The sequence below is a fragment of the Cavia porcellus genome, unplaced genomic scaffold (assembly GCF_034190915.1).
Source record: "Cavia porcellus strain 051 isolate PalLab524CR breed Dunkin Hartley unplaced genomic scaffold, mCavPor4.1 scaffold_10, whole genome shotgun sequence".
Lineage (NCBI taxonomy): Eukaryota > Metazoa > Chordata > Mammalia > Rodentia > Caviidae > Cavia > Cavia porcellus.
In genome coordinates, this window is record NW_026947493.1 from 31,275,393 (window position 1) to 31,347,481 (window position 72,089).

A 72,089-nucleotide genomic window follows, 5' to 3' on the forward strand; every position below is an offset into this window, starting at 1 on the left:
AAGAAGGGAAAAGCTGAATTGAATGGAACTTCCAATTCTAATTTTTTGAGAAATCTCCATATTGACTTCCACAGTGGCTGCACCAGTCTACACTCCTACCAAGAGTGGAGCAGTGTTCCTTTCTCCCTGCAGCCTCACCGACATTTGTTATCAGTTGATTTCTGGATGGTAGCTATTCTTTGCAGAGTGAGATGAAATCTCAATGCTGTTTTAATTTGCACTTCTCAAATGACCAGTGATGGTGAACATTTCTTCACGTGTTTATTTGCCATCCATATATCTGCATCTGAGAACTGTGTGTTCATCTCAGATGCCCATTTTTGGAGAGGGTCTTTGAATTTGGGGGGCTTGATGTTTTTCAATTCTTTATATGTTCTGGATATAAGTCCTTTGTCTGAGGGTTGCTGGCTATAATTATTTCCCATTCTATAGGTTTTCTTTTCACTCTATTGGTGATTTCTTTTGAAGTGCAAAAATGCTGTAATAATAGGAGATCTTAGTTGTTGATTCTCTGAAGTACTTCCCATGCAGTTTGCATTTTGCTCATGAATTCTCTGCCTACCCCATGTCTCCAAGATTTCTACCTAGCTTGTCTTCCAGTAGATTTAGTGTTTCTGTTTTAGTATTTATATTTTGATCCATTTTGATTTTAGTTTTGTGCATGGAGATAGGCATAGGTCTAGTTTCAGTCTTTGGCATGTGGAAAGCTAATTTTTCCAACACCATTTATTAAAGAGGATATCCTTCTTCCAGTGAACATGTTTAGCCCCTTTATCAAAGATAACATGGATGAGTGTCTTTGTAGTTGTGTTTACATCTTCTAATCTGTTCCATTGATCTTCCTATCTATTTCTTTGCCAGTACCATGCTGATTTTATCACTGTAGCTTTGTAGGATAGTTTCAAGGCAGAAATTGAGATTGCCTTTGTTGCCCAGAATCGTCTTTGCCATTCTAGGTTTCTTCTGTTTCCAAATGAATTTTAGGCATGTTTTCTCTAGAATTGTGAGGTATGCTAATGGTACTTTGATTGGGATTGCATTAAATCTGTATAACAGTTTTGGAAAAAATGGCAATTTTCACAATGTTGGTTCTTCCTAACCAAGAGCAAGGCATTTTCTAATATCCTCTTCAATTTCCCTTTTTTAGAGTAGTATAATTTTCAGTATATAGGTCTTTTACATTCTTGGATAGGTTGATTCCTAGGCATTTCATTTTTTAGATGCTATTGTGAAAGAGGATATTTCCATAATTTCTCTCTTGGTGAGTTTTTTTTTTTTATTTGTGTACGGAAATGCTATTGATTTTTGAGTGTTGATTTTGTATCCAGCTACACTGCTGAATTTGTTTATTACCTCTAGTAGTCTTTTAACAGATTTTTTTGGATCTTCCAAACAAAGTATCAGGTCATCTGCAAATAGTGATAATTTAACTTCTTCCTTTCCTATCTTTATTCCTTTTATTTCTCTCTCTCTCTCTCTCTCTCTCTCTCTCTCTCTCTCTCTCTCTCTCTCGATCTCTCTCTCTCTCGTCTGATTGCACTAGCTAATATTTCCAGAACTATATTGAATAGAAGTGGTCATAATGGACATCCTTGTCTTGGTCCTGATTTTAGAAGGAAAGCCTTCAGTATTTGTCCATTTAGTTAATGTTGGCTGCTGGTTTGTCATAGATGGCCTTTATGAGATTGAGGTAGATACCATCTATTCTGAGTTTCTGAAGGGTTTTTATCATGAACATGTATTAGACTTCATCAGGCTTTTTCTGCATCTATTGAGATGATCATGTGGTTTTTGTTTTTGGCTCTGTTGATGTGGTGTTTTATATTTATTGGTTTGTGTATGTTAAAACATGCCTGTATTTCTGGAATAAATCCAAGTTGATTTTGATATATAATCTTCTTGATGATTTGCTGAATTCTACTTGCCAATATTTTATTGAGAATCTTTGTGTCAATGTTCATTATTGAAATTGGCCTGTAGTTCTCCTTTTTGGTTGGGTCTGCCTCTGGTTTTGGTATCAGAGTAGTATTTGCCTCCAGCAATGAATTAGGGAAGATTGCTTCCCTTTCAATTTCACTGAAGACTTTAAGGATTATTGGCATCAAAGTTTCTCTAAATTTCTTGTAGAATTCAGCTGTGAATTCATCAGAATCTGGGCTTTTTTGTTGGTAAATTTTAATAATGTTTTTAATGGCTGATATTAGGTATTTGAAATTGTTATATCTTCACAGTTGAGCTTTGGTAGTTCATATGTTTCTAGAAATCTGTCAATTCTCTGTTTTCCACCCTATGTAAGTAGAGATTTTAAAAGTAGGTATTCATGATCTTTTGAATTTCCATAGGATCTGTAGTAATTTCACTCTTTTCAGTACTTACTGTGCAAATTTGAGTTTTTCTTTTTCTTAATAAGGTTGCCTAGAGGTTTATCAATTCTGTTTATTCTCTCAAAAAGCCAGCTTTTTGATTCATTAGTTCTTTGTATTTTTTGTAGTTTCAATTTAATTAATTTCTGCTCTGATCTTTACAATTTCCTCTCTTCTATGAGCTTTGGGTTTGACTTGCTCTTCCTTTTCCAGAAGCTTGAGATGAAGCATTAGGTTGTTTATTTGTGCTCATTCTGTCTTCTTGATGTGACTATTTATTGCTATATATTTCCCTCTTAGGACCACTTTCATTGCATCCCACAGGTTACAGTATGTTGTTTCTGCATTTTCATTGTATTATAGGTATTGCTTTATTTTTTCTTTAATTTCATCTGTAACCCATTGGTTGTTCAGAAGGTTATTATTTAATTTCCATGTATTTATGTTGGTTTTGCAATATCTTTTGTCATTAATTTCCAATTCCAGTGCACTATGGTCAGATATTATCCATGGGATAATTTCAATCCCTTTTTATTCACTAAAGAATGTTTTATGGAATAATATATGGTTTGGAGAATGTCCCGTGTGCAGCTGAGAAGAATGTATATTCTGTTGTGGTTGGGTGGAACACTCTGTAAACAGCTTCTCAGTTCATTTGTTCACAGTCCATTTGAATCAGTTCTATTGTTTCTTGCTGACATTGCATCTAAGTTGATCTCTCTGTTTGTGACAATGGGGTGTTAAGGTCTCATATTACAATTGTGTTCTTGTGTATTTGGTTTTTCATGTCCATTAGTATTTGTTTTATATAGTTGGATGCTCCTATATTTGGTGCAAATATACTTATAATTGTTAGTTTTTCCTCTTGATTTTTTCACTAACAAGTATATAGTGGCCTTCTTTATCTCGTTTAATCATTTTATGTTTGAAGTTTATGTTATCTGAAACAGAATAGCTGCCCCTGGTTTTTACAGGTTCCTATTGCATGGAATACTGTTTTCTGTGCTTTGACTTTTAATCTATGAGTTGCCTTTTGGGTCAAATGTGTTTCTTGTATATAGCATATTGTGGAATCCTGTTTCTTGATGCATTCTGTCAACCTGTTTCTTTTGATAGGTGAATTGAGGCTATTTACATTGATGGATATAATAAGATGTACTGGCTCAACTTTGCCATGGTATGTTCCAGTTGTTTGCTCTCTGCTTTTCCCCCTTGTTTAATTGCTTGTCCTGCCTGCTGGTTTCTTTCTGCTGCTGTTCTGGAGATTGTAGTTATTTGTATCTCTATCTAGTATGTCTTTCAGTACTTTTTCTAGGATTGGTTTGGTAGACATGAGTTTCTTCAGTTGTTCTTTGTCATAGAAGTATCTTGTTCCTCGATTAAATTTAAAAGACAGTTTTACAGGGTACATCAATCTGGGTTGAAAGTTATTTTCTTTCAGGGCTTGAAATACCTCACTCCAAGCTCATCTTGACTTGAGGGTTTGTGCTGAAAAGTCTGCCATGCTTCTAATGGGCTTTCCTTGATAGGTGAGTTGCATATTTTCTCTATTAGCTCTTAGTATTCTGTTTTTATTCTGTGTGTCTGAGATCTTAATAATAATAGTATTATTATAATAGTATAAATCTGGGTGTAGATTTGTGTTGGTTGTTGCTATTTGGAATTCTATATACTTCATCTATTTGTATGTCAGATTTTTTATCCCAGTTTTGGGAAATTTTCTGCTATTACTTTTGTGAATAGTTTACCTATGTCATTTGCATTGATTCCTGCATCTGCACTGATGTGTAGTAGTTTTATATTGTTTCTCTTGGCATCATCTTGAAACTGCTGGGTTGTCATTTCATGCTGCTTTGTTATTTTTAAAAGGTCTAATCTTTCATGATTGCTAATTGCAATCCTGTCCTCAAGGTCCAAAAATCTATCCTCAGTTTCATTTAAATAGGACTCTACCTTTCAATAGAATTTTTTGTTTCTTGAATACCTCTTTGAATTTGTTTCATGGATTCTGCTTGTTTTCTATATCTTTCATTCAAGATTTCAATCAGTTTCTCATGGGGCTGTACTTTTTTATCTATTTCTTCTCTGCCATGCTGAGCCATTCCTTTTCTAAGGTTGTTATTTTTGTCTTTATGTGAGAAACTATTTCCAATTTGATTTCCTTTATAGCCTATGGATTTATTTCTTTATTTCACTTGCTGTCTTTTCAGAGATTTCTGGGGTATGACTTTTAAAATCCTCTATTTCAATGTCTCCTGTACTTGCTCCTGATGAACTAAATGTTTAAGATTGCATTTTGCTTTTTGTTTTGGCATTTTCACCTTTTGGGCTTGTATTTGGTCTTTTAATCTCACTAGTCTCAACTGTCAGTAGTGTACATCTTAGGGTCCTATTGTATAATTGATGTTTGCCCAATTGCTGGGTACCACAGCAAAGAGGAGAGCCAGTCACCAGAATTCCTTCTGCAGGGCCTGTTGGCTGAGTCCTATATTCTCCCTGGACTGACTAGGAGTAGTGAAATAAGTCAACCCTTAATTATTGCTGTCACTAGGTCTTCAGGTGGTTCCAGGTCACCAGGTCTCCCTGTCTATAGTGTTTGTCTCAACTGGGACTCTACTGTGTCACTGGGTGTCTCATAAGCCCTTCTAATTTTCTCCAAGTTGGAGAAAGCCTTATAGGCACACTCCCTTACCTGTCTGATGTTCTCTGTGTGGAGGAGGGAATCATCCACACTGTTGCAAAGCTTGCCATGGTTCTACAGCTAGAAAGAGCTTTGCTACTGCTCCCATTTATCCAATGAAGACCTCTATTTTAGGGGCAAACTCCCCACTCTGATGGAAACCTGCTAAGGTCATCTGTTTGGATGAGGGGTTACTCAACCCCACAGAGTTATTCCAATGCAATCCAAGGTTCTGGGAGGAGGGAGTGGGAGTTGAAGATCAACAGCAATCCTAGGTCCAGGAGGTGGGGAGGGGGGTTTTCGAGGGTGGTAGGCTAGCCATTGGGTGTGGAAGTGTCCACCCTTGCAGTGGAAGTGGTCTGGAAGGTTCAAACTTTGCCAATCTTGTGTGCCCATGTTTACATTTTCAAAGTGCATCTATGTGTGGGCATGCACTTGTGTGTATTAGGCTGATATTATACATAATTGTCAGCTCTTAGTACATAAAAGCATATCCAGATTAAATGTTTATTATGACAATTTTATTGCTCATAAGTTTATAGGTTAACTGGGTGGTATCCCAGGGAGCAGAGGCATTAACTGGAGCTGGAGGTCCCAGGCACTCACCCTCCCATGAATGAGTCTGAGGTGCTGGGTGATTTAGTGAGCTTTTGAGAGGACTCTCTGCTGCCTGTGGTCTCTTGCCTTCAGGAATGTCGGCCCAGGCTTCTCTGGATGGAGGTCTCAGAGCTTCCAAGCAGCATCGCTTCTGCCCCTATTCTAGCAGTCAAGTGCCACAAGCCATTTAGATTTAAGTAAATGAGGAAATGGCCTCACTCATGACAAGAGGAGCAGCAAATTCACATGACAAGGTATGACATATGTATACAACAATGCAAGGTATCCATGGCCATTTCTTTTTCCTGTTAGTAATCTATAACACTGTGCTTTTTTATTACTAAAAATGTTAAAAATTGTTACATTTGGGCAATATAAAAATAATGTTGGTAATAAAATGTTCTGAGAGAGGGGTCCATAACCTTCTAACATAAATTGTTGCTATGTTTGAAAATAGATGATTTCTTGTTACAATATTGGTACAAAGCTTATTTCCCCAAAGGAGAAATCTTGACACTCCCATAAGCATTTGCTCTTTGAATAAGCATAACAATCAATTTAATTTCCATGTTTCAGACCCAAATTGATGGTCAGGTAGCTGGCTTGTGGCTCCCACACTACCCACCCTTACAGTTTTCCCATCCTCTGAACTGGGGACTTCTCATGACAGAGCCACGTGGACCATATCATGACTTTTGTTGACATATTCCAGCTGAGGGTTTATATAAAAGATTGCAAATACCCTAACCTACAATACAAAGATCATAAGATTTGTTCCTGAGAAAAGTGAATACCTCTGTCCCACTTTAGGCAAAAACATCCCATGTGCTGAGCTTATATATCCTGAATATTATAATTCTCAGAGATAAATAAAGGTTCAGTGAAAAAGTCAAACAAGGAGGTGACTCAGTTCAGTGGGCTAGTTTGGGAAATACCTGGAGAATGATGGTAAGAATTATATTGCTATCTTGAGCAATATCTTGGATTTCTATTCTCCATGAACAGAGCCATTAATCAAGGAGATTATTTGCAGAATATACTAGAAATGAAAAGTTCTCCCTCTGAGTTTCAATTATCTTAAATTAATGATACATGACAGGCTTACCACGAAATCCACTAAGGAAAAAAATATCTACTGTGTTCTTGGTTTGTTGAAACAGAGATATGTCAATGTGGCTATGGTTCATATTCTATCAAAATTTCTTCAAACAAACTCCTTTGATCAAGTGATTTATTTTGACAATTTGCAGTGTGTCTACTTGGAAGTGAAGTGTCTGACATCTCTGGTATCAAATGTTAATTAAGTTAGGATAATTGCTATAGAAAAGCAAAAGTTCACAAATATTCTTGAGGATGTAGAGAAAAGGGAAGTCTTGCACACTAATGGTTGGAATGTAAATTGATGCAGTCACTGTGGAAAATAACAAGAAAGTTCTTCAAAAATCTAAAATGATCAAGCTCATAGAAACAAAGAATAGAATGTGGGTTTCCACTGGGGAATAGGAAGGAGAAAGAGTTATTAGTCAAGTGCTGTGATGTTTCCACCACATGGGTTGTATCAGTCCTAGAGATCTATTGCATAGTATAGTGCCTGCAGTAGACTTAAAATCTTCACACAGGGTAGATCTTCTTTTACTTATTCTTGTCACACAAAAACATAGTAAATGGAAACTTACAGGTATATTTACTGTGGAGATTGTAGTATGGCTTCATCAACACATATTTATCTCCAAACTCAAACATATATGAGCCATATAAATATACGCTTTTTCTATGTCAACCATATTTTTGCCAACTATATTTTTGTAAAATTGTTGTAAAAATAGATCAGCACAGAAATAAGTCATTGAAAAAAGTTATTATAAGTATGGGCCTTGCCTGGGGCTGGCAGTCTGAGCATCTATTGGGAGGATAACAGTAGGCAATATAGCAAATATGGAGGATTTGTTTCTGTCTTGTCTTTGGAATCCAATATTGTTCTCATTGGTTTTCTTTGTTCCGATTAACTGTTTTAGTTTATCTAATATTCGGTTTTAGTTGGTTTCATTCTGTTTTGCTTTGGTTTGGTTTTGCTATATCTGATGGAATGGACAATTATTGTAAAGATGGCAAAATACACTGCGGTAGCCATTGTGATTTTCCTGTGATCCTGATTCTAAGTTCTGTACCACTTCCACTGCTTTGTTTTGACTGGATTTATTATGTTTTTTGGTTGGATTTTATTCTTTCAAATAAATTTTAAAATATTTTTAAAAATAAGTATGGGTCTTGGCAGGGACTGAACTGATTTCAAATTCCTGCTCTGTCACCAACCATTAGCTGTGTGAGTTTGAGAATCTTAATTCACCTGTTGAGCACTGATTCCCCATTTGTGACAAAGTGACAAGTAGAGTACTGACTGAGGTCATGAAATGTTTAACACAATGTCCTCAGGAATGGAAGCAATGGCTGTTGTTAGCACAGTAAGCAGAGCTTAATGCCAAGGACATCTTTGTCAAAAGGATGTCAGTGGGACCGGAAGACAATCACAAGAGTGTTTTCAACTCTGAGAAGTGCACTGCACCTCATTAAATACAGATAGGACAAAACACAATGCACAGTGGAGCAAAATGCAGGGAATATGTAGGCACATCATAATGAGTTTAGTTAAATTTGTGAAATGGCACATCTACAACTATAGAAATTTTATCATTCTCACCGGATGCATGTAATAAAACTTGAAAACGGAAAAACTGAACAAACCCCACTGCTACTTATTAAAATTCAGAAAAACAAATGAAATCTTGGCATTATAACTCTGATGAATCTAGTTAACATCAGAAGTTACTTTGCCTCATTTCTAAAATATTCACTTTCCCTCACAACATGGAAGGGCATGTTTATTAACTACTAACCAAATAGAAGCTTTAAGTACAAACTTCAACATGTCAAGGTCTCTGTCCCTCCAAAAGCAACCACAAAGAAAAGAATTTTGACTAATCAACAGAAAATTATTAACTCATGTTTACCTACACAATGTGTTGAAAATAAACATGATTGTATGCAATTTTGTGAAAGGGAAGTGTTATTTTAGTGAATTCTAACACGTTTTTCCTTAGTTCGTTAATAATATCTTATAAATAATTACAGATCTAATCTGGTAAACTCATTTGATTGCAAGTATATATCTCACATATTATTTTCCTGTTTAGTTTCTTAATTTTAAAATATCTTTTAGGCCCTTATTCTTGCTGGGAATGCTACTTGCCTACTCTTATCACAGCTATGATGTTTGAGGAAATTGGAACTCATATATGACATCATGGTTAAAAAATAATATAAGTAAGAGGGAATAGAAACCATGAGTAGAGAAAATTAAAGAAGAAAGAAAGGGGAAAATCGTGAGCATAGCATAAGAAAATTTGTAACTAGGAAGAGAAGGTTATAATATGTGGGAGAGAGAGCCACACTATACTGGTTTAGGGAAAGCCCATGTGCAAGATCACATTCAATAAAATCTAGGCACTAAAGGTCAACTAACTACTCTCTTGTGCGTGCATCAGTGAATGATGGTTTTGGTGAGAATCCACAATGGGACTGCAGTGGAGACTGCCTGTGGTATCTCCTGACCAAACATTTAGCAGGTTTCTTTCCAGAGTACGCATCTCTAAATTTTAGAAAGTATATCAGCACAGAAGTGAAATTTACTTTACACAATATACTCTTACTTTTAGCTCACTAGAACACACCTATTCCCTAAGTGTCCAGAATGGCTGTCCTGCACCTGGTCTGAACTTCAAGAGAAATACAAGTCAAGCTCCATGAGCTACAGTATGACTAGAGATTTAATACACCTAGAAAATAATCTGAAGCCTTAATGATGGCAGGTACCTCAGCTTATTTCTCATCCATGCTGAAGCTGAGAATGCTGTCAGCTTGTAGGGCAACCCACAGCTGGGGTGCACAAACCTCCAGCAAACACTTCATCTGCAATGTCCAGCCTACTCAGCAAGTGATTTCTCTGCTCCCTGGTCTGTATCCTATGTGCCATGTAGACCCAGCAATGCAAACATTTTCAGCAACATGATTGCAGGTGTTTCTATCTCATAGACCCATTGCAAACAACCCCACATTTGAATTTATTCTTGACAGACAGGAGTGTGCTTCAAAGCGTCTGAGGATTTCTCTTACATCCACCACTCAGAGGGTGTCACTTCTGGAAGAAGCATGAGATTTCCTCCACAGCAAGCACAGCAGCATGGGAGCCTCCTGAGAACCCAATGCCCCATGTAAAACATTCATGGGCCAGATTCCCATAGGCTGATAAAGGAGTATATAAACTAATGATATTTCCCCCAGCACACTATCCAAATGGTACAAGATGATGCTTCACTCTTGAAATTTTATTTATCTTCAATGTTTCACTGTTACTCAGATATAACTTTTAATAAAAAACATATGAAACCATGAAAAAATTACTCCATTTCTTTTTATGGACTGATCTGATCGGGTTACTCATAAATTATGGATGGTTACATCCTGTGGCATTTTAGCTCTGCTCACTTTATAATTTAGTCTGACATTTGGATAGCCCTGGCCCTTCTGCTCTAAAGTACTTTTGAATCACTTAATTATAGCCATTATATCTTGGGAGAAAATGTGTACCTGTAATGACTTGCCACTATTAAGTAGCCAATTGAAGACAGTGAAAGTAAGTTTTTGATACCAAGAAAGAAGAGTCACTTATCTAAAAAGAACTGTCAAGAGTGAAAGAACTTTGGGCAGCAAATTACAAAAACCTATTCAGATTTGTTGCAGCAAAATAATGAAAACTTAGAAGTGTCAACAGTATCTCCCGGACCCAGAACCAGGCCATTCCAGGCTTGCATGAGGAATGGGAATCAGAGTCTGCAAGCCAGTAGGAATTAAAGTAGCCAGTGTCATCATCTCTTGCTCTCTCGTTCCTTCCTTTAGACTATGTTATTTCCCATTTCCACAGTCTATCATCCAGTCACATCATCCATCTTTTCCTGCACCTTTTGGTGTTTTCAGTTTGCCCACAAGAGTGTGGAAATGACTACCACAGCCCACAACCCCAGAAAGATTACCAGTCACAAACCCCAAAAAAGAAGTTGGAGCATTGGTGACTCAGTGGTAGAATTGTTTTCCTGCCTAATCCCAAAAGAACACCTGCTTGAACCAGGCTCGCCCCATCCCCAGCTATGGCTGCTTCTTAAGTGAAACATGCAAATTGTAAGGCCAGTTTATCACTAACCCTTTGCCACATCTGATGACTGAACTGGTAGTCTCTTGAGGTGGGAAAGGATTAGCTGTCCCCAGTGGATTTCCACCTGTGCAGAAATCTCCTAATGGCTCAGTTTCCCAAAGGAAACATACTCAGCTTGAAGACTGTCATACTGATGAGCAGACTTTGTCTTCACAGAGTGGAACAGGTTGTACTGAACAGAAGCTGCCTCTCTCTGGCCATCCACAACTTAAGTCTGCTCCCTGGAGTCTGCAGAACAGTTTAACCCTAACTTCCATATTAAATAAAATTGTACCCCAAAATTTCCCCTTCTCCAATCTCAGCATCTTTGTGTTCCTCTGAGTATCTCTTTAGAGGTATTCTTCTCCACTTGCTCTCTGGTGTGTCAAGACCTCTCAATGTATAGAGATAAACATTGAAGTTTGTATGCCATTAAGTGGACATTCATACCAATTCTTACCTAAATGCCGTATGTTTTGTTGATGTGACTACTGTTTCAGCTTCTTGAAATTTGCATTACAGTGTAGCATCAATAAGTCCAATAAGCTCATCTATTAGCTATCAGACTTTGCACAAAAAAAAAATGAAAAAGTCTTTGTGATTCAATTTTCCTATAAGTAAAGGGACACTATGCATGGTAACAGCTCCAAAGAGCCTCTGTGACATTGAGAGGTGGCATAACAAAAGCACCTAATGTAGCACCTAGTACAAGGTTAGTGTTCAAGCAATGTTACATCTTAGTTTGGAATAAGTTGAGTATCACTGTCTTTCACGACATTTTTAAAGGGTTAAGTTTTCATCTCCAATGTCTTGATATCTTAGTTCTCCCTAAAGATGCACTTTTGGATCCTGATTATCGCACTCAACAAAACAGTTTTCCTTCTCAAGCTTGTGTTGCCTCCAAATGTGTGCTGATTATGACTTACATGTCAAGATAAGGAAAAGACTAAGATAGAGCCGAGAAGAGAATTTGCAGCATGCAGAAGGAGTCCATTCACAGAGATTCTTTAAATGACAAAATGCTTTCCCATCTCGTTCAAGATAGCTATCATGAGCCCTCATTTTAAAATAAGGATGTTAAGACTCAAAACTGGGAATCTGCCTGTCTAAGGACACAAAACTAGCAAATGATGAAGCCAAAACTGAAACATAAGCCTCCTTTTTACTTTACTGCTGTTTGCTATTACAACTAAAATTTTGTATTAACTCTTATCACCCATATTTTTAAGAATCTACCCTACAGGGAGTAAAGGGCACAAAGTGACAATGTTCATCTGGAAATAATACTGATCTGTCTGAATTTCTGCCCCAGCACTGAGTTATTATGTGACTTTTAATATGTCCCTTAATTTTTCTAAACTTCAGTTTTCTTATCTATAAAATGTATATAATACTACATTCTCCTAGGTTTGCTGGGAAGGTGAAATTGAATAATGGGTATAGACTACTCAGCACAGTACTTCTACACTCTACTGCATGGCAACTGTGATCACTCTCACTTTTAGTAAGAGTACCCATGAGAGACCGTATGTTGAGAGAAGTTGTTTGTTTGTTTATTGAGACAGAGTCTTGCTATGTAATCCAGACTGGCGTTGAACTCAATATGTAGACTGAACTGGCCTTGAACTTGTGGTGAATCCTCTTGCCCCAGCCTCCTGAGTGGTGGGATTATAGGTATGCACTACTATGCCTGATAAAGAGACTATAAAATAACCCCAAATGGCAAGAAGCATTACTTCTCTTCGAATTATTCTAAGTAACAGAAAACAACCATTGGAAATCAACTCTTTGGGAGGCCCATTTCATTGGACTATACTGTCTAAAGCTATACCACTGAATTCTCCCAAAGCTAAAAGGTTTTAGAGAAAGAAGGTCTATCACTGTTGGAGACATACACTTGCTTATAATTCATAAATTACACTTTATTTCCAACATCAGTTCTGTAGTCAAGATTTCAAACATAATAATGGCTAGTCATCACAATTATTATTATTGCTGAAGTAGCCTAAAATGTAACATTGAAGTACAGGATCCAAGAACAGTGTGATGATCAAGTCAGAAAAGAATCTCAGACCCAAAGAAGGACTCTTAGCATTATCTCTCTTCTACACAGGGTCACAGGCCATCAGTAAGAGCAGTAAGTTGACAAACATGTGATGCTAACAGTTACCATTTCTATGACTTTAAATACTGTACCAACACCATATCCTACCAGTTGTGGATCTTCAAACCAACGCAGATGGCAAAGGACTCACTGCTCCTGAGCCTTGAGTAATGGAAAAAAAAATTTGTGTTAACAGAAACTTTTCACTTAGATGCACTATGAGAGCCCAGGAGCTTTTATATGTCTTCTCCATCCTCATTCTACAGCTAACACAGGGCAAAAGGAATAGGCCCAGGGTGGCATCTTAAGGAGACAACCAAAAGAAGCTGAAATAATTATACGAGTTTTATTTGCCTGTGTGCTCTTACACCTGACTGATGTCTAAAAACTGAATATCACTTGACAGAAACAAAATTATAATAGCATGAATATAAATTCGATGTGAAATTCAAATGCAATTTTAATATTTATTTTGTAGAAATAAACAGTAACAACACATATCTGAATAGAAAATGTATTGTAACTCAAGCCGGGGACTCACAAATTAATCCCATTTTAAATGTATTTATTCAGTGTGGTAGAGAGAACAAGGCGATGTGAACAATTTGGCACTGAGGGCTTTTCTTGCAGCAGTACACAGTTCTTGGGCACATTATTATTCTGCTCCCCAGAACACCTGTGCCAAGGGGGAATCCCCAGGAAAAAGAGGCTGCGTGTGAGCACTTCTGTTTGGATAAGGTCCTGGGAGAGAAAACCAGCAGGACGGGACACTGTATGAACTAAGTCTTCTTCAAGCGGCTGCTTTCTGCAAAACAAAGGGGCAAAAACCAGCCACTCACCAAGAGATAGAAATGAAGGAAGCTTAGTTACAAACTCCAATATTTAAGAAAGATATTGGGTGGGCACAGAAAAGCATAGGCTCCAGGGAAAGCAAATTATACCAATGTCCACATGTGGCAAAGAAGATCACAACTTAATTATCGCGGATGAAAAGGCACGATGAAGGCAGAGAGGCTTGGCCTCCGGCTGTGTAAGAATGGCTTCCAGGGGACCCATTGGGCCCCTACTAAAGGGTTCCCCAAGCAGACCTTCTCAAGATATGCTATTGCCATGGTCTATCTTAGCTTCAAGTCTGCTTCCTTCCCAGGCAATGACTTGCATATTTATATGCCTGTGATTCATTCCTATTCTTTAATTTTCCTTACTATGTTCTGAAACATGCCTCTTTACTATGATATGTAGACTTAGAGAGTGCTAGGCACCTAGCAAGTGTTTACTAAACATCGAATGAGTGAATTTTCTACCTATGGTCCCTCTAACAAAACCACCTCAAGGTATACGTGACAAATCCACTTCATCCTTCTTAATGTTTGATTTTATTATTATATGTTTGCAGTTTACAATCACCTTAGGGAATGGATGTATATACATACCACCACTTGTTCCTTTTTTTTTTTAGTCCCCTTCTCCTTTTCCCCTCATTCTTCCTCCAATTCTCCTATCCCATTTTTCATTCTCATTTATATTATCTATAGATCATGTTATGGCATATAAAATCTACATTAATTGACATTTATTATGTTCCTGTATATAACAAATCTTTATTTTCTACTTGTTTCCCCTTCCCTTCCTCCTCATCCCACATGCTTTTTTCCTTGGACTATTTCCCTATTGTGAGACATCCTTCTCCTTGTTTCCTTTATTATGAGACAAGAACCATCCATTATTATCCTCTTTGTTTGTACATTCCCTCACTCAAATAAGAGATACCACGTGATAGTTAAACTTGTGTATCTGGTTTATTTCACTCAACAATATATTTCCCAGGTGCATCCATTTTGCTACAAAAGTCTCAAAATTGCCATTCTTTATAGCTGAGTAGTATTCCATTATATAGGGAGAGTATTTTTTTTATCCAGTCGTCTATTGATGAGTACAAAGGCTGTTTCCAGGAGTTACTGTGACACTGTGCTGTTCTAAATATTGGAATGTGTGTATCACTATAATATGATATCTTAGGTTCTTGGGGGAAGATACCTACAACAGTATGTGGTGGGTCATATGGAATTTTTAACTTCAGTTCCTTGAGAAGTCTCCATATTGGTTTCCATAATGGTTGCGCTGGTTTGCATTCCCTCCAACAGTGAAGGAGGATTCTTTATTAACTACAGCCATGCCAGAATTTGTTATTGTTTGAATTCTTAATGGTTGTCATTTATTCAGAGGAAGACAGAATCTTGGCACTGTTTTAATTTACATATCTGTAATGGCGAAGTATATTGCAACTTTTTCATATATTTTTTGACCATTTGAACTTCTTCCTCCATGAAGTGTTCATTTCTCTTGCCTATTTGTTGGCTAGATCTTTAATGTTAGGTGGTTTAATTCAGGTTGGGGGATTCTTTGTATATTCTAGATATTATTCCTCTAAGGAGTAGCTGGCAACAGGCAGCATTCTTGGGCTGTTTTTTCTCTCTACTAACTGATTCCTTTGCTATATAGAAGATTTTTAGTCTGAAATAATCCCATTTGTTGATTCTTGCTGTTATTTGTTGTACAATCAAGGTTTCACTTTAAAAATCATTTTCTACACATATGTGCTCAAGTGTTTTGGCTACTTTACTTTCAGAAGATTAAATATTTGTGTCTTTGGTCCATTCTCATTTTAACTTAATATATGGTGAGAGTTATGGGTCCAGTTTTAGTTTTCTGCAAATAAAAAAAAAAAACAGTTTTCCCAGCATCCTCTTTTTAAATAGGCTATCTTTCCTCCAACATATGCTTTTGGTCCCTTTGTCAAAGGTTAAACAGCTGAATGTGTCTAGTTTCTGAAACCTCAGTTCTGTTCCATTGATTCCCTGTACCTGTTTTTGTTCTGATACTATGCCATTTTTATCACTATTACTTTGTAACAGAGCTTCAAATTAAGAACTGCTACGCCTCCTGCTTTGCTCTTGTTGCCCAAAATCACTTTTGTTATTCTGGGACTTTTCTGGCCCCATTCTAATGTTAAGACTGTTTTCTCCAGATTTGTAAAGTATGCTACTGGTATTTTGATTGGTACTGCATTAATCCATATAACAGTTTGGGAGTATGACCATTTTCATAGTATTGATCCTAGTATTCAAAGTAGGGAATATCTTTCCAATTTCCTTTTTTTAATTTTTAAATTTTATTTAAAGAAAGACTAAACAAAACAGAAAATAGGTAGAAATAATACATATGTTCAGAGAAAAAAATAAATAGTAAGAAATCACCAGTTGATGTTTACATACTGTCCTTTTACAAATAGTTGTTCAAGATACAAAAATGGAACATGTAAAGTGGAAATTTAAACAGTGAGACTGCAAACAGTTCTGTTCAACTGTCCAACAAAAACTTAGTAACATGGTTGTCAATCCTATACACTTAAACATACATGCAGCTATCCATATCTTCATTTATGTTTAAATTAAACAAACTACAGCAGGTTAAAATCATTCTGAGCAAAGAATAATAGTATTGCAAGATTTCAGACCATGACACTCTGTGGTCAACACTGGGTACTGTAGTGTCTTTTTTTCAATTTAATTTAAAGAAAGACTAAACAACACAGAAAATGGGTAGAAATAATACATAATTTCAAAGAAAAAAATAAACAGTAAGAAATCACTAGTTGATGATTACAGATTGTCTCCTTACAAACAGTTATTCAAGATATTAAAGTGGAGCATATAAAGTGGGGATTCAAACAGTGAGATGGCAACCAGTTCTGTTCAACTATCCAACAAAAACTTGGTGACATTGTTGTCAATCCTATACACTTAAATATACATGAAGTTATCCATCTCTTCAATTATGTTGAGATTTGAATAAACCCAAGCAGGCTAATATCACTCTGAACAAAGAATAATGCTATTGCTCCAGGATCAGCACTGGGTATTTTAGTGTGTCTTTTTCTTCAGAGTATCTGTTCATTTCATCATGTGTCATAAGATCAGTTCTCATAAACTGTTTATAGATTCTACACATGCATGAGTCTTTTTTTTTTTTTTTGTCTTTTTTGTTTTTATCGGTACCAGGGATCGAACTCACGATTGCCTGCTTTCAAGGCAGGCGCTTATGCCGCTGAGCTAAATCCCCAGCCCCACATGCATGAGTCTTAACATGTATTTCTATCCTTTCTATATTAGAGGGAGAAACAAAACAAAGCAAGATAAAATGAAAAATATTCCTATAAACACATGAAATGAAAAAACAAATAAGACCATTGTACAAAGAGTCTACCATGGTTCCTGTGTTGTCTCTTGTTATCTCCAATAGAAATGGCTATATCATCAGACATAGTATAATTGAATATATCAGTACTAATAAAACAGTACTAATAAAACAGTATTAATAAAAACACATCTTTGTATATAGTATAGAACTTCAAAAACTGGCAGTTATCGAACCAGAATGTGTATCATTGAGTCTTGCCATCTTCAGTGTAGTTGCCTGTACTCTCAGACTTGGTACTATCAATCATATCAGTTTTGAATAAAATCTTCTCTGCCTCATTTCTGTTATGCTCTTTTTTTCCATCAGTTGTCTGCTTATCTTCTTCATTCTGTTTTCTGCTCCATTCATTGAGGCCTCTCTGCCACTGTTCCTGGAATCCTAGTACTTTTCTCTCTCTCTAGAATGCCTTGCAGTATTCTCTGTAGAGTTGGATTGGTGGTTATGAATTTCCCAAGTTCCTCTTTGTCTTGGAAGCATTTTGTTTCTCCATTAATCTCTAGAGACAGTTTAGCAGGGTATATCAATCTGGGATGGAGGTTATTTTCTTTCAGGGCTTGGAATATTTTGCTCCAGGCTCTTCTTGACTTGATGGTTTGTGTTAAGAAGTCTATTATTCTGATGGGCCTTTATAGGTTATCTGTTTCTTGTCTCTAACAGCTTTTAATATTCTGTTCTTATGTTGAATTTCTGGGACCTTGATTATTATATCCCTGGGTGTAGCTCTATTTGATTGTAGGTGGCTGGAGTTCTGTATGCTTCATATATCAGAACATCTTTTCTTTTTCCTATGTTTGGGAAAGTTTTCCTTAATTATTTCTGTGAATAACCTTTGTAGTTCCTTTGTTTGTACCCCAGCTTCTTCATTCACATTCTTTATTATCAAGTTATAGATCCTCTTGTCTTCTAGCCTTTGTATTGTTACTGTTTGTTTCCTTGTTATTTTTAAAAAGTTTTCCTTTTCAAACTTCCACATTGCAAAACTGTCCTCCAGTTTGGATAATCTATCGTTAGTTTCTTTCAAGCTGATTTGCCATCTTTCCATAGAGTTTTTAATTTCCAGATAATCTCTTTGAATCTGCTTCATGTATTCCATATTTTTTTATATTCTTCATCAAGTGGTTCTATCCTTTGTTTGAGTTCCTCCCTTCTTCCGTCTGTGTTTGCTTGAGGGGTGCTTAGTATCTCTTTTATTAATATTCTTATATCTTGCTTTACTTGGCTAAATATTTCAATTTGAACACATCTATGAGGCCCCTAATATATCTCTTTTTGTCCACTGGTGCCATGTCTGTTATTGCATGTTTGCTGTTCTCATTCTCCTTTGTATTTACCTGTCCTGGGTCAATGTTCACAGGGTTGGGACCGGAGGACTTTTTCTTGTTGCTTCCTCTTCCCATCTTTTTTGCTTCTGCCAGGATGCCCCAGTTTCTTTCTTTGTTAGTTACAATTCTTCTGAAGCATGCTGGCTAGATGACCCTTCCCACAACTGTGTGCTAGTGAGTTGCAGACAGGGACAGTGTATGCTGGCCCCTCCCCTCCGGGTCAGTCAAGCTGCTGTGGCCTGTACTGTATTACTTTGTGCCACCTCCCCTCTGGGTCAGTCAAGCTGCTGTGGCCTGCACTGTATTACTTTGCATAACCTCCCCTCCAGGTCAGTCAAACTTCTGAAGCTTCACTGGATTAGTGCAGTTAGTGTGCACCACCGCTGTAGAGACTTGATTTTGGATAACCTATTGGGTCTTAGCCAGGTCACGTGACCCAGGCCTAGCTCACTCCACCAATCCCGTTTGGGAAGGGAACAACTGAATAAAGTCACTGCTGCCCCTTGTACTTGCCAGTCCTGCCTGGTCCCAGAATGTTGTCCACCGGAGCCCCCCTTTCTATGGAATGGCTCCACTCCCATCACTCACCACAGGTTGATGTAGGCACCTTGCCAACTCAGCTCTCCATTCGGCTTGCCGACACCCAAACTCAATGTAACTGGGCCTCCAGTGAGTCAAAGCACTGGGACCTCAAACGGCTCGGCAAGTCACAGCGGGACCTAGGATGGTTGGCAAGTTGCCTTAATTTCTTCTTGGGATGAGAGAATTCATCTCCCTCTGTTTGGGGTTTCCCACTCTGTATTATGTTGAATTCTAAGTTGACTATCTCAGGGATCATCTGTAGCCAGTTGTTATCTATCCGCCATCTTTGCTCCCCCTCCTATCTTTCCAATTTCTCATGTCCTCTTCAGTTTCCTTTTCCAGAGCACTGTAGTTCTATTGTAGAGCTCTTTCACCTCCTTGGTTAGGTTAATTCCCAAGTGTTTCATTTTTCTTAATGCTACTGTGAATGGTATATGTTTCATAATTTCTTTCTCACTCAGTTAATTATTAACATTTGTATATACAAATGCTAATGATTTTGTGTGTTGGTCTTGTATGTAGTTACATTGCTGAAGTTTGTTATTAATTTTAAGGTTTTTTGGTGGTGTTCTTTGGGTCTTCTATGTAGAGTATCATGTCATATTCAAATAATGATAATTTGAGTTCTTCCTTTCCTATCTGTATCCCTTTTATTTTTTCTCTTTCCTGATACCTCTGGCTAATATTTCAAGTACTATGCTGAATAATAGAAGTGATAGTGGACATCCCTGTCTTGTTCCTGCTTTTAGATGAAATGCTTTTAGTTTTTCCACATTTAGTATAATTCTTACTATTGGTTTGTCCTGAATAGCTTTGAGCATATTCAGATATGATTCCTCTATACCTTGTTTAATTCAAGGCTGTTATCATGAAAGGGTGCTGGATTATTCAAAAGCCTTTTCTTCATTTATTGATGTAATCACATGGTTTTGTCCTTGCATCTGTTTGTGTGATGTATTACATTTATTGAATGGTAGTTGAACCACCATTGTGTCACTGGGATGAAACCTATTTGATTATGATGTATCTTTTGATAATATACTTCATCCTATTTGCTAATATCTTGTTAAGAAGTTTTGGATCTATATTTATTATGGAGATTGGTGTGTAGTTTTCTTTTATAGTTGGATCTTTATCTGGCTTTGGGATCAAGGTGATACTGTAGGCTTCCATAAACGAACCTGGGAACACTCCATCCCTTTCAATTTCTTGGAAAAGCCTGAAGAATATTGGTGGTATAAAAGTTTTGTAAAATTCAGAGATGAATCCATCAGGCTCTGGGCTTTTTTTAGTTGTAGATTCTTTATTGCTGTGTCTATTTCATTGTTTGTTATATTGGGTTGCTAAGTATATTTATGCCTTTGGGGGTTAGTTTTGATAGGTTGTATGTGTCTAGGAATTTTTACATTTCTTTAAAATGTGATCATTTGTTGGATTATAACTTTTTTGAAGCAGTCACTATCTACCTCCTGGATTTTGACAGGGTCCATTGTGATTTCACCTTTTGCATCTTTAATTGTATTGATGAGTCTTTTCTTTCTCTGAGTGAGTCTAGTTAAGGTCTTACTGTTTATGTTTTTCTTTCAAAGAACCAGCTCTTCAGTTTGTTGATTTTTTTACTGTTATTTCAGTCTCTAATACATACATTTTGGCTCTCAGCTTTATAAGTTACCTGTGTGTTTTTGCTTGGGCCTGGTTTGTTGCTGTTTCTCAACAATGTCTTGTAAGATTATTTATTTGAGTTTGCTTTTTTTTCTGATATGAGAAATGACTGCAGTGAATTTTCCTCCTAGAACTGTTTTCATAGTGCCCCATAAGTTTTGTTGAGTTGTATAATCATGGTCATTAACTTATAGAATGTTTTAAAAATTATTATTTGACTTCTCCTGTGACCCATTCACTGTTCAGGAACATGTTAATTTTCCAGAAGTTTTTGCCTTTTCCAATATTTCTTCTGTCATTGATTTCTATTCTCATTATACAGTGGTCAGATAGTATGCATGAAGTAATTTCAAATCTTTGATATTTACTTAAGCTGGTTTTGTGGAATAGTATGTAATCTATTTTGGAAGAAGTACCATTTGCTGCTGAAAAGAAAGTACACGCTGTTGTAGAAGACTCGAATACTCTGTATATCTATTCAGCCCATATGTTCAAGGGTATGATTCAGCTCTGATATTTACTGATTTCGTGTATAGTTGATCTACCTTTTTGCAAGTGTGGGGTATGAAAACTCCCTACTATGATTGTGCTAGTAGTTATTCAGTCTTTTAATATTAGCAGTTTTGTTTTATGAAGATAGGTGATCCTGTATTGAGTGCATATGTTTATTGATGTTATCAGATCATCCCCTTAACTAATATGCAGTGACCTTCGTCCCTTCTAAATAGTTTTACCTTGAAGTTCACCATGTCTGAGATTAGAACTGCTACCTCTACCTGTTTTTGGTCCTGGTGCATGAAACATTTTCCATCCTTTAATTGTTAGTCCATAAATATCTTTTTGGGTTAGATGAGTTTCTTGACTACAGCAGGTTGGTTCTGTATTTTGATCCAGTCTACCAAACTGTGTCTTTTATTAGAGAATTGAAGCCATCAATGTTGAGAGATATTACTGAGATTGTTGCTTATTTACTATCAATACTTTCCTTAGCAGTTGGTAAATTTTTTTTCCTAAGATTCTTTTGTTGATGTTTATCCATTGATCTCACTAGTTTTCTCTACAGTTTTAAGTAGGTTTGTGATGTTATTTCAGTCAAGAATATTCTCAAGTATTTTTCTCAAGAACAAGTTTAGTACTCACATATTTTTGGAGCTGGTCTTTTTCATAGAAATATCTTATTTCTCCATGTAATTTGAAGGATAACTATGTTGGATAAGTTAGTCTAGTTCGGAAGTTATTGTTCTGAGGATTGAAATGCTTCATTCCAAACTTTTTGAGAACTTTAATGTGTGTGGAAAAGTCTGCTGTAATTCTCATTGCTTTGCCTTTTTATATATATCATGGACTAATCAGCCCACAAGCTCCCAAACAACTGGACTGTGAAGGTTTAAATAAAAGAGACAAGTGGTATGATTTTAGGACTTCAGGGAAATTAAAACCTTCTAGCAGAATTCAAGATTCTTTGGGGAGCTGAAGCAAAGAACTTCCCTGGGCAACCCATATTCATTTGATTTTCAAATTAAGGAAGAGGTTGGAATGGAAAACTCAGGAAACTGAGCAACACCTTGGAGTAGGTTAAAGGACTTCTACAAATAATAAATTATGTTAATTTAGAATAACTGTCTGATCTCCAGATTGACCTTCACCACAGGAGTAAGATGCCTGCAGCTACTGTCTTTATCTAGTTTTTGGGGGGATCCAGGCATCCTCAGCTGTGGCCCTGTCGTGTCCTTTGAAGCATCAGGGCATCACAGGCCACTACAGCCCATACCAGTGATTCACAGAGATTTACTTATTGTGAATCCACTGCTCATCTCCAGACCAGGGGGGTAGCCTTGAACAGACTCACAAGTAAATATAGAGAACCAATCGGTTAAGATTAAAACCTACTCAGAGCTTCTTTGTAGTGGTCTCCATAGGATTTTTCCTGCTCTCTGGCTGTTTTTAAATCATGTTTCTGTTTCATCTTCTTGGTTTGTTTGTTTGTTTTTACTGAACATCTAGCAATTGAATAAGGATGTGCCTTGATAATTTCCTTTTTTTTTTGTCATATTTGTTTGGTGTTCTGTAAGTATCTTAAACTCTTTTTTTATACACTAGTACCTCAATTCACAAACTTAATTTGTTTTATGATTTGGGGAAAGGTGGTGATATAGGGAAATGAAATTCCCAACCTATTCTATGTCTGATACAAGCTTGTGTTCTCTAAAATCAAACAATAAATTTTAGGAATAATGGAGGTTAAGAGCAGAAGTATTTATTGAGAAAAAGAAAGCTTCTATCTGAAAGAAAGACAGAAGTGGTCCCAAGTGGTTTGCCAGAATCTGCATCTTTTCTAAAAATTTTTAGAGAGTGAAACCATGAGGTGAGATGGGTTTAAAGTAGGGAAAAATGGGAACTCGTAAGGCAGATGGGCATGAGATGGGACAGAGCTATGATCAACCAATAAGTTTAATTGTTCAGGTAAAATTGATCAAATCAGGGACATATGGAGAAACGAGCCACGGAGAAAGAGGACATTCTTAGGGATTAGTGACTCTTCCTGTAAGGTGTTAGGATGGTGACTCCTGGCTTCTCAAGGTGATCCGTACTTAATCCCTAATGTTTATACTTAGAGTGTGGTTGCATTCATTTTGCCTCCTGTCTTGACATCTATCCCACAGCAAGAGGTGTGTATCTCATCCAAAGTCACAAGACATCTGATCCTCTGTGCTGGCTTCCAAAAGGGCATATGCCTGCTTGACTGTCTATAATTTTCCTAACTATCTCAGCTGCCTGTAACACTGGTTGCATTAACATTTATGTAGGGAAAATGACTGCAGTTGTGTCTGTCACCCAATGTGGAGTTTGTGAATGGAAGCAAAGTTTTGTCCTACTCTTTTATTAGAGAACCTACTTGTTTGCGAACCCAAGCATTGGTGAACCAAAATATTTCTGTATTTGAGAAATCTTCTTCTATGGTTTCTGTAAACATGTTAGTAACTCTATCAGTGCTATCTTCTAGTTTTACTTTAACTTGAACTAGCCTTTAATTGGTCTTCTTATTGCCATCTAGTAGCTACTAAATAACTTTTCTTTGCGGTTTTCTTTTGGCTTCTTTGAGTTCTTCACCATAACTCACTACAGTGGTTTCTCAGCCCATAAATGCTTCTGTTCATCACCAGTTCATAAATGCTTCTGTTCATCACCAGTTCATAAATGCTTCTGTTCATCACCAGTTGCAAACAGAAGCATCCAGCACAATTTCAATCCCATTTGCAAACTCCACATCAGGTAATGAATACAATCACAGCTACCCTCCTCTCATGAACACAAATGCAGCCATCTGCCCCAGAATCGTGGAATGAATTAAATTCATGAACCAAGACACCACTGTATTTTGTCCTCAATATGATACATTTTGTCTTCACATTGGTCATTTCTACAATTTTATGTATTTTATACAGTTTTTTTATTTCAGATAGTTCTCTTTGATATCTTTTTGAGGATTCTGTATCTTTATTGAACTTGTCAAACTTTGAACTGTTTGATTCACCTAGTCAGTCTCTTTATTTCCCTGAAATTCACTGTGGGTATTTTCAGTGCAATTACTATGAACTTTTGGTTTACTGATGACCTGGGGTTGGTATCCATGGCTGGGGTTTGGGGAGCCCTGCATTGGACCAAACCCAGCCAAGACTCCATTCAAGAAGGGAAAAGGGAGGAAGGAAAGGAGAGGAAGTTGTTTTGCTTAAGGCAGACTCTTCTTGGAGGCCTGGGCCAGCCTCCCAGTCCTCCAAAGGGACTTTGTGTCTCCACCAGCACAGAGCCTCCCTGAGTCCCCAGGGACAGCCACAAGTCCTGACTTCTCCACAGTGACTGGCACTTTGTAAGTTCAACCCCATGGCTTTCTAATGCCTCACAGGAAGTAAGAAAAGAGCATTTATTTGAGACTCTTGACTTGTATAAATCCAGATGTAAACTTGAAAAAGAATTAATCTCAAGTGCACAGTGAAAATTTTTGCACAAAGCCATAACATTCCCAAGAAAAATAAACAATGAGAGCCTAATTTCCCTCTGTATAATTCGGTTAATTATGCAGCTCTCCAATTACAACAGTGCTTAGGTGAATATAATGATATCTTATTTGCCATGAATTCCCTTAGTTTAGTTAACCAATTACTTCTGTAATTTTTCAGGTATCATTAAAGACATTCTAATTTAAAAATAAGCAGATGTGTACCATAACAGAGTGCCAAATTTAACCCCAGATACCTAATAAATGTATAAAAGAAGAAAAAATATGTATTCTTAATATGCTATTTAATTACAAGATTTGAAGAAGAAATAATACATGCTAATGACGAAATTAAAGGCTTTAAGATCTAATTTGATTACATTCTGTAAACATTGGTTATAACTTGGCTTGTAGCTAAGTTTATCAAGATGACTTTTCCATTCACATGGGGCTAAAAGCAATTTTCAAGCAAGTGCAAGGCTGGGGTCACTGTGGAGGCTTAGTGCAGGGTAACTTTGATCAAACAGCGTTTCATGCCTGAATCTATTAGTTGATAATAAGCATATACCATGCTCACACAATACTGCCCATAAATAGTGCCATTAGTTGCTTGTACACACAACAGAGGTGTCTAATGAACCAATATCACATGCTTTCCCACAGCAGCAGGGCTTATTTTACAATGGGTTATTACGCTAATAGATTGTAAAATAGTATACAAGAACGTGGCTTTAATACATTTACCCCCGTAGACAAGAGGGGGGAAAATGCTTTGCAAGCAATTATCATGAATTATTACACTATCTAAAAAACAATTACTGTAGACTCATGTGTTTCCATTTTCCAAGTTTATTGCCGTCAGTATGCACAGAGGGAGAATCATTGAGCAAGCCACTCAAATCTGCACTTCCAAACAACAGTCAGAGCAAGGCACTATGAGCATAGATGCATCCATCCCTCCTGCCCCTCACTGTTCCTATACCCCCAAAAAGCTTTTACTTCTTGAATGCATCAAGCAGTTTTAAGAAACAAATTGAACAGTGCCTGTAATTTAGAATGCAATTAGGTGATCCACTTTCCCTTTTTTTTTCCTTTATACCTCCAATTACCCACTGCAACATGTGCGCAGCTCCCAGCACCACCTCCTCCCCGTGCCAGCTGCTCGTCTTGAGTGTCAGATCAGGGCTGCAGCTCAGCCAGAGAAGCTGAGTCTGAGGGGTCCCAAAGGAACCCCGCTAAGGGCAAGCTCCATCTCTCCTGCTGCCTGGCTGGTAACATCTGTTAGGCCTGTTCCCTGGGGCCTTGTACATCTCCACTGAAAAACTCTCCACAGACCGGGAGCTTATGATGAGTGGTCTAGCCAGCTGTCTGCCCTAGCTTGTTCAAAAGTATATACTCTATGAAAGAAAATTATGTGAATGGGAACTAACTGAAAAAGACGTTTCCAAAGGTAAGTATAGCCATTCTCCCCTCCTCTATAACCTTTAAAATCCCTTCTTATTTCAATGGTCTTCAAATCTGTAAATTTGAATCTGAACACCTCTAACCTTGAGCTCTATCGCCACAGGGCCTTTGCATGTACTGTTTCTGTTGCTCATAAAACTTTTTTGAGTAGATTCTCAGTTCTGTGGGTAGCCAGAACTTCAGATTTCAACTCAAGTTTCCCTTTCTGATCTTTCAAATTAGTTAGACCCTAAGAATCCAGGAAAAGTCAGCAAGCAGCAGTATAAGTGCCTGCCTGGCAAGCATGAGGTCATGAGTTCAATCCCTAGTACTAAAAAATAATAAATAAATAATTAGTCAGTTAGACCGTTTATTTAACCCTCCTTTCCCCACTTACTGATGTAAGACCACATTTATATGCTTCAGAACACTCCTGATGTATGCAAATTTGACTTTTATCTGTGTGATTATTTTGTTTCAGAACCAGTACCTGAACCCAAAGGAAGATGCTCCTCACCAAGGAGTTGGAAAACAACTGCTTATTATGCTGGTGGGCTGGTGGGAACAAGTTCCAAGTCACCACCCCAAGTCGGTTTTGGGTTTAGCTTATGTAGGTTTTGCAAGTGGGAAGTACAGAAGTTTGAAAGCTTGGTGGGTTTCCATTGGGTTAGGTTAGTCCCTTCTGTCTCAGGGTAGAAAGTTTTTCTAATATGTTAGAAAAACAGGGTATATTTTTAGGTGGGAAACCACCGACATTGCTGCGGAACACAGTCAGGTTGACCTGGGTCAGGCTATCTGTGAAAAGCAACCAGACTTGGTCAGCGAAGGCGGCCTGGGTTTGGCCATCTAGCTCTGTGACAGACAGTATGAGCAGGTCTTGTCCCAATGTGATATCAGGCTGCTAGCTAGCTTTAAAATCCAAAATATCTACTACAGTTTGTCTAATGATGCTTTTCCTCCACAGACTGCAAGCTCCATGAAGGCAAAAATCCATCTTTTACTGCCTTTGTATCATAATCTCCAACCTGTAGTAGGTGCTCAGCGAATTTTTACCTAATAGAATAACATTTATGCTCAAAGCCAGAAAAAAAAAAAAAAAAGTAAGCATCATATACGAGGGAAGATTAGGAGAACCAGAGTGACCAGCATAGAGAGGCTAGACTGTGCCCATCCCCAGCACTGCCTGGGCTCCCCGAGGCTGCCTGTACTTGTGCTGGTTTTCCCTCTCCTGCTGTCCTCTCCTGCCAGGAAGCCTGTCCTACTGTTCTACCCTCATGTACAACACATCCTGGGGTTCCTGGGTCCAGCACCACTGGGGGAACACAGGCAGCCACTGGGGTGTGGCGTAGTGGCCTCTGTTGGTTTGGGAAATGTGACACGAAGACTATCTGGAGACCAGCTCTGAAGTGAGGAGAGGAGAGGCCTGCTCCAAGGAAGGCCACTTGGCTGTGCCTGGGCTTCACCTGCTCTGTTCTGCCCAAGGTCAGAAGAGATGGCGGCCTGTTTAAATGAGCTTTGAAAGTGAATGTCTTTACTATTCCACACCCGAGGCAAGCTTCCAGAACTTCCATGTTGGAAGTACTGATTGCCACAAAAGGGCCGGGTTTCCCGGAAGGTCATTCTCGCCATCTGTCTGTGTCAGGGCTGAGCAGCAGAAATACAGATGCAGCCCTGCTGGGGAAGGAGCCAGGCACGTGGTCTCTGCAGTGTCAACCTCATCAGCCAGGATAGGACGGACGCATCCCTGGGCAGCCTTGCTGTAATCAGACGATGGATGGCCATCACGAGACCATAGGGCCTGGTCATCTGAACAGCACCTGGCAGTGGGCAAGGCCATTGGTTCTCCACAGGTGGTGCCATGAGCACCAGGACAACTTACAAACAGAGGGCAGGCATTCCGCAGCCACACACAGGCCTGTGGCTTTGAAAAGGAGAGTCTGAGTGAAGAAGAATTACTTTTGACAGTCATAGAGTTTCTCCCAAACATACTTTTAATTGATGATCCCATTACAGCCCTTCTAGAGGCATTTTTAAAACAATAAATGACTGCTTACCGTGAAGCACAATACAACACCTTATAAGTTAAGCTGCTCTTGTGAATCATTTGTAATTACTGGGCATTTTTGAGCATGGGATATATAACTATATTTGTATTGCTGTGATTTTTATGAAGTCAAGACAAGGAAACAAATCACAGTAACTGTATTAATCTCTTCACCAGAGCTCATAATAATCAGCAGAAAACTCTAAAATAACATAAACCAAAACTATTAAATCATCAGGTCTTTTACTAACTGCTTACTTGGATTGTTTACCCTCAAAAGGGAAAGGTAGATGGAGGGGATGAGAAGGGGAAGGAGACAAATAAAGGGGAGAGCAAGAGGAAGAGAGGATGAACACAGGGAGACAGGGAGAAGGAAAGAGAAAAGCAAGGGGAGGGACAGAGCCAAGAAGGAAGGAGGGAGGGAGTTCTCTTTCTTTCCGTCCCCGCTACACCCCCAACCTGTCTTCCCCTGTCTTCTCCAAGCTTAGCAGCCCCAGCATGCTAGGCTCCTATTCTCCATCGCCAGGGCAACTTGCTGCCTCCTCAGGCTCCTTTCCCTCCTCTCTGTCTGCCACCTTGGACCTCCTTATCTCTCTCTTAGAAGAACCTTTGGGATTACACTGGACCCATCCAGATAATCCAGGATAACTGCCTGTTTTGCTATTAACCCATTTGGTGACTCCTCCTCCAGGGAGTCACATGTCAGTACGTTTGATGGGGGAGGAGGCCTCATTGGGGTTGCCACAGACATTTTTAAAACAGAAGAAAAGAAAAAGGCATTCCAAACGAATGGGAAATGAGAGTCAACTATTACTTCAAAGGCATCTTGATACCAAATAACCTAGTTTTCAGGAAGAATGGTTTTTTCAAGTGCCCTCAGCAAAAGACAGAGTGGGCTATGGTGCCTTTGAAAGATTTTTTTTTTAAATCTTTGCATGCCTGTGAATTTACTTTCTTCTCCAAAGCTACCTTAGTAGAGACAGCAAGATGTTTGCCCCTAACTGTAGCTAAAGAGACTAAGAGAGAGAGAGAGTGGCCAACCTGAGCTCCCATTGCTGGGGACAATGAATTTCCAATGGCTAATTTTACATATTTCCTAAGGGATAAATGGAGGTTTAGGATCATTGGTGCCATCCATTGGAGATTTCCCACTAACTCTTTATGGATAAACCATCTTCTCCCATGCATCAAGAGTAAACTAAAACCACTGACATTAAAAAACACTCTGGGGCAAGATCCTCAGCATAGATCCTTAGCATAAGATCATCTCCATTCTCTTGAGTCAGCCTAAATTATCCACTTCCCTGAGCCATGACTTCTGAGTCTTCTGCAGACCTTACTGTGTCCACTGAATAAACAGTGTCTGGTTTGGAGTGTCATTGTCCCTGCCCATCCTGAGGCATTAATCTCCCAGTCCCCTTTTACTAAAGTTGTCAGTTTTTTATTTTACCCTTTTAATATATCCCTCATGTATGAGGCAGGTGGGGATCTTGGCCAGGTCCCCCACCCGCCTCAGCAGAATCACCTATTGAGGAGGCAGCAGCCACACAGGACTAGACAATCATCCTTTCTCTTTCCTTGCATGGTGTTTAACAGCTGTAGATTCTTTTGCTCAATTATTTTATTAGTATTTGTGTGCAATGTACTCATTGATTGCATTCTTCATGGAGAGCTATCACAGGTACATAACACCTCTCAGTTCTTTCTTCATCTCTTCTTTCCCCTTCATCTTTTGACTCCCCATTTGAAAAGATCTATCTTTAGGGTTTTCTGGCCCAATACAGAAGCAAAAGGAAAGAAAAAGTCACCTTTATTGAGGCCATGGAGAGGAGTGCACAGCTTCTAAGGGGTTGGGCTTGTCTTCTCTGCAGGATATGGGGGAGGGTAATGTGACCTCTGACCGGAAGCAGAACTTGGGGCAGACATTGATGATCCATGAGAAACCAATTGGAATTCCCTTTGCGCTCACATAGGAAGGAAAAGAGGAAGTTGTAATCAGGGCTGAAGGGGAAAGAGGAAGAAGAGGTCCTCAGGGTAAGTGCTGTTTTTGTTTTGGACTTCTGCCATATTAGACCACCTCCATAACGTCCAGGAATTTGTACTAGGGCAGAAACCTTTCACTAGCTCTCTCTTTCCTATTCATTCTTATTCTGCTCATTTCTATTTTTGGTTTCTCATCTAAGAGAAGCCATGTGATATTTAAGCTTGTATGTTTGATCTATTTTACTTAATATTATGGCCTCAAGTTGCATCCATTTTTCTACAAATGACTCAAATTTATTTATAGGTTATTTTTTGGAAGTTATCAAAGGCTTTTAGATCTTTTAAATCATGTGGAAAAGATGTTACAGCTCACCTTCCCTCGCCCACCTGCCTTTTGCCATGCCTCCTGTCACCTGGGCACAACCCTGCATGGACATGTCCAGGACATGGAGGTCCATATTACAGGCCAACTCACTGACTCGTGGCAGACATTCCTCTCCCCAGGTAAAATCTGGGGTTCAGCCCAGAAGTGGTTCCATGTCCAGAAGTAAGAGGTAGGCAGGATGGCCTAAAGGTCATCCACAAGACAGCCTCGTGGACAGTCCACTTGTTGTATAAGGAATGTGAACTGAGTCCTTTCTTTCTCATTTTTCTGCCTGACTTGTTGACTTCCCACTCCCTGAATAAGGACCTTGCCAGGGGCAAGCCCAGCATGAATCTTTCCTGTTGTTACAGGCAGCTGAGTTAGACAGAAATATCAGAGGCAGTCAGGCAGGGCTAGGCCCTCGAGGGAGCCAGCACAGAGGAACAGATGTCCTGTGTTCTTGTGACAGTAGGAGGAGATAGATACCTCCTGCTCCTGCCATAGGCCAAATCGCAAGATAAAAGGCAAAACAGAAGCCACCACAACCTAAGTATAAACATGAGGGATTGACATAATAGGTAGGGACTACCTTTGAAGCCAGGAGCCACCATTCCGACCCTCTATCAGAAGAGTCACTGAAACGTAAGAATGCCCTCTTTCTATGTGGCTCACTTCCCCATGTGTCCCTGAACAATTAATCTTATTGGTTGACCACAGTTCTGTCCCACCTCAAGCCTTACAAGTTCCCAGTTTTCCCCATCTTGGCCCACCTCATCTCATGGTCTTACTCTATAAAAGTCCCTAGAAAAGACAGAGTCCCTGGCGATCCACTCAGGACCCCTTCTGTCTCTCTTTCAGACAGAAGCTTTCTTTCTCTCAATAAATATATTCTGCTCTCAACCTCCACTGTTCCTAAAATTCATTCTTCGATTTGAGAGAACACAAAGTCATACTGGACATCTAGTAGGTTGGGAGTTTCATTCCCCTGTATCAACATGATCATCCAAGAAGACGGAGAGTAGAGATGGCCTGGTTGCCAAGTACTTGATGCTGAGCAAAGTCTCTTAAGCTGAGTCTCAGTTTACTACACTGTGAATCATGTGAGTAAACTCCATCCATATCCACATCACAGGAGCATTAAGAGTGATACTGGAGAATGAAATTCCCAACCTGCTAGATGTCCACAGCACCATCTTTGTGATCTCTAAAATTGAGGGGTGAATCCTAGGAACAATGGAAGTTGAGAGTAGAAAGAATTTATTGAGAGAAAGAAAATGCTGTCTGAAAAGGGTGCCCGGAAGGTGGGTTGCCTGCCAATCTGGTTTCTCAAGGGTGTATCATTGAGCAAAGCCATTAGGTGAGCTAGGTTTAAAGGGGAACAGAACTATAACCAATCAGTAAGATTACAAGCACAGTTACTTGGGGAATATTGGTCCAGTGGCAAATCATAGGTGAAAGGCTCTTGCCTTAACATAAATGACTATACAATTATGGCAGTGGTCTAACATGATGGAAGGCCAAAGCAGGGATACTTACCACTTCCTCTTCTTCTTCATCCCTAACTGCAACTCCCTTTCCTGTTTGTGTGCAAAGAAAATTCCAACCAGTTCCTCACACGTCATCAATGTCCATCCCATATACCACTCCCGATCAGAGGTCATATAACCATCTGCCTCTCTGTATCCAGTCAAAGGAGACAGCCCAGCTGCCATGAGTTGTGTGCTTCTTTGCACGTCCTCAATAAACCTATTCTTTTCTTTTTTTACTTTTTGCTTCTGTGTTGCACCAGAAAGCTCTAACAATAGAATGTGTAGGCTGGGGATTTAGCTCAGCAGCATAAGTGCCTGCCTTGCAAGCACTTCGATGAGTTTGATCCCTGGTACTGATAAAAAAAAAAAAAAGTAGAATGGGTATGAGGTGGTACAAAATATAGCTGCTTGGGTAATATTGATTAAATGGGAATCAAATGGGGAAACAAGTCATGTAAAATCATGTGACAAACACAGGAGGGCAGACAAAGACCTTCCTGGAAGGGGTGGGAAAGGAAGTTTGGTCCTCCATCCCCAGGTGATTGATGCCTACTTAGAATATCCATCATGGCTGTTCATCTCTAGGAGAAGCATATGGGTGAGGAGTTCTTTTTCTTGAAGTCTGGCCTCCAGTGAAAATGCCTCCAGCCACAGTTGTCTTCTGCATTGACCTCTCCAGGCCCTGGCTTGTCTGACTGCCTACAATATATCTACCTAACATAGCTGTCTATCTAGAATAAGACAACAAAGGGGGAAGGTTTGTGCATGGGGACCAGAAAGGCTATCGGATAAGCATTCTTACTCCAGGTCTGGTGCTCTCCCTCCACACTTGACTATCCAGCTTTTCCTCCTCCTTCCCCAAGTGACATTGGACAGGGGCATCCTGCCTCTTGGTGCACAAACATACACACATCATAACTGTGTGCCTACCGGCACTCCTGGGAGGCTGCTTATTCATTCAGCTCTTTCCTGTACTGGGTGCAATGAGGCACAGGTTTCAAGTTTAGGCAAAGAGATGAACCGCAGACAAACAACTGCTGTGTAACATAAAATGTTCAAATGCCCAAAGACAAGTTTGGGTAAACAGGGTGCAAAGGACCAGGAGTACAGTGCTGGGTGAGAGTAGGAAAGAGGGGCTCATAAAAGTCGGGGCTCCACTCTCACGCAGGGCTTGGAGATACAGAGGTGATATAGGGGACGTCATAGGAAACATAAAGGTTCAGAGCGAGGGATGAACATTATGTTGGTGTATTTGTTGGAGCCAAATCCAGGCTTCCACTTGGCAGACTCAGAAACTAGGTTTATACTGGAGCCTAAGAGTAGGGCTGACACTGAGGATACTCACATTAGCCACATGTCTAATGCAAAATACCAGATGGTCAATGCCTTGTTCCTGAAGACCAGTAACTTGGGTTAGAGTAGTTACATGGGTACAAATATCAGATAGCTTCCCCGAAGTCAGCTTACAACCAAAAAGATTATGATTAAACACAGAAATAAATGAAAGACTGTTATGTAATCTGACGTAATGAAAGCTAAGGGAGTCTGACTGCTGTATACTGTGCTTATGTTTCCTCTGATAGGAACACAGGCTTCAAAGACAGCCCAAGAACCCCTCTTTTCTCTTTCTTTCCTCATGGTTTTCTTGCGCTCCTTATTGATGCAGTCTGTTTTTGTTCTACACTCAATTATTTTAATGATGTCATTCTCATTTTGCTCATCTAGGAACCCTGCTATCTGTTTGAAATGTTTCGCGCATCTCTGCTCAAACCTCTCACTCTCGGAGGGAAACGAGCAGCTCGTGTTACTTGGGAAATGAGGCTGAGCAGGTCTGATGGGGCCTGACCCCAGGAAAGGAGCTGGGCTCCACACGTGGGTGGGACGGGAAAGCGGGTGGCTTTGAGATACTGACATGCCAAGCTCCACTGCTGACCCATCTGGTCACCCATCTGCTTTTCTCTGTGAGAGGGCTGCCAGGACCTGTGCCAACCCCAGATACAAGCTGAGGGGAGAAGTCATTTCTCACTTTTGTGTGCTCTTAGATTTGAGGAGCATTTACAGACCGGGAGGCTGACTGAACACACTGTGCTTCTCTCTGCACAGAAGTTGGGAGACTTCTGGAAAAGAAGGTAAGAATGAGAGAATGCAGAAGTATGCATGGGAGAGAACTAACAATAAAAATGATGAAATGGTCTCAGTCCCCATGTCACCTTCCAAGCTCCTAAACACAGTTCAGATGTGACACCCTCTGGAACATTTTGTGATCCCCCAGAGGTGACCCTCCCATCTCTGCGCTAGCTTTACAGTGTGTCAGCTTTACGGTGCTGTGACAAAATCCTTCAGAACATCAACTGGAAGGAGGAAAGACCTATTTGGGCCCCCATTTCCAGAACTTTCAGTACACGGCCATTGTGTTCCACTGCTTGGGGCCATGGTAAGGCCAAAAGTCACAGCAAGGAAGGTGTGGTGGAGGAAAACTGCTCACCTCCTGGCTGCTGAGAAACAGAGAGGAAGAGTCCAGGGGCTAAGCCTGTCTTTCAAAGTCACTCCCCAGTGACTGCCGACTAGGTCCCACTTCAAAACTTTCCCCACGCTGCCCATGAGGGACCGAGCGGCTAACATCTGAGCCCATGGGGACATCCAAATTCAAACTATATTCAAATTATATTCAAACTTTTCAGCAAATACTTTCTGGAAAGGATCAGGTAGATATATATGATGATTTTTAGGTCATATCATGTCTGTTGCAATAATACATTGTGTTATAACATTTGTTTCAAAACATGACTTCATTCCAGTTTAATCAGAGTATTAGGGAATGATAAGAGCATAACGCAAATCCCATGTTTGCTTTGTGCAGTTTCCTCTGTCAGAAGCTCTGGGTAACAGCAGCCACTGCATAAAGCTGAAAGTAAATAGGAGAATACAGAAAACTCAGACCTCCTTCAAACACCAACATCACCCTCAGCTCACCACGATGTCATGAGCCACATGACACCTAGCCAGGTTAATGTCACCCCATCCGTCCCTTCATGTGACATTTGTCTTAGTCACTTCCTCATTGTTGGACACAATACCAGACACCCACTACTCTAAGAAGAAAAAGTTTGTTTTGGTTCACAACTTGTAGAAGTTCAGTCTATAGTCAGTCCATAGTCAGCTGGATCCAAGGCAGGGACATGGCCGAGGGACATGGTACAGGAGAAACAGCTCATAGCATGATGTCAGAAAGCCCAACACTAGCAAGGGAAGAGGAAGGGAGGGAAACCCAGGCCACATCCCCAGTGACCCACCTCCTCCAATCAGATTTCACCTCCCAACATCACGTTTAGCTATTAACTCAGCAGCAGATTAATTCCCATGCTCCAAAGACCACCTCAAAGCCCCACCTCTGAGAGAATACAGCCTTGAGGGGACATCTAGCCCTAAACCTTTGCAGGGCTCAGGCAGCATCTCTCCCCGCTCTCCCACCCGTACAAGCAAGTGCCAGGTCCATTCTAAAGTAAGCTGATATGTTTGCTGCAGTGTTTGTATGTCTGTTAACTGTGGAAACCATGTAAAACTCTGTTACCATTTTATAGGGATTGCTTTTAATCCTATTTTGTCTCAGTGTCCAGTTGAATACAAGTCTGACTCAGCCAGAAGCTAGGCTCAGTCACCCTTCCCCCATTTCTCCAGGGGACTGACTTGGACACCTGTCTTCTACCACTGCTCCCTGGTACCCATTTGCTTGCACAACAGTTACACACATGCTGCATGCCTGCCCTATGGCCTCATCACCTACATGGCTCCCCATCACCTGTGACCCTCTGGACTCACACCTGCTTGCTTTAAGCCCACCAAGTAGAACTGTCATGGGAAACTCCTGTGAATAACACCCTAGACCCAATAAAAGCACTAACCAGGGGTCCCCTCTCTGTACCAGGGATCCCGTCTCTATGTACCATGGACTGCCCTCTGGAGCCTGTAAGTAACAGAATCTTTATTTCTACCTAACGTCAATCCTAATCACTGCAACAGTGCTCTCCAGCTCAGAGTCTCAAAATTAAAACACAACAAGGTACTTACTTGATTTTTGTGTTTCCCTGGCCAAGGTTTTGAGTGTTGTCCCTGGTGGCATTTTCTCCATATTCTCTGTGGCCCTTATTGTACAATCTTACGTAGTGTAGTCAAGTTTAGGAACACATGTCCCCAGTAGAGCAGCACTGACTGTACCCATCCATCTCATCCAAGGGGCAAAAGTAGCCACAGATAAACAAATGAGCAGAATATGTTCAGAGAAAACTTGAATTCCCAAGAACAGCAGACCAGACAGGCAACCTCACTCTGTGAACCTTTGGGTCATATTCCCGTATAATCATATAAGAGCTGAAAAACTCCTATCACCTCATGACAGTAGCCATTTGGTCTGTGTGCTTGTGCTCTGTGATGCTGCACAAGGTGGAAGCCATGTGGCAGTGAATTGCTGAGAGCACACCCTCTCTGGTAAGTGACACCCGATGTGTCTGACTCATTGCTGCACTCTTCTCCCATAGAGATTGTTGATGCAAACCCCTTTCTCCAGCTAGGCCGGAAGCTCTGTGTGAGCTGAGGCTTTGCATTTGTCTCTCTCCAGCACCTGGAACCATTCCTGCTGCTCACAGGCTCTCTGAGAGTCTACTGAGGAAACACAGTCCTCACCTAGTGGCTATCAGGATCCAGAAGAGCAAGAATCATCACCCTCTACTTCCCTCTGCAGTGACAGGCTTTGACATTCAGATATGAGTCATATTTACCAAGCCTTTTATACTCAGCACCCTACAGTAGAATATGATCTTTATACAATTTTATGTCATCCTTCAAGAGAGGCTTATAAGATATGCATTATCTCCAGTTCATGGGTGAGGAAATTAACTTTGAGTCATTAAATAATCTGCCCTAAGTCACACAGCTAAGAGTGGTTGCTCCCAAAATTCTAGGGGGCCAGGGAAAGATCACACCACCCTATAGGGATGTCCTCATGTTGCTTTTTGTTCCCCCTCTCATAGCAAATGTGCAACAGCTCTAACTTTTCACGAGACAGTCTTGCCAAAACAAAAGGAAGAAATTTTCCTGCAGAAATATTTTCTAAAATCTTTGTTCTTAAATCCACCCAATGATGTTACAGTCACCTCAACAAGGAGGTTTTAGAAACAAAGGACATGAGATTTCTGTGACCTAGAAAAACTGAGCAGAAGGCAATATTCAGCTCAAAATAACCCTTAATTTTTGGAAGACCCTCAGGGATTTTGGTTCTTACTCAACCATTTGGTTTTATAGGAGTACACTGATTTTAACTTGCCCAAAAGCAATCCTATATTTGTTAGACTCTGTGTACAGAGTGAGAATGAGTTTCTGTTTCACTCGATTGGCTTTAACACACTATAGCGAGAAAGCTTTTGGGGGAGAGTGGAGGGCATTCTCCATTTACCTGAGAAATATAAGCCACAGTGAACAGTATCTTGCCTGAACTGGCAAAATTACCATCTGGAGTCTGCAAATGTGAGTCAAAGGAGTTTCTGGAAGAAAAACAATGTTTAAAATCCACCTGGTCACCATTATTGCTATGGTGCCTCATTCTAGGGTCCAGGATCCATCCCAGTCCCAGAGGTCTGAGAGGTCGGTGCAGTAGTTCAAGCCTTTTCCTTGTAGACAACCCAGGCCACGCCTGGTTCTCAGCAGAGCATGTCACCAGCAGCCCAAGGGACAGGAAGGTGCTCTGCTCCTTAGTAAGCTTCTGCTGGCTGGTTGCCTGGAGTTCAGTGAGTACACGATTCAGGTTAGGAGACAGATGGAAATTGATTTACAGCAAATAAATCATATGGCACTTCTTTTAGCAATGACTTTCTATAGGGTAATCTGCCTCTTGACTAAGTGTGGCCTTGCACCTCCTTGATTAGCCATACAGATGTTTTATTGATATTTGACTCCTGTGAGACATTGCTTATTTAAAGGCTCTCTGGGATTTCTCAGCATGTGGAGTTCTGCCACTTAGCATGAAGAGTTTTGTGAACTGGTTAATTATAATCATGTTCATTCAGCAGATATGTACCCATGACAACATAACTGTGTACTAAAAATCATCAAACTCATAAATCATTTTGTTGCTCATTCTACCCAAGTGTTTCATTAAGAGGATGGAGCTTAGGAAAGCAGGTGCTGATGGGAACTCTGCAGCTCTGTATCTCTTTTACTATTCTCCAAATAATGTTCTATCAAAGAAGCCAGAAAATAATTACTGAAGAAAGAATGATCTTCACAAGCAGCTAAGTTAGGGTCAGAATTTCAGCTCTGGCTGTATCGGTGGGCAAATCAAATCCTCTGAGTTTCAAATCCAAATTTGTAAGGTCAGCATGTTTCCTGCAGACCTCATCTAGTTTGGGGGAGGAAAGGCACTAGTTACATAGTGTATGGAGCACTGTGCATGAGTGTGAGAAAGAGCACAAGGGTGAATGAGTGAGCACAAGTGTGCGTGATTGGTTTGGTTCCTTGAGGTCATGTGTTAAAAATACTATTTCTGCTCCCAAGTGACCACCAGTTTAAGGCCTGTCCATGCTCTGGATTGTTATTGGACAGAAAACTCCCAACTAAGAAGCCTGCATTACTGGTTAAATCAGACCTGCATGTTAAGGAAAGATGACAACACAAATAGGATTAGGAAAACAATGAATGCAATAACTCCCTCTTTTCTGCAAGGAACATATTCCAAGGCTGCCAGTGGATGCCTATAAATTCATATGATACCAAACCCTATATAAAAGTACTGCAGTACTACAACAGTTGATCTGATAATTGAGACAGGGCTACTAATGGGTGAGCAGCATATACAATGTGGATATGGTTGACAAAAGGATGATTCATATCCCAGGCAGGACTCAAAAGAACAGTGAAAGATTTCATTAAGCTACTCAAAACAACATACAATTTAGAGCTTATGACCTTTTTTCCAGAATTTTCCACTTAATATTTTCAAATCATGATTAGCTGAAACCTACAAGAGTAAAACCATAGAGAAGGGACTGCCATAGTATTTTTTAAAAAGAATAAATGTATGGTTTTAAAAGAACGGACTCAGACTTTATGTGTACCATAAAGTGGCAGGAAAATTATCTTATTTGGGTTGTTTTGTTTTGTTTTGAGACATCCTCCAGCCTCAACCTCCTGAGTGCTGTGATTACAGGCATGCACCACCACACACAACTACAAATCTTTTTATTTGACATTCAAACCAGTCGAGGAAACCGAGGCTCACAGATATGAAGTAGTCTGGCTCTGAACACAGTGCTCCAACTCCAACTGAAGCAGGAAATCTGGATCTAAAGACTGGAAGGTTGGGCCTGGTTTTCCCTGAGCACCTCTTGCCACGTAAAGGCGATTATGTAACATATAGGCAGTCACACAACCACAGTGCACATGAATACAGACACCCAACCTGGAGATGGACACAGTCAATCAAGCATCAATATGGGTTAAAAACTAAAAGCACAGACCCCCAAGTCACTCCTAAGGTACAAGAAGACCTCCTGATTCAACAGCACTGATTCACGTATGACAAAGAACCCCTCCTTTTTCTCAGCTCACACTGTGAAAAGCATCCAGTACTATCTAGCCCTACAGAAAAGACAAATAGAACCACCAAGCCCTTGTACGTCAAAACTTTAAACAAAGAACAGAGATTTACTGACTGAGGTCATCTCTTTGGATGAATCAAAAAAGAGATAACCTTGATTAACATGCTCTTGCATCACGAGAAGGAGCTAGGTCAAGATAAATTAATCCTGAACTAATCTACTGACCGCACAAAGCTGTTAAAGGAATTGCCTGCCAGCCAGAGGTGAGCAGATTCCCCCTAAGGAGCCCACACAATATCTAGAGGCCAAGGCCATTCTGTTGTTCTTCACAAGCAGCTTAATCTCTCTGCAATGATTTTTAAACTCCCATGAATTTTTCTAATGATATTAGAAAAACAGCAAAATAAAGACATCATTCTTTGCCAGATTTTTAGTTAAACTGCTTCTTCTCTTGATGAGTAGCTAACCGCATGTCGGTTCATCTTTGCTGTGGTTGCTCATCAGAACCCTGGAGAAGCTTTTTAAAAAAGCACCAATTCTGGAGTCTGCCACAGGCTCAATGACCAAGAACCCCTGGAAGAGGTGAACCTCGGAATCTGCTTTAACAAAAATAGTGCCCAGGTGATTCCAATATGCAGGAAGATCAGGAGTATTGCAAAGGACATAGTGCCCAGGCTCTGTCCTGAGAACAGGGAGAAGATCTGTGGAGGTAGGAAGGGGCCTGGGATGCAAAGTACTGGGAGACAGAGAGGAGAATTAAAAGATGAACACGTATCATGTATATCTACCGATTTCCCAAGATGATACTACTTACTGTGTATTGCAAACATATACCAATTAAAATTACATATAAAAGAAGAACTGTCATCAGGAGATGGAGTTTGAGTTTTGGCTTTAGCACACACAAACTGAAAAACATGGACCTTTCTGAAAGTCAGCTTCTTCTGTAATAATACAAAGATACTCAGGCTGTAAGAGTCAAATTGATAAAGGGAATGAAATTCCCAACCTATTGTATGTCTGGTACAAGCTCGTGTTCTCTAAAATCGAAGAATGAATTTTAGGAACAAAGGCGGTTAAGAGCAAAATATATTTATTGAGAGAAAGAAAGCTTCTGTCTGAGAGAGAGACAGAAGGGGTCCCCAGTGGGTTGCCAGGGCCTCTGTCTCTTCTAGGGACTTTTATAGAGTAAAATCATGAAGTGAGGTGGGTCTAAGGTAGGGAAAACTGGGAACTCATAAGGCAGATGGGCATAAGGTGGGCCAGAACTATGGTCAACCAATAAGTTTAAAATTGACCAAATCTGGAATAAATGAGGAAGTTAGTTGCATAGCAAGCAAGCATTCTTAATGTTCAGTGAATCAGTGCCTCTTCCTGTATAGTATTGGGATGGGATTCCTGACTTCTCAAGGTGATCCATAACCAATCCCTAACATTTACACTTGGGTATTGTTGCATTTATTTTGCCTTTTATCTTGAGATCTATCCCACAGCAAGAGGTGTGTATCTCATCCAAGGTCACAAGATATCTGATCCTCTGTGCTGGCTTCCATGAGGGCCCAGCCCTGTCTGACTGCCTATAATATTTCTAACTAGCTCAGCTGCCTGTAACAAAATGCTTGAGTGGGCAAAAAATTTCATAAGCTAAAAATATCAAAAATAGGGACATGGCCATAATGTCTTGCTTATATGAGACTTAGAGTGTTTTTATAGATATAATTGAACATTGCTAGGAGTCTACATATAATAGCTTAATTCCTATAGGTTTCTTTCTTAATTCTGAGGCTTTAAGGACATTTTAGACTAGATAACTTGAATGCATAAACAAGAATACTTGGGATCTTAAACTCTTAGTGGCAAATAAATTAAAAAGTACATTTCTCTACAGGTTAAAACGAATACTCCTTGGAACTGAAAACTCTGTGATTTGTATTCAGGTCCATGGGACCAAAGAACCTTTCCTCCTGGGATGGAAAACATCCCCCTTAGGACACAGCAGCAAGTTGGTATGCTGGTCACTGAGCACCCAGGAAAGGGAGCCCTCTTAGCTGTTCTTAAATATCACTTACTGATCACTGAGGAGGAACTAAAAGCAGGTGCTTTATCTCAATTACATTGTGTCAACTGATTCAAGAGGTCTGAAGATTAAGTCACAGACAGGAGAATGTATGAAATTAGCAAAACAAAATCAACTGCATTCCTGACTTATCAACCAATATTTTGTAAAGGTAGAAAAAGAATCACAGACTTAGGCTGTGATGCAGGTCTTATTAGGAGAAATATTGAAATGCAGTTATTAACAAAATTAGAGGAAGACAATAATGTGAAAAAATGAAAAAAAAATCAGAGGATGGTTTCTTGTTTCTGACCCAAGCATACCACGTGAAATTTGGGTCATAGCAACCAATATTTGAGTGGCCATGTGAGATTCACAGTGAGGAGTCTGGAGGCCATAGATGGTAACACAAGCTCGTAGGTGCTGGCCACAGATCCCAGACCTCCTTGCTCTCCTGTAGTGGTGACCCAGCTGGCCCACAGAAGAAAAGAGCAAGAATGTAAGAAAGCTATATGGAATTACTCAAGTTTATTTTATTTCAATACAAAATTTTGCACACCATCAAGCTAAGAGATGCATTAATAGATAAATCAGTGAGTAAATTTTCATGCATCTCTGAGCTAGAATACCACAAGCACCATTATGAATGATGTGACAGAAGAGTGGTTTTGAAATAAGGAAGTGCTGGCAAATTACTCCATTTTTTAAAGCAAGTTATTTTTCTGCAGGATGCCCTTTCATAAAATGTGAATTAGGGGTATAGTACGAAGAATCCTGAAGTCATTTATTCATTTATTCCTAACCACAAATATTTCCTCGGTGACTTCGTAATTCTAGACATTGGGGAAATAACAGTAGGAGAATAAGTTTCCTGCTTAATGGGCCTAAGATTCGAGGGACAGACTGTAGAACATAAACACATAAGCCTGTAAATATAAAATATGTTCCACGGTGATATATGTTATGGGGAAAAAGAGGCGGCAAGAGAAGGTGGTGGCAGGAGGAACCCACCAGCTTGAGAAGAAGCGCTGTGAACAGAGCTGAACAGGGTGAGTGTCTGAGCCAGGCTGACAGCTGGGGAGTGTGTGGTTGGTAGGGTGAAGAGTGACTGGCAAAGGCTTTGATGGGCAGCAGAGACTTGTTACATGGGTAAAGGACCTCGGTATCTTCTCACCACTGGCTTCACATGGCAGAGGGGACAGGGATTCCCGTGGGGTCACTTTCACTTTTGCATTCATGGGGTTTGCATTCATGGGGTTCTGCCTTCAGACCTAGTCATCTCCTAACGACCCCCACCTCGCAATAAAATTGCCTGGGCGGTGCAGATTTCAACATACGAGTTTTAGGGGTACATAGATATTCAGACCCTAACAGAAGTCAAAGTGAAAGAACACTGACATCTCCTGTGGTCATCCCAGTCAGCAGAGATCAGCCTTTGGTCAGATTCTGGGCACGTTTTGAAGGTGAGGCTGATATGGGTTGTAGATAGATGCAGGCAGAGTGGAAGGGAGAGGAGTTGAGGGTGACTTCAAGATTTGGGGTGACACTACTAATAAGACCAGTCAGAAAATGCCTAAGAACTGACCACTGGATACGGAGTGCAGCTGTGTATTGGAGAAGAAACCCTGACTGCAGAGGCCCAAAGACAGCCCGTGAGAAGGGCTGCAGCGTACGGGTGCAGGCGGATCTTCCGAGGACTTTCCCCAGAAGGAGGGAAAGAACGGGGGTGCGATGTAACCTTGAGCAAGTGGTGTAGACCAAAATGCTAAGGAGCTTAGCAAATTTACTCCCTCACGTCCTCCATCCTGTGGGAAGCACTAATCCTGAAAAATATGACCTCTTGCCTGGAAAGAGACCAGCCCTAAAATATACCAAAAATATTTTTTTTAAAAAAAGGAAGAATGAGGATAAAATTTCTGATGCAAAATCAGCAAAAGGAGAGAAGATATTGCACCTAAGTTTATAAAGCTTAAAAGAATAAACTGGAGCCAGGAACAGTGGTGCTTGTCTGTAGTCCTAGCACTCTAGGAGGCTGAGACAAGAAGTTCTCAGTTGTAAGCATAGCCTGCCCTTAGCAAGACCCTCTCTCAAAATAAAAAATAAAGGAGGGCTGGAGATGTAACTCAGTGCAAAGGCCTTATGTTTAATCCATATCGCTGCGGGGGAAGGAACAAAATGAAAGATTCAAATCCAGTTCCACAATTGTGGCTATTTCCGGGTATAGAAGGGAAAAAAGAACTTCAATTTTATTTGCACTTTTTAAAAGTCAAGTTACTGTAGAATAATATTCAGCCATTAGGAGGAATGAAATCATGTCATTGCAGGACAATGAATAGAATTGGAAATCATCGTGTTAAGTTACATCAGCCAGACTCAGACAGACAAAGAAAGCATGTTTCCCTCAGAGGTGGAATTTAGGGAAAAGAAAATGAAGAGTGGAGAATGATATAAACATGGGAGGGGGAGTATAGAGAAGAAGAAGGAAACAAAGAAGAGAGAGGAAGGAAGAACATGATCTAAGCCACAGGGTGGCTGAAAAGGATGTGAAACATTAGGGGAAAGGTGCCAGCTCCCCACAGAGAATAACTGTTATGTACTGATGAGAAATGAAAACTGAAAAAATATGGTGGATGTTGAAACTTTTAAAATGTATCGTAGTAAAAGACATATTAATCCCACTCAAAATGCTTAACCTCACTTGGCACACACTTATCCCACTATTCTTAATGTTTTCTGAAGCAGCTCTGGAAGTCCTCTTCTCTGTGTCTTTATAATGTGTAACCAAAAACACGGTGAATGCTTCTGCTCATCGCCAGCCCGGGGGAAGACAGGCTGGGAAGCATAATGGGATGTCTTCCTTCCCTTATTCACGGGCCTTGGCACCTTGCAACTTCCGGCTCTCCCCCAAACTCAAAGTGACCAACAGAAAATGTTTTGACATTTTCCAAGACATCAAGGCAATCACAACTGTGCAACTGGAACACTCATGAATGGGACCTGCAGAGCTGCTGCAGAAAGTGGCGAGAACGATGGCATAAGTGTGTCCAGAGTGGGGGGCGGTAGTCCTGAGGGGATTAATGGCAATGTGTCATTCACTGGAGTAAACTTTAAAAATCTGAACATTCACCATGTTTTCAAGCATACCTCGTATGACATACACATGTACAAATCTGTCAAAGTGAAGCCCATTAATTTGTGCATAACTAGTATGCACTAAAAACACCAAAAGCTTAAAGTGAATATGACAGGGTAAAATAAAAATAGTCACTCTTGGGTGAAATGTGCAATGTTGCGAGGCTGTTATTTACTGTTTTTAAAAAGTCCTTCCAAATACACACTGAAGAATTGTACCCATTCTTCCCTCAGAACTCTGTCATTCGTTTCCAATCCTGCTATCAAAAAGGTGAACACGATTTATGATAAAATCATATGACAGCAACAAGCAATCCATTTCATTTAAATTGAAAAAACTGCTTATATATCCATTCATTCACCAAATATTCATGTTTCCATTACATACAAAAAACTCTTCCAGTTGTAATTATATCATAGCGATCAAGAGAAATAACTTCTATAAAATTTATTTTTACTGTATTCTTTTAAGAGATTTGCACTTAAGGACATAAAGGAAAGAAAGGAAGAATTAGTGAATTTGCCAGTGAAGGGTAACTTCAGGCGATCTTATACAGAAGGTGGAATTTGGTAAGATTATAAATTTTGATAAATTTTACACAAGCAACAAAGTTTACATGGGCTGCCAAATTCACGGGGAAAATTATATACCTGGGTGACTGTTTTTCAATATTTCCTTCCTGCATTAGAGAAGTCATTGTTTTGTCTCACAAAGTGAACATAAAACTATTTCCAGGGTGAATAACAGCAGCAGCCCTTACAGTTAACAAAGGAAAGAAAAAGAAATATTAGGGGAAATGTAGAAATGTTAAACTTGTCTGCTTTTCAGAACAAGGGAGAAAAATTAATGAATTCAGGGGGGACTAGAATCAGAATTTCCCCCAGAAGAGACTGAACAGGTACAAGGTATTTTTAGAACAGCATGGGGTCCAGCAAACTGGAAGGCGTTAGCCCAGAGAAGCTGCTGAAATGGAATCCGCTTCTGACAGGAGAGACAGGAAATCACAGCTTCCAGAGGGGCCGTCAGAGAAGCAGTTATGGAGAAGACAGGCGGCCCACGCCTTCCCCAGCTTGTGTGTGGCTTCAAATGCTGTCCACTGGGGTGATTATGGCACTCAGCAGCTGAACTCTAGCATAATTTAAACCAAGCTACTCACCTAAAGTTTACAGCCTCCCATCCACTTCCTGACCTGTTATCTTCATTCTCTCTTGCTCTTCTTTTCAGTATTTTTCCTCTCAACTACACAGTCACAGACTACTGCGAGCAGAGTCCTAGGCATCCCATTAGGGCGTTTTGATGTCTTTTGTAAAGATTATAACAAGTCAGAACTTAAGTGATAGACAGCTAACCCCAAAGAATATTCTCCATGGTAAACATCTTCCTACTTTGCCTGTTATTTCTACTTTCCTGTCAGCATTCAAGTGATGTTTCTCCAAGTAATTTTCTGTTAAAAAAAAAAAAAGTTACAATTACTTTTCTGAAAGTTCAAACACAGTATCCTTTAAAAAGAAAGAATCCTCTCCTTGTTTGCTTGGATGGTCACTTTTTACATCAAGCCCTGCCATGTGAATTCAGAGCCAGGACTTGTATTGGGTCCAAGTAGCAATGTTTGCATTGTGATTGATAAATTCGAAAAGGATCCTTTATGAAGGGAAACTGCCACAATTTGAAAGAGAAAAAAAGGAAGAATGAAATCCCCACTCACACCCAACACAGATATGTTAGACTCGAAAGACACAGAACCTCAGTGGTCTGCAAGATACTTACCGCGCCTCAGTGATTCCATTTTCCATGAGACTACATCCTCTGCCACACGAAAGTTATGTGCTTAATCTGGGTTTTACTCCCTTTATGACTTGCTTGTATTTAATTTGTAAATTTGTTTCAGCTTTATTGTTGTATAAGAGCTATAAATATGAGACATTTATAAGCAGTTTAATGTTAATGTGTATTTATTTGATAACTTAATAAACATAAGGCACATCAGAGAGAACCTATAAAATATTATTCCTTTACAAAGGGTCTATATATTGCTTAGATTTCAGAAACACTGAGTTAAGAAATATCTACTGTGAAAATACATTATTATAATCTTTTTTTAAAAAAAAAGACCCTCTAAAAATGTCTCTATCTCAATTTTTAGAACTTGTGAATGTGTTACATTCTATAGGAAAAAGACTGCTAAGGATGGTGTGAGAAAGACGTGACCAAGGGCTATGCAAGTTCACTTGATATAAGATCCATATTACATGGGGGCCAGGAATTCAGCTCAGTGGTTCAAGCACTTTCCTGGTAAGTACAAGGTCATGAGTTCGATCCCAAGTGCCAAACAACAACAACAACAACAGAAGATCCATGTTGAATCATTTGAACTCTTCATAAGAGGAGAGCAGAAATAAGAGGGAGTAACACAGAAGTGGGAGGACAGAAGCAAGGGGTTAGAGTCACCTCAGGATGTGGTCACAAGCCAAAGAAAGCAGGCAGCCTCTAGAAGTGAGAAGGGAGATATTCCTGAGAAGAAACAGGAATATCAACACATTGATTTGGAATTTGAGACCTTCAGAATAAGATAGATAGATAGATAGATAGATAGTTAGATAGATGATAGATAGATACTTAGAAAGATAATATAGACTGATTTTTAAGCACGAAATCTGTGTGTCCTAACGTGTTATAAGGAAACAGACAAAATACTATTTTTGACCACCAAATAAGTTCTCAGAATATGCATAAACCTCAGTTAAATCTCAGGCAGAAAGGAGGAGGAAATGAAGGCATCCAGATGGGACATTTGTCAGGAAGGGAATACTGTACAAGTACTGTGGGGTTTTTTTTAATTAGAAAAAGGTCTCCAGGAAGGGAGAGGAAATTGAGAATAGCCAGCAAAAGGAGAGTACACCTGAGTCGGGGAGAATCGTCCAGGAGACATCGACCACGTGGCCATCTTTCAGTTCACAGAGGGCTGACTGTTCCTCTGAATCTTTCCTTCAGTTCTCAAACACCTTTTCCAACATTTATGCCCCGTGGGGAGGTAATACTCCCTCAAGATGCACTGTGGGGAACCAAACAGATTCTGACAGCACTCAAGCATCAAGGTACCACCTCCCCAACCTCAGGGCATCCTCACAAACAGTAGCAGAATACCAGGGAAGGCCAGGGCCCTGAGAGGTGCTGAGGAAACCTTTCTCTCCATGGTCCTGGCTGAAAGCTGGAGAAGGAAACCAGGTCAAAGGCCCATTAGACTCTGGGATAATTATGCAAAAAACAGGAGAAACTGAATATCAAATACCATCATTTATTTTCTTCCCTGAGGAACTATGGAAGGTGATTATACCCTAAGGCCTTTGCACAATGCTGGCAAAACCAAATAAGACGTCACAGCAGCTGACAGGGAAGACAGCATTCAAGGGACGAGGCTTTCTAAGTGGAAGCTAAGTGGTATCCAGCAGGAGGTGATGGTGTATCTTGCTGTCCCTGAAGTCCCTTGTCCAGGCCCCTGTCAATTTCACTGCTTCTGGGCCTTCTTTGTCCCCTGCTCCTGAGAGGCAGGATTAAATCATCCTTGATCATTTGTCCTCCGATCCTCTCAGGTTTAATCTCTCCCTGAGCAGGCAACCCAGCTCGGTGTGCAGGGAAGGGCACTGTAGGTGTCGGCTTGCATGAAAACAGAGCTCCTCATGCTCCGTGTGGTCACTTCACACTCTCCTGCTGCACCTTACCCTGGTGTGTAAGTAGGGACCCATTGTGGTGGCCCAGAGTACCCTTTCATTTACACTATCACTGAATAATCTGTTACCTAACAAAGTCAAGATTCCACTTCTGTGGTACAGCTTAGAGCATCTCAGATTAGGAGCATATTTTAAATAATGAAAAATCTGGGGATATAACCGCCCTCTGAAAATGTGGAATACTTAGGGTACAAATTCAGCTTAGATAATTCTGGGTCCACCATCAACAGGCTTTAAATCCTTCAGAGTAAGATATCTTTTAAGTAAGTAAAATATCTTTTAAATAAGTTGTCCTCATTATTCATTTTCTCATTTCAAAAGCAAATTCATTATATGTTAACTACATCAGAGTCCATGGTAAATTCCAATCACGCTAGAGCAAGGTTTATGTGTAACAACTGCAAGAAAGATGGAAAGAAAATTCCAGCAGTAGACTTCATAACATATTCAGGAAAAGTGATTTTTTCTCTAGAGTACTGGTATACGCCTGGCTGCCAACTACAAACATGACTCGTTCTCTTAAGAAATAAATCTAGTCTCATAAAGTCAAATGTCACCGAAATTGGAAGGGACCAGGGGTTATTCTTCAGTTATTCAGCCATGAGTAAGTCTTCTCCATAACAACTCCAACTAATGATTGCCCCGCCATGCCTTGGACATGTCACAAAAATGGAATACACTGTCCTTTGGTATCTCATTTTTCCTTATTCTAGGAAAATATATACCTCGGAATCAGGGATACCGCTCAGTGGTACAAACACCTGCCTGGCAAGGGCAAGGGCATGAGTTTGATCCCCAGTACCAAAAAATAAAAATTAAAAAACAAAAACTACCTACCTTCTACCCCTGAGCTGTGCCTCCACCCTTAGCAGGCGCACAAGGTAAGTTACCTCCTTCTCCCCCAGTCAGGTCTCCCCGGAATTCACTCCTTTCACCCTTACACTTGAGGTGTGGTTGTAAGCTCCTGACATTCCTTGCGTCTGTTCTGGTCTGTGCTGTACCTCCTGGAATTCAGTATCCATAACTCAGCCTGGTACTGCAGCTTAGATTTGGCCCCTTATGTGAAACACTTGAAATATCTATAGAAATGGGATACAGTGACATTCACTAGACTTGCCATTAAGCATGTCTTACCCTCCGAAGAGCCCAAAGTTTGAGATACTTTCCTCAGTACTGTTTCTCAAGACTCCAAAATGACTTTTCAAGTCATCCTGAGTTATAAAAATCAAAACAAAACAAAACTGAGGTTGCCTAAAAATTACCACCAGAAACAGACATAAAAAGACAAACATGATAAGAAGTCATGCATACTCAATCTCAAACAACTGCAAAACAAGCTAGAAAAGTCTCCCCACTTGGTAACTCTCCTTTTAAAACTTTTCCATCTGAGAACAAATTGAAAGAGTCATTTCTGTGATTAAAGCCAAGAACCACAGGAAAGATGATTTTAATTTTTTTTTCTTTTTCTGCCCCCCCACCAAAACCCAGGGCCTTCCTACAAAGTGACACACCAAGCCCATTTTTAAAATCTAGTTACTTTGAGACAGGGTCTCACTAAATTGATCTGACTGGGCTTGAACATTTGATCCTCTAGCCTCAGTTTCCCAAACTGCCAGGATTACAGGTGTGCACCACCACATCCACCTTACACACCCTACTTTTGAAGCGAAACCCTCAATGTACTGACAAAGTATTTTCTAGGACAGGTTTCAAAATTATTCTTTCAAAACCCTTGTCCTTACCTCCCAGGAGTTAGTACAGGGAAGCAATGAATTTTGAAGGCAGGATTTCAGAGGGGAGAGGACAGAGGATTCACACTGGGAGAAGGCAGAGTCTGTCCACCCTTACTGCCACCCCTGACCTGAGCACATGAAGGGAACAGGTCTGTGGGATGCCCTTGGCCGATAGGGAGCAGTTACCGCTTCTCTAACACTACACCACTGTCGTGAAACAAAAGAGAATGTACCCACTGGAATGTGGGCGGTCCAGTTTCACACCTTCTCATTTAAGGATTCTTTGCTTGGCCGTCAACAAGCACTGATTGAAAAACTCACAGAGATTTCAATTACTATTAATGTCGCCTGAGTGTTCTCACTGTCACAGTCTAGGGCTTCTACTTTTTAATAAGTTTACCATAATTATTACAAGTCTTTGGTCTAATTCCAACTGAAGTTTTAATGGGACTCATTCTGACAAGATAGAGGACAGAGTCCCAGTAAATGCTCATTTGGAAACAGGCCACTTGCAATTTCAAGTGTGCAGAGCTGTGCAAGATGAAAAGGACTGGCAGTGTAATTTCTACCTTGTGTCCCAGGCTCTGTGGGTTTGTAGCTCATCCAGGCTGTCCATCTGGGGAGCAAACAGCATGTACTGCTTGATGAGAAACTCTGGCCAACCGACCAGCTGTGAAAAAAATAGATTACTCTTGTCATTTTTTTTCTGCTAGGTAATTTGCTGGGAGTAAAAATATAATTCCTTAGGAGGTGTGCAGTTAAAAGTAAATCCTGGGGATGCGTCTGATTTATATTTAAAAGTTCACTATGCTTTTATTTGTTAAATTTAATTTTCCAACAATGCTCTGGCTGAGATAATGTTTCCTAGTTCAGAGAAAATGGAGAGGTTGGTTTCTGGTATTTGTGCACTAAGCAAGCATAAGATGAGGAGTGCAGAAGAGAAAGGGCACGGAAGTGGGCACAGCTGGCAGGCGGAGCCGAGCACAAAGAAGCACACGACTGCCCTCCCTTCAGGTAAAGGCGATGTGAGGGTGGGATGCCGTCACCGTGGGGAAAATACATCTTCCAGCCGCCCTGAGACGCTAAAAGGGAAAATGCATCCCTTTAAGCCTCTGACATACAGCTTTATCCGTGTGAGATTTCAGGTCATTCTAGATAAACAGTCAGGGTAATTCCAGATCTAGTGAGCTGAAGTGCTGAGAGAGGGGCAGTGAATGGGTCCGATGGTGATGTACAGGTAACGTTTGCATGTGTAGTATGTTCCCGTGCTATGTGTTTTCAGCAAGCCAAGGGAATGAAGGAAGGTGCCAGTAAAATTAAGCCATCCAGTTTGTACCCAGCAGAGAGTTAATGATAGAATGTGAAATTACAGAATTTGCAATAATGCTTCTACACGGTGAGTTACAAAATATTCAGACATCAGTGGGTACTGTATAGCAACTTTCTGTCTAGAATTTAAACTATTACAGTATTCATACAAGCTATTGCTCTGGCCCACAATTTTTTTTAAATTAACTTCCAATATACACTATCATTTTTGGGAGCTGATGTTTATTACCTCTATTCTTTTGACATTGGCTATCATTAGCCATACATTAATACACGAGTGTATACACTTGTATAAATAGTTAAATATACACACATGACCAAGGGCTTATCTGCAGGACATACAATTCCTAGAATTCAAGAAAAGAAAGATACTTACAACTCAGTGAAAGGAAGCCAACCAAAGAATAAAAATAATAGGTAAATATCTGAACAGAATCTCGACAAAGGAAGAAATACCAATAAACAAGAAACACACAAAGCAGTACACAGTGCACTATCAGGGCAACGCAAACTGAAAATACAAGGAGATACCACTCCGTGTGTAGCAGGATGGCTACAATTTTTTATAATTCCAAATTTAAACTTATCTTAATGGGTATATACAAACAGAAAATCATACATATTTACAGGGATCAAATGATCGAAATGCAACAATGTAACAATAGAAAGTGCTGATGAGCACATACAGCAACAGAGAACTCTCCAGAATTGTTGGTAGGGGTGTAAAATGATTCACCCACTTTGGGACAGAGTTCAGTATGTTCATAGACATTTTCTCACTATATGACCCAGCCATTCCTCTACTCAGTGCTTAACTAAGAACATAGATATCCCAAGACATGTATATAAATGCTCATGACAGCTTTTTTCATAATAGTTAACTATGGAAAGAAACATCCCAAATATCCATCGCCAGATGAAGGACTAATTAAACTGAGGTGTAGTCTTCTGATGAAATATTATTCAGTAATAAAAAGGAACAAATTACTGGTAGACAAAACATAATGGCTTAATCTCAATAACATTATGGATTTAAAAAAAATAGTCACAAAAATATGCTGTATTATTCCATTTATGTGAAAGCCTAAAAATGACACCTTTCATCTCTAGTGACAGACAGAAGATCAGTGGTTGCCTCAAGCTAGAGACGGAGCTGTGTTCTAACAAAAGTACAAAGAAATTTTCCAAGTAATGAAAATTTTCCATTAGCATGATAATGGTGACAGTTTCACAGATATAAATGTCAGAATTGAGCAGGGTACATTTCATTGTGTATAACTGTACACCTCAATATATGTAATTAAATAAAAAGTTTTAAAAAATATCACAGTGACATCCAAATTCACTTAGGATAACAGTCTTGTATCTGATTCTCCAATCTCTCACTAACCTCACTGGATTTCTTTCAGCTGCTTCTCTTCCAAACCTACCCCTCTGCCTCATGGTAGCCTTGAATATGCCATACACACTAAGATTGCAGGTAATAGTCACCCCTTCCACTGGCGAAACTCTGTGCTTGGCTGGATTCCTTATCTCCTTTAATTCCTTTTCAAAGCATCCTTTTCTGTCCACCCTACTTAAAATTGTGACTTCCTGTCCTGTCTGTTTTGTGCTGCTGTGACAAAATACCATAGACTGGGTAATTTATAAAGAACAAAAATTCTTTCCTCACAGTTTTGGGGGCTGGAAAGGTTAATATCAACATGTCATCATCTACGAAGGGCCCTCTTACTGCCTGACAATGTGACAAACAGCATCACAGGGCAGAACGGGAAAAGAGAGGGCCACACAGACCAAAAGGAATCAACTCCTGCCAAACAGCATCCTTCTGTTCCCAAGGGCAGAGCTCTCAGAGCCTCAACTCCTCAAAAGATCCCACCTCTCCAACTCTGCACACTTCTACTATACAAATTTGGGAGGCGCCTTCAAACCACGGCACCTTCTGCACAGTACCGATAGTTTTAACCTGTCTTACTTTTCTGTGTAACTTTAATCACCTAAAATTTCATTGGTATATTCAATATCCTCCCAAATATGACAAAAATATCATGAGTCTGGGATTTCATCTGTTTTCTTCATTTAGCACAACAGAGGACACTTTACCTATGTCTGTTAAATAAATGAATAAATAAAATGAAAGGAACTAAATCAAATATATAATGACAATAATTAATATGAGACACTTATGTTGTCTAGAAAAAGAAACTGTCAGATGACTATAAACGAAAACCCAACTAAAATAATACAATCAAAGTTGAAAATTGCCTTATATTAGGTCAATGCAAAGAAAAGCAGCAACAAAAACATTAATATTCATAAAGACACTGAATCTAATACGGTGGGCATCATCATAAACCTATAATTATAAAAAACTCAAAGCATGTTAAATCTGAAATAAAACTGGTACAAATGAAACAAAACTTGATAAACAAGCATGGTTGTGGCAAATCTTTGAGAGCTGAACAGATCCAAGAGACAAAATGAATGTGAACATAGAGGAATTGAATGAAACAATCAATAAATTTAATTATATATGTATTTCTCAGAGGAAAATTATTATTTACTAAAATATCAAAGTCCATAAAGTGAGGTTTATCTGTGCAATTCACTGATAAGTCACCAACACACAGAACAGAGGCTGGCCTAAGGCTGGATTCTGTGATGATTTGTTGAATAAATATTTACATTCACAATATTTGACTCTTCGTTTGATTTTTAAAGCCTTTAACAAATTGTTTTAACAAACATTTTTAAAGAAGACTTCATGTGACGCACCTTCTACAGCCAAAGCCCAATAATACTAATTAATATTATGAAGCAGAGATTGAAGTAATATTCATTATTTGGAAATTAAGAAGTATATACTAAAGCACATAGCCTTTGGGTCAAAAAATCAAAAATGTAATTAAAAACTATTCAGAAAGCAATGGAAAGAACACTTTATAGTCAAAATCCATTGGACACAGCAAATGTGTATAGCATTAAATGCTTTTCTTTGAAGTTATAAAATATTATAACAAAATATGTTACTAAACTAAGCCACAATAGAGTAGAAAACTTAAATTAACTAACATAAAAGAAAACAAATTTATGATTTAAAAGAAAATTTTAAAAAGGTACCTGGACTAGATGGGTTCAGAAGTAAGTTAAGGTAGGTAAAGAAAAGTGTATTCCACTGTGATACACTGCATACTATTACAATTCATAGGGTAAAAGAGGAATAAAGTAACTGAACAAACTTTTAAGTCAAAACCATAACAGGATCCTGTGGACCAAAATAATTTATAAGTAAGTTAAAATTTTTCAAAAATATATTAAAATGGAATTCAACAACCAATCAAATAGTAATACCATGTGATCAACTGAGGTATATTCTAGGAGTCCAGGGAAATCTATAAGTTAATACATCATTAAAATAGAGAGAAAATCCACACTGTCATGGCCACCTTTGCTGAAAAGATTTGATAAAATAAAGCAATCATTACTTACATAAAATCTCCATAAAAATAGATGACTGTGACTTAAATACAAAAGGAAATATATATATATATATAAAAGATTAATTACCAATGACTAAAGGATTATCTTAAATTATAAAATGCTAATTATATTTTAATTGAAATCTGAAGCTGTACTGAGATGTCTGTTATCTTTTGTACTTAATAGTAACTTGAGGGTTTGAGAGACAAAACAGTTATTAGAAAAAAGAAATAATACAGAGTTTCTAAATAAAAGGATTAGATGCATAGAAAGCCCAAGAAACTCTCATAATATCTATTGCTTGTGTAGATGAAAAGGAAAATGGATACATTTCTGCTTTTCTCATGAAAAGCAGTCTAGTGACACTTCCTAAAATTATACGTATCGTACCCTTTCCCATGTCATGGTTTATGTCTGTGTCCCCCAGGCCTCATGAGTTTGAATTGTGCATTTGTTATTCGTTCATTGTCTAGTGCTTGGATTGATGTGTCAGTGCTCCACCCACAAAGGGGTAGAGCCAGGATGTGATGTAATGGCAGGAAGAAGGTGTGTTTTGCTCTTTGCAAGTTCGAGCTTGCTATTTGCAGCCGCCATGAAAGTCTGCCCAGCCATGCCTGCCTGCCTGGGAGCCAACCGAGTGTGGACTGAAACCTCCAAAAGCTGTAAGAAATAAACCTTTCCTTTCCCAACTTGGGCTTCCGGTATTTTGTCTCAGCGATGAGTAAAAAGTGACTAAGACAGAATTTGGTACTGAGGAGTGGGGTAGTTTGCTGTGACTCTACCTGGCCATGTTTTTCAAGAGGCTTTGGAAATTGCTTGTGGGCAGAGTTTGGAAAGGTTTGGACATGTCGCCTGGATGCATAGAGCTGGAGCAGCTTAGGCTGTTCTGTAGAGGAGATTCTGGTCAGAGCTCCAGAGACCAGAAAGCTGATAGAAAGCCAGGCTTGGGAGGTTTCTGCTGGGAAGGACTGCATTGGTCGTTGGACTCCACATGATGTGTGTTATGGCTTGGCAGAAAGTTTGTCTGCATTTTGCTCCTGCCCAGAGACTTTGCGTGAGACTGAGACAAAGGGCATTGGACTGATTAATCTTGAAAAAGAAATTAAAAAGCAATCGAACATTGAGGCTGTGGCATGGCTATTGTTGGGGGCTTTCAGCCAGTTTTAGGTTTCAAATGGAGAGCAAAGAACCCAGGAGGATAATTTACAATGCTGTGAGTCTGGCCAGAAGGAAAATTCCAGGAAGGCTGTGGATTGTAAAGACAGAGTTGAGATTTCGATTCCTGAGGAGAAACAGAGAGATAAAAAAGATAGCCCCAGGCATCCCAGGAAGAGGGTCCCCACCCTGTGCAGCCTCACAGCAAAGGTGAAAAAATTTGCTCAGAGGGAAAAGCTGCAGAGTGCTATGTTCCAGAATGGCGACAGGGGCCACATGAGGTTCCAGAATGGCGGCAACATAGAGAAGCTTTTTCTCACAATCAGGTAAACAGTGCCCTGAGATCCAGGCAACTGATCCCTACAGCCAAAAGAGAGAAAAGCCTGGCTACTGCTTCAGCTAGCAGCAAACCTTGGTGGTATCCACAAGGTGCTGATTTTAGGTGCAAGGAAAATGCACAAATTCTGAGGGTAAGATGGCTCAATTGCAAAGGGCCTGGCTGGCCAAGCAGTGTGACCTTGAGAGGGCAATTTGTGAAGATGTAAGTGTAAAGCCGAAGGTGCAGTGGAGACCCCAGAAGTTTGGAAAAGCCAGGAATGTGGAGGATCCAAGGGAAGCTGCAAAAAGCAAGCAGAGAGGATTTAAGAGAAAAGCTGCGGGAGTTGAAATCGCTGGAAGTGCCCTGAGGGTAAAATCACCCAAGCCTTTTGGAGCTTCCAACCAGACCGCTTCAGATGCTGAGTGTGGAACTCTAGGACTTAATGTTTGCCCTGCTGGATGTTGGACTTGCTTTGTTTCCAATACTTTATATTCCCCTGTTTGTAACTTTTGGAATGGTAATGTTTATCTTGTGCCTTTGCATTTCAGAAATGTTTAACCTTGTTTCATTTGTACAGGGGTTATAGTTAAGAGTTTGCCATAGATATTGGAGGAGACTTTGGACTTGGACTTTTCAGCAATGCTGAAGCTGTTAGGACTTCGGCAACTCTTGGAGGTGGACTAAATGTCTTTTGTATAAAGGATGTACATGGGTCCTGGGGGCCAGGGGTAAAATGTCATGGTTTATGTCTGTGTCCCCCAGGCCTCATGAGTTTGAATTGTGCATTTGTTATTCGTTCATTGTCTAGTGCTTGGATTGATGGTGTCAGTGCTCTACCCACAGAGGAGTGGAGCCAGGATGTGACGTAATGGCAGAAAGAAGGTGTGTTTTGCTCTTTGCAAGTTCGAGCTTGCTGTTTGCAGCCACCATGAAAGGCTGCCCAGTCATGCCCGCCTGCCTGGGAGCCAACTGAATGTGGACTGAAACCTCTAAAAACTATAAAAAAAATAAACCTTTCCTTTCCCAACTTGGGCTTCAGGTATTTTGTCTCAGCTACGAGTAAAAAGTGACTAAGACAGCCCTAGCAATTTTATACTTCAAAATCTCCTTTAATAGAAGTACCTTTACATAAGAATGCACAATGGTACCTGAGTTTACAAATTTAATTTGTTTTGCAGTTTGGGGAAAGATGGCCGTGTTTTTATTTGTGTGGAGAAGCTGGTCACGGTGGTGTCTGTCACAGCTGCAGGGTTTGCAAGTGGAAGCAAAATTCTGCCACCTCTGAAAGCTTTTGTTTATGAGCAGATTGTTTGCAAACAGAAGCATTGGTGAACAGAAGTGTTCTGAATTTACAAGAATGTCTGTCTTGCACCCAAGCAAGTTGTGCCCTTCAGTAACATTTTATTAATGACCCTGTTTGTATATGACTGCATAACCTTTAAGAATAATATGAGATAGTGTATAGCAGGTGTTAACATGGACTTCCTGGTGGGAAGTTTGTGATACAGGACAGCAGGTGGAAGGGAAGTAAGAGGATATAGGAAGTCAAGGACTGGAAATTTGGCTTGGCAGTGTAAGCACCTGCCTGGCAAGCATGACGTCATGAGTGTGATCCCCAATATGATTTTAAAAAAAAGAAGTAGGAAGTGCAACACAAAAAAGATGCTACATTTTTTTTTGGCAAACCATAAAATACTGTATTCTGAAAGTATATAATGTGATCTTACTTATAGAAGATATGAAGGAAAGAAAAAAACAGAATGTCACTGGGCATAGTGGTTCATACCTGAAATTCTAGCACCCTAGGAAGCTAAGGCAGCTAAGGCAGGAGTATCACAAGTTAGAGCCCACTCTAGAGAGTTTAGAGTCTTACAGAGACATCATCTCAAAAATAAAAAAGTAAAAAGTAAAAAGGGACAGGAAATTTAGTTCTGTGTGAAGGTACCAAGTTTAATACTAGTTTCCAGTGGAAAATAATTTTAACTATTTTTAAATTTGTTTTTTCTGTTCAAATGAGTTTCTCAAACTGTTCAGAGGATGAGAATAGATACAAACCTAGGAACTACTTAAAAATCTTTCAGAAGTTTAAATTTCCACTCCAGAAAAGAGGAAACATTTGTACTCAGAAACTAAAAGTCACACAACAAACTACACAGAATGTAAGTTACTTGAGTCTGATTTTTTTTTCTTTTGGATCACCCTCATTAGGCTCTATCAGGTGAAAAAATGTGAGCAGGAATTCATTTAAAAAAATGACTCCGTACAGATTGCCTATTTCATCCACAGACCTCCAATCTAAGAATTCAAAATAGACAAGGAATAAAGAGAGAAGCTAGGACCTTCTCACATTCCAAGAATTCTTAAATAGAAGAAAGTTCGATTTTACCTTTAAAAATCAGAGGGAACTTTCACAAGTTTAGTTAAAAAAATTCATTCTCACACCTTGCATTAGTTTCTTGAGGCTGTATTAACACATTACCATAAATTTAGTGACTTAAAACAATAGAAAGCTATTCTCTCACAAAGATTTCTAAACTCAGTATGACTAAGCTCAAATCGAGATATTGGCAGGGATGTGGTCTTTGGGCAACCAGGAGTATTCAATGCATCCTGGGTTCCAGGGACCACCAGCACCTTTAGCTTGTAGCCACTTCCCCGTAATCTCTGCCTCCATGTTTGCACTGTCCTTTCTTCTCATTGTCATTTCCTTCAGCCTTTCTCTTATAAACACATTTGTCATTGCATTGATAACCACAGACAATCCTTCCACCACACTTATTAATTTAATCACCTCTTCAAACATCCTTTGTCCAAGTAAGGGTACACTTACAGGTGCTACGTATTACGACCTGATACCCTTGAGTACAGCCACTTACACATTGTGGTAGAATGAATTAGTACGATCTTCATGGGGCTCAATTTGTTAAATAGGAATTTTAGGAATTCAAATAGGAATGTTAGGAATTTACACTAATAAAGTAATTCATTTAACAATATTGGGACTATGGATATTCACTTAAACATTACTTATAATAAAAAAATTAAAATAGACTGAACACATCATGATTAAAAATGACAAAATTATACATTGACATATAAATAAATGCATTGTGGTAGTTGAGCAATCTCTCCTCCCCCTCACCCTGGGAAACTCACAGATACCAACACATGACAAAGAACAACTGAAGAAATTCATGACCACCAAACCAAACTTACAAAGAGTACCAAAGGATATTCTAGAGAGAGATAAAGATGACCATGGTCCCAGCAACAGCAGCAAAGTGGGATCGCCAGGTGGGCCAGGTAATTGAATGAAGGGGAAGTGGGAATCAATGACAAGGAAAAAGCATGGAAGAGACAAATCAGAGCAGATTGGCCAAGACCATTATTGTAGATTGCCTTGCTTCACTGATAAAAAGAAACACGGGCAGAGTGGATCAAGAAACAAGATCCATCAATATGTGGTGTATAAGAAACACATTAACTCAAAAGAAAATTCATAGATTGAAAGTCAAAGGAGAGAAAGCAATGCTCCACATGACAGGGGAACCAGAAAAAAAGCAGGATAGCTCATCCATCAATCACATAATGGATAAGAAAGATACAGTATTTTTATACAATGGAAAAAATATTTAGCTATAAAGAAGGATAATCGCAAGGCTCTCATAGATAAATGGATGTAACTTGTTGTCATGCTCTTAGGTGAAGTGGTTTGGCCTTTACAGGTGAAAATCATGTTGTCTTCCTAGTATAAAAAATTAAAGGATTTAGTGGGATCCAAAATGTACAATAGATATTATGAAAATGAAAGGGGAGGAAACATCTAAAAAGGAAAGGTGGTAGTCATTGTTAATTCCCCATTATTTTATTTTAAAGTCCTGTATCATTTTCATTGTTTTGTTTTAATTGGTTTTATTCTGTTTTGTTTGGTTTGATTTTATTCTATCTGATGGCATGGGCAGCTATTTGAAAATAACAGGATTTATTATGACAGCCATTGTTGGTTTCCTATTATCTTATTCTGAAGTCCTGTATTGCTTTCACTGTTGTGTTTTGATTGGCTTTATTCTGTTTATTTCATTTGGTTTTATTTCTTAAAAATGTAAAAAAGAAAGATAAACCGGAGTCAGTCATCTGAGGAAAATGGATGCACCTTAAAACTATAAGGTAAAGTAAAAATAAGTCACACACAGAAACTTAACTGTCAGATAGTTTCTCTTAAACAGGAAACTCAAATTATAAATAAGGAGCAAAATAAAATATAATAATACATAGGAGATAGAGCGTTCTCAAATGGAAGGGGACCAAGAAAGGGGGATGGAAAGAAAAAAACAGGGAATGAATAAAGGAATTAAGACACAAGATGTGTGTACACTAACGCCACATGGGGAGTGGTGACATCATGTCCTGCACACCTGTGCTGCAAACAAAACTGTAAAACTTCTCCAAGAGTAAAATCAAGTAACTAAGCAGGATGATAGCACCATGTATCTGCATCTTCATGCACTGGCATGTATTTATGTGCATGTATATGTATACACACTGTACTATGTATCATATATTCTGAAACACAGATAAACAATGAACATACGTACATTAAAATATCAACAAATATCATTTTAAATGGATTAGATTAAAGTTTACCTTTTTAAAAGTGAACATACACCACCAAAGTAATTGGCTTAAAGTTCAAGGGAAAAGACTTTTGATTCTGCAAATGACAGACCAAGAGCAAACTGAACAATACACCTATAGAAAAAAGCTATAAAACTAGGGCACAATACACATAGCATCAACTTGAAGGCCATGGGGATGGAAAGGAAGAGGTCAGGTCCAGAAGTCCACCCACTCGTCCAGCCTGCACTAGGATGCAGTCTGCCAGGCCGTGAGCTCAGTCACAGACCAGCTGGTGCGAAGTGCCCAGAGCCTTTTGGAAAAAGTGATACATTGTCTGACTTGAGGAAACAAAATAAATAAAGTTGAGTTGAGGAGACTTTGACTGTGGAAAGAAGTGGGGAAATGTGGAAAGGCGAGAGCCGGAGAAGGACTTGGAGCACATTTATAACTGATCTCCAGAGCAACTGCCTGTGAACAGACTGAGAGCTGCTTGGCAGGTGACAGTCTTTGAAATGAGTTCAGAGCACCTGATCCAAAATGGTACTCAGGGTTCAAGTCTGTGCAAAGAAATTGCCCACTGCTGGAAAAAAAGGGGAGGAAAGAAACATTCATCCAAGGAAAACAGTAATGCAGCATCTCCACAATTACCCTTTATAATGTCTAAGCACAATTTAAAATTACCTAGCCTGTACAAAATAAGAAGAGGATAAAACTTTTTTTCAAGGAAATCAGCTAAGTCTTCCCTAATTCAATGAACCAGATCCTTGAATTAGTAGACAGAGAATTTTAAGAGGATGTTATACCTAGCCTAAATGAAGCAAAATAAAACATACTTACAAAGAATGGAAAGAAAAGCAATACTAACAGGGAAACAAAAGGAGAATGAATCAAGTTAAAATTTGAGAACTGAAAAATACTGTAGGGCATGTAAAATAGCTACTCGATTAATTTAGAATGGATTCACAGGGAAGAGGATGTGTTACGATAGAAGCTACTAAATGTGAAGAATAAAGAGGAAAAATCTGAAACCAAGAGCAGAGCCTCAGAAACATGTTAGATCACATCAAACTGTTCTAGAGAGCTCTGATTAAAAGTCTAGGAGAAAACTATTTGAATAAATTATGACAAAATTTCGCCACGTAATATTAAATGAAATAAGTCAGACCACAAGCTTTAATACTGCATGGTCTCTCACATTAGAAATACAAAATATAAACAAAGAGTGAGCTAAAAGACTGATAATAGAAAGTAAGGAGATAGAAGCTTCTCAAAGGCAGGGGGATCAAGAGATGGAGGAAGGGGGTGTAAATGGTGGGGACATGGGAAAGGGAAGAAATCAGGATGGGTTAGGTACTTGGCACAACACCGTGCAAGGAATGTGAACATATTATACACTCACAGACTAATAAAAAAGTCAAAAGAATTGCTCCATTATTAGGACTAATAGAATTTATAGATGTACTATGCCACATAAATGCCTGGAAAAATGAAAATGAAACCCATCCTAAAGCATGTTACAGTGCTGTATAAAAATCTCATTAACATGTATATCTTATAAGCAATAAAAGAAAAGCGTATTACATATTTCATATTCATCAATAGATGATACAGTTAATAACCAATATATCATTGAGACCATACAGGCCAGGAAAAAAGTAGAACATTATTTTGCAATGATGTGAAAGAATAAAGCCTGCTAGGCCAGAATTCTGTGTCCAGGAATAAATGTTTAAAAATGAAGGTGATCATTCATAACATTCTCTTACGATGCTCATTCCTGTAGCATCAGTTACAGTTTCTTCTCTTCCAGTTCTGATTATACTCAAATCTTCTTTTAACTGAGTCTAGCTAAAGACTTAAAAATCCTGTTTTATCCTCTTAAAAACTCAATTTCATTATTTTTTTTCTATTGATTTTTTCATTCTTAATTTTATTTCTTCTCCAACCTTTGCTATTTTGCTTCCTCTGCTAATTTGCATCTATGTTTGTTCCTCTTTTCTCATTGGTGTAGAGTCCAGCTGCTTATGTGAGATCTTTCCTCTATTTTAATGTTGGCCACAAAGTAATCCTTTTTTTTTTTAGCACCTGTTTTTGCTCCATCCCATAGGCTGTGGTAAGTTGCTTTTTCATTTTGGTTTGCCTCAAGTTACTTTTAATTTCCCTTTTAGCTTCTTTTTTGATCCAATGTTTGTTCAAAATTGTGTTGTTCAACCTCTCCTTATTTGTTGGATTTTCTAACAAATTCATTGGCAATTTCTAATTTCAGTTCATTGTTGCTGAAGCAATCATATGACAACAGATTGAATAACCAAAAAGAAAAAGATTATCTCCTAGAAATATACAACCTATTAAGACTGAATCATACAAAAATATCAACTTGAACAGACTAATAATAAGCAAGATTGAATCGGTTAATATAAAACTTCACAGCAAAGACGATCCCAAGAACATGTGGCTTCATTGGTAAATTCTATTTAAACAATAATTAACAAAAATCTTTCTTCCAAAAAATTAAAGAGACAACAGTTACAAATATATTTTGTGAGATTAACATTGCCGTAATACACAGCCAGAAAAAAAAAAGTATATGAAAATAAAACTCTCAGTCAATATCTCTAAGGAGATTGGATGCAAAAATCCTTAACAAGGTATTAGCAAACAAATCTATTGGCACATTTTAGGCTCTCTACTGTGACTCACTGAAATTATCTTTGAGGCTCAAGAATGGGTCAATATACATAAATAAATTAATGTAAAGCACCAAATTAACAGAATAAAAGATTGAAACCATGTGATCATCTCAATAGATGCAATAAAAAAATTATAAATTCCACAACTTTTCATAATAAAAACTCTGAATTGTACCGTGTAGAAGGAATTTACCTCAACATAGTAAAGACCATTTATGACAAGTCCATAGCATAATAACATCACACTCAGTGGTGAGAAGCTAAAAGCTTTCCCTCCAAGGTCAGGAAGACAAGAATCATTCACTCTCATCTTTTCTTGTCAAAGCAGTTACACCAAAAAGAGAAATAAAAGACATCTAAATTGGAAAAAATAATTATCTTTGCTTGCAAGGGACATGATCTGATATATAGAAAATCCTGAAGACACCACAAAAAGACTATTCAGTTTAACAGACAAATATATCTAAATTGCAGGATACAAAACCAATGCAAGTTGTGTTTCTATATACTGGAAACAAATAACTCAAAAAAAATTGAAGAAAACAATGTCATTTACAAAAGTATCAAAAAGAATAAAATTCTTAGGAACAAACTTAATCATGAAGGTAAAATACTTATATATTTAAATTTTCAAAATATTTATGAAAGAAATTAAAGAAAACATAAATAAATGAAAACATATCTCATGTTTATGGATTGGAAAACTTAACACTGTTAAAATTTCCATTTTACCCAAAGTAACCTTCATCTATATCGATTTTACCCAAAGTAATCCCATCAAAATCTCTAGGGCAATTTTTAAAGAAATAGGAAAGACAATGTTAAAATTCATGTGGAACCATAAAAGACCTGAATAGACAAAGCAATCTTAAATCAAGAGAGCAGAGACAAAGATATCACAATGTATTATTTGAAAATACAGTACAAAAGTGACAGTAATTAAAATGGCATTTTACTGGCATGACAGATATATAAGCCAAAAGGACAGAAATCCCAGAATTAAACTCACAAATGCACAGCTCCATGATTTGCTAAAATAGCTCATAGAATCCGAGGAAAGTTTACTATCACCAACTTACTACAAATGACATTTTTAAGGATGTCAATAATCAACTAGAGGAAAAAAGCACACAAAGGTAGATGGCTGGGTCCCAAGCACAGGAAACATGATCAGTGAGGTCACTGGACATTGAAAAGATTCTTTCTCCTCTCAGGGCTGAGCCCGAAACTTCTAACCTCTGGTCACTAGTTGGTCCCTGAAGGCAACCAGATCACCTCCTCTGAGTCACCTCATTAGCATAAACTCAGCTATGGTTAGAAGGGACCTTCTGTATATAGCAAAATATGTTCCTTTCACTTTTATTGGTCAAAAAATTCCAAAGGTTTAGAGGAACTTGCCAGGAATTAGGAATGAAGATCAAATACATACATCATCCATTATGTCACAGATACTAAGGTGTTAAGGCTAGAAAGTGACTAAGATAACCATCTCACAGCCTAGTGACACAGGAAACAAACAAGGGTACTGTGTAGGTCTTCTTGTTTTCTATCTAGTAAAGAGTAAGACAAATACATACCACTATAAAAATTCTATATTATAGAGAGACATCATATTATATAGAAACACCATGATCTTCACTTTGAAGTAAGGTGAGTGTGCACTTTTTATCTACCCCAACATATCCCACTGAGGAGTCCATTACTCCTGCTGGACCCTACCTCCAAGCAAGAGATGAGAGCAGCTGCCATTGTAACACCTGCCTTTAAGAAAGCCCTTCCTCTCTCCCACACCAGCTAGGGCACAAAGACGGTGGAAACCTCAGTCATATGTAATAATTTTGTAATTAAATAGATATTCCAATAGTGTACTGGAGTTTCATATAAAGGGCAATGTAGTAAAGTAACACATTTTTTAAAAGGCAAATTAGTAAACATGCATCCTACTCTTCTCAATTTTTATTTATTTGACTCAAATTGCATTATTAAATTCTCAGCAAAGCACTGACATATACTGTAAAGCCATGGACATTTATATTAAAAAACCTAAGAATATTCGAACCATGTACGCATGCAAAATAATCTAAACAGAGCATGTAGAGTTATTTCTGCAAAGCAAAATGCACAATCTAGGTCACAATGAGGTAATCTTGGTGACCTCTGGGACAATAACAGCCTGATTAACTGGCTGTATGCCAAGTGGTAGGAAACCGTCTGGTTAGATGAGTGGTTACTAGCAGTTACTGTGGTCTTACACATAAATACACACTATTAACTAGAATTCTATTTTCATAGGAAAGAAAAGAAGTCTTGGATTATTACTCATGAAGTTATCCAAAAGGTAAGGACTAGAGTGGAGCACAGTGTACCTCAGTCATCCTGGCCCCAGGCACACACCTGGGAAAACCATGGGATGCACTACCCAGGAGATGCACCTTGCACAGGACCGCTAGGTAAAAATCATCCTCTCCTGCAAATGTTCTAAACAAACCTAAACAACAGAAGCCAAAACAGAACCAAGGAAACTGCTTGGTGGTTAATGGATACAAGTATTTCCAGTTGTTTGAGTTGTACTTACTCAATGCTTATCAGGTAAGCATTAATTTAGTCCAAGACCACCTAACCCACGAAGAGCAAAAACAGGGGGAGAGAGAGACAGAGATAGATAGATAGATAGATAGATAGATAGATAGATAGATAGATAGATAGACAGAGAGACAGAGACAGAGAGACAGAGAAAGCAGATATTGTGTTTAATTATAGTCTGGTGAATACTAGCCCTTTAGCTGTGGTCACAGAATATGGAGTAAGAATAGAAACTCTCAGGAAGATAGTAACTTGAGTATCAATCATGTGTACAGATCACAGCACCCTTAGAAATTAGACATTGTTCAGGAAGGTGATTTCTAAATGTTAAATTCATAAATACACATGACCGTTTACATTTCAAGACTCTTTCCTTTAAATGTTAAAATGTGGTATTTGGAACAAGACGATGGTGAGAAGCTTCCTATTAAATTGCCCGGACTCCTTCAGTTTGTACAGAACAAGCTATTTTTCCCTTCTTTTTTTCTAATTATGAATGTGACATATCTTCACTGGAGATAATTTGAACACTACAGCATCAAAAAGCAGGGAGAAACCTCCCCTAACCCTCTCATTCAGAGACAACAATTTTTTCTTTACATTTAAACACAGGGGAGATCCTGATGGGCCATTCTTGTATTATTCTAGTGAGGAGCTCAGGGCCCAGATAGGAGCAGATACTGTGTCTCCTAAAGCCCTGGGATTATGAGAAGATCTATAGCTAGTGACTGACAGGAGATTCAGCCCAGTACTGGACTTAGCCTACATAGCTGGAGGGCCAGCTTCGGACCACACAAGGTTTTAGAGGAGGTTCAAGGCCACCTGGGATGGGGGGAGTCAAAATTACAATTCAGATGAGGTCAGTAATAGGTCAGGGTCAGGAATTTTGGTTTTGTGTATGCCGGGGGTGGTGGTGGTGGTGGGCTTTCTGATGTTTTAAGGTGCTTATCCATGGCTTTCGGTCATTTATTTATTCCTTGCTCTGTCTCCTACCTCACTATCACTTCATGCACACTTATTTAAGAAGCGATCTTTTCATATTTTCCAATGTAGTGAGTTAAAAATCACAATAGTATGCACTTAAAAATTATTGAGAAAATTCTGCTATGCTGTTAACAGAAGTTCCAATAAACTGCCAGAAATTTACCATGCCAATTCCGTGCTTGAGAAAACTGGTACCAGACATGAATTTCTGTATCTATGCAACCATGACCAAAAATGTATCTCCAAAGAAGATTCAGAAAAATGTTTCGTGTTCGTCCTGCTCTTTCTTGGCATGGCCTAATTAAGTGGCTCATGACCAATAAGCTTGTAGAATAAAACACTTGTTATTGTTTCTTTGTATTAGAAGTTAGCAAGTACAACACGTACATGTGTTTTCTACCAAAAAATCGAATATCACAACAGTATTGCGGGGGGTGCAAGTAAAGAAGAGGACGACAGTGTTCTCATCAGAGCCAGACTGTAATTACCCTCCCAACTTCAGCCCAGAAAAGCAGAAAAAAAAGTTGGGAACGAGCCAGCTGAAATCCAGATGTTAAAGCTGGGAACATTCCAGAGCTCTGCATCTGGAGACTACTGCCAAAGCCTTCCCATCTGTAACAAAGGTGATCAATTCCTCCCCCAGAAAAGAGAAAAATCAGAGAAGAAAAAAACAATACCGCATTACCAGATTTTGAACACTAGTATCACTATCTTCTGGGTACCTTCAGTTCATTTACTGGTTCCAGGAAAGGAGTCACCAGAACCCAGAAAACCAAAAATTGAAGGCAGGTTGCTAGTACAATTCAAGACAAAAGGCAAATTACCAGAATATATAAATTAGGTTGGTTGGAAAGAATACTGTTGACTTTCTTTTACTTCCCCCACCCCAAGCAATAACTAAGGTACAACAGTGCACCCTTCTGGTTGCAATATAGAACTATCGCTCAGGTTGAAATCACTCAGTCTTCTGTAATTTTGGGTAACAATTTAAAATAAAAATAAAAATAAACATTGCTGGTTTCCTCACACAGTAAGAGAATTCATAGCAATTATTTTATTTGAACAATTACTTTATTTCTTGTTCAAGTGAAAAATGCAAGATATTTTCAATCACATAAGCTTATTTCCATAGGGAAATTTTTCCTTGGATGATGTAAATATGGTGGCAAAGAATGTTAATAGAGACCAATGATACTGCATAAATTTAACATCAAGATCTGAAGCTTCATCCCTAAGTTTGACGAGCAGTTAGGACATTGGTCTGTGAAGAGTAATTTATTCAGAAAGTTCACTCTGTCTCTCTGACACAAGCAAACAAGCAAACAAAATAGACAGCATAGTAGGCCTTCTTGCCCTTTGGGCCCACTTATAATAATCTCTGGTTATTATGAGAGTTTTCCCATATTATACTCATCTGGTTATATAACTGAAAATATCACAAGACTCAAGGAAGTATTATAAAAGTTGTAAACATTTACAAAACATTAACACAATGCAATCACATAATCTATAAAAGCTCCTGTGGCTATCTTACTACCGTTGCCGATTTCCTAGTGCTATATTTCTTTGAAAACTGTTTTCTGCCTTGATCACAGTCCCTTAAAATTACGAAGGCTAAGAAACGACATTCCAGTACATGGGGACTCTTCCCTTGACACTATATTGACATCATGCTATGCTTTGAAGTGCATATCTAACACAAGCTGCACCCCAAAACACAGCACATGTCATGGGCTGCTCAGGTCAATCATCCGTGTGATACATACTCTATGCTATCAAAAAGAAACCTAACACATTAACCGAAGTTTAGGAGCATTTCTGTAAAGCATCTTCCATATACCACTTTCCAAGCACACTGGTAGAGAACCACTACAGTGACCATATATGAGAGAAGGACTTACTATCTTCTTTCTATAGCCTTAAAAAATCTCAAAGAATTATGCTGCCCAATGCTCCAAAGAAATGTTAGCCTGCAACTTTTTGCAAATCTTACCCAGCCACAGGAAATCAGTGAAAGCAGGAAAGGTCTCACTTAAAACTCTCCTAAAATTTACAGCAAAAGAAAAAAAATACAGTTTCATATGAGACATTTTAGATTCAATTTTCAGCAATAAATCATCTCACCTATAATGATTTCTGGACTTGCTGATATCAGATACTATAATGCTAGTATAAAAATTTATCATAGTACAATGGCAGGAAGCAAAGTGCATCTGACAGAAGATCCCGCCTTGATAAGGATATCAGCAGGATGTAATCAGAGAAGAATGGGGACAGAGACTTCCTGCAGAAATGAAAGCCCCTGCTCCCTGGCTCATCAGTGAGTGCGGCAGGAGGAATACATTTCAAATGGAAGGATGCAGCCAAAGAGGATGATCAAGGATTAACGTTTATTGAAATACAGATGAAACTGAGAGCCATGAGCAGCAAAGAAGATTTCAAGAGTAGATAACCTGCATCCCCAAATCTTGAGAATGCAAGCAAGCAAAAAGTCCTCATATATTATAAAACACCTAGCCTATCACACAAATACCTGGATCCAAGAACAATGAACTCAAAACGATGCCCATAGCAAGTGATAACTGGAAGAGCATCACAAAATATCAGGCTGGCTTGGTGGAGTCAGAAAAAATGTTGTGATGACAGGAAATCATGGAAAATGGGGCCACTGCAAGAGAGTCTGTAGGGAATAACCATGGAGAAGGGAGGGGAGATTTCTCTGGAGGTTGTGTCCAGAAAATATATTGTAAAGTGGACTCAGGTCTTTCAGAAGTTAAACTGCTCACACAATAAGCTCAGACTTTAAGGCAGCTGTAATAGACTCTCAAGACTTTTAATTGGTAAAATTTATCAAGACAGCAATAGACCTTCAGGACCATTGTAAGAGTGCTGCATGAAGGCTTAGAGGTGGAGTGTGTGAGTTTGGAAAGATAGCAAAATCTTTAAGAGGCAAAGTTTGAGGGCAACAGGAGGTCAATCTGCAGCCTACTGTGTGGATGTTGACAAGAGAGAGGAATGACGTAAGAAGCAAGTTACAGGGTATTTTAACATGTTCACAGAAGAGCTGTACATGCATGACAAGACTGACCAAGGACAGTCAAGCATGTACCACCAACAGTTCCAGTTAGCAGAAAAAGTCCTGTGAGGTAGGTGTTACCTGCATTCTGCAGATAAGGAAACTGAGGCTCAGAGAGGTTTTATACCTTGCAAAAGTTGCACAGCTACAAAATTAGTAAGTCAGAATTCAAAGCACATGATCCTTTTACTGTATCACTCTAATGGATTACAGCACAATGTAGGTCGTTTTTTAAAAAGTAGTAACCAATGCAAAGTAGTATATAACATGTTGAGTGCTAAAGAACATTGTCAAGGTGCAGCGTAGAGGTAATGTCTAAATATAACAGAACTAATTGTGTTCCTGGACATCCATGGTAGAGTGAATCAGAGGAGAAACAAATCAAAGAAAACAGAAGCCATGGAGGAAATCCCCGGAAGTAGGAGACGTCTTAGGAATGAATAGCATGTGAGAAGAGACAGAGCCCACGCGCTGCATGGGGCCAGGAAGAGAGCACCCTCCACTGAGGAAAATGGACCCAGAGTGCCGGGCAGCAAAGCCAAGGTTGAATGAAAGAGGCAGGAAAGAGGGACACGTCTGCCCTACTGTAGTTCAAGGCTCTCTTTACACCAGTGTTCCTCATTTACTGTAAGTACTGCAAGCTTAGTGGGTTACAACTACATGAATCTATTCTCACAATTCTGTAGTCCTGGATAGGTCTCTTTGGGCTCAAACCAAGGTGTCAGCAGTGTCATGTTGCTTTCTAGAGACTCTTGGCAAGAAGTCCTCTCTTTGCCTCTTTCAGCTGATGGAGGCTGCCCAGGTTCTGCCCAGGCCGCCATATTGCATTTCCCTGACCACTCATTCCCTTCGGCCACAGCCAAGACTATGTTGGGCCTGACTAGACAATCCAGGATAAATCTTCCTGTGATTAAGGTCTTTGATGTTTATCACATCAGCAAAGATCCTGTTGACATGTAAAGTAGCGTATGCAGAGGTCCCAATAAGAATAAAGCAATGGAGGAACCATCCTGGCCATACTCATCTATCTCTAGCCCCCAGTGGTAACGCACCATGCCCCATGCTGCTGCCTGAATAATTCTCCAGTGCTAGCAAACCTCATTGGTTTCCCACTGGCTGAGCACTCACAGTTGAGCTTGGCCCTCCTGCCAGGTGCTAGGAACCAACCTGAGAATGCAAGAGATCCCAAGGAAAATTGTGGCAGGTGAGGGCAGAACAGAGGGGAGGGACTGAGCTGGGGAGTTGGGTACAGATTGAGAGCCAAGTTCTGCTTGAGACCTGCTGGGAAGAGGGAATTTAGGCCACCTCTCTGAGTCCACATGCCCTGTCTATTAAATGAGCAAAATAACAGTCTGTGCTACCCGGATGTTTGGGGAAATTAGTGCCATCAGTGTAATTAAGTACACAGCCAGGTTTTATCACAATCTAGGCACCCACTAGTT